The 56,857-nt window shown below is 46.3% G+C and overlaps 2 protein-coding genes across 3 annotated transcripts; one reads left to right on the forward strand and one right to left on the reverse strand.

Annotated features, from left to right (window-relative positions):
• The first annotated feature begins 34,055 nt into the window (after positions 1-34,055).
• On the forward strand, positions 34,056-37,078 carry LOC115175383 (hairy/enhancer-of-split related with YRPW motif protein 1). Its single transcript, XM_029734618.1, has 5 exons — positions 34,056-34,682; positions 35,084-35,159; positions 35,288-35,371; positions 35,607-35,688; positions 36,085-37,078. The coding sequence occupies exons 1-5, from the start codon at positions 34,597-34,599 to the stop codon at positions 36,828-36,830; spliced, it is 1,074 nt and encodes a 357-aa protein (XP_029590478.1). The 5' UTR covers positions 34,056-34,596; the 3' UTR covers positions 36,831-37,078.
• Positions 37,079-43,108: 6,030 nt separating this feature from the next.
• Positions 43,109-54,904, reverse strand: LOC115175386 (stathmin-2). 2 transcript variants are annotated; one of them, XM_029734621.1, is made up of 5 exons: positions 54,528-54,904; positions 47,787-47,882; positions 47,434-47,609; positions 45,553-45,744; positions 43,109-45,315 (listed from the first exon to the last, which is right to left on the reverse strand). In XM_029734621.1, the coding sequence occupies exons 1-5, from the start codon at positions 54,544-54,546 to the stop codon at positions 45,256-45,258; spliced, it is 543 nt and encodes a 180-aa protein (XP_029590481.1). In that variant the 5' UTR covers positions 54,547-54,904; the 3' UTR covers positions 43,109-45,255. The 2 variants fall into 2 exon arrangements, with proteins under 2 accessions (XP_029590481.1, XP_029590480.1); XM_029734620.1 differs by having other exon boundaries at positions 47,434-47,612; positions 54,528-54,900.
• Positions 54,905-56,857: the final 1,953 nt, after the last annotated feature.

Consider the following 56,857-nt stretch of genomic DNA (forward strand, 5'->3'; position numbering starts at 1 on the left):
CTTGGTATCGTTGCGGATGTATTTTAGCACAGACTGGCTGTCTGTCCAGAAAGTTGACTCCTCAAGTTCAATTTGGAGCTCCAACCTTAACATCCTGTCCACTCTCACTGCCAATGTTGCTGCAGCAAGTTCCAGTCTGGGGATCGTCATCTGCTTGAGTGGAGTGACCCTTGATTTCCCCAGTATGAATGCAATGTGGACCTTTCCCATACCGTTTGTGAACCTAAGGTAGCTTGACGTGCCAAAACCTTGCTCACTTGCGTCACCGAAGTGATGCAGCTGTGCGGTCTTGACTTGACCAAAGTTCTCAGGCATCATACACCTGTCTATCTGGAATCTGGACAGCCGGTCTAGCTCTGAGAGCCATCTCTTCCATGAAATAGAGTGTTCTTCGGGGATGACTTCGTCCCATCCACACTTTAGCTTGCAGAGCACTTGAAGAATTTGCTTTGCCTTTAATACGAATGGGGCGAGGAAACCTAATGGATCATAAACAGAGCTGACAGTAGAGAGAATACCTCTTCTTGTAAGGGGTCTGTTCTTGACAATGACTCGGAAGGTAAACACATCTCTTTCAATGTTCCATCGGATTCCAAGTGCTCTTTCAACAGGCAGCTTTTCTCTGTCCAGGTCCAGTTCTTTTATTTGCTTGGCTTTGTGTTCATCAGGGATAGAAGCCAGCACAGCACGGCTGTTGCCGACCCACTTGGTCAATTTGAACCCACCCTGAGAGCACACATCCATGAGGTTTTTTGTGAGAGCTATGGCTTGTTCTTCTGTGGCCACTGACTTGAGGCAGTCATCAACGTAGAAGTTGGACTTGACTGTTTGAATCACTTCTTCATCGTACCTCTCACAGTTGTCTTCTGCAGTCTTTCGTAGTGCAAAATTTGCACAACTTGGAGAGGATATAGCACCGAAAAGATGTACTGTCATTCTGTACTCATCCAATCTTTTGTTAGTGTCACCATCCGGCCACCATAGGAATCGCAGGAAGTCTAAGTCATCTTCATGGACACGTACTTGATGGAACATTCCTTCGATATCTGCCATCATGGCAATGTGCTCTTGCCGAAATCTTAGCAAGACTCCTATAAGCGTGTTTGCCAGGTCAGGGCCTTGAAGGAGTTCACTGTTAAGAGATGTACCTTTATAGGATGATGAACAGTCAAACACCACTCGTATTGTTCCTTTGCGCTTATGGTGAACGCCATGGTGTGGTATGTACCATACCTTGCCTTTCTTTCTGAGAAGCTGTTCTTGTGGTACCTTCTCGGCATAACCTTTTGTTATCATCTCTTCCATGAAGCCTTTGTACTCTGCAGCGTAACCTTCATCCTTCTTAAACTTCCTGATGATATTTAGAGCCCGCTGCTTTGCCATGTCACGATTGTTCGGCAGGACTAACTGTTTGTTGCGAAAGGGCAACGGTAAGTAGTAGTGACGGTCTTTGAGGGTTATGGAGCTTGATACTATCTCCATAAACTTACGATCCTCAGCTGACATCTCACTTTTCTCTTCATACCCTCTCTCAGGGAAGTCATGGTTGTATTGATTTACAAGAAGAACCCCCAGGTCGGCCATTGAGATACGATTGGCCATCACCGTAGGACATCCAGATTCTTCTGCCATGGTACAATTGTTAAGAGGACCGTTCATCACCCATCCAAAGATGGTTTTCACTGCATACGGTCCGTTGCCTTGGCTATTTATGATTTGCCAGGGTTCCATTGCCTTTGGAGCATTTACGCCAATCAGGAGTTCGACGTCGGCATCAATTTCCTTCAACTGAACCTCTTTCAGGTATGGCCACCTTTTGAGATCTTTCTGAGTGGGAATGTTCTCTCTTGTCACTGGGATTTTATTTTGGGTGTAGACCTTTGGTAATGCAAGAAATGTGTTGCCTTCCACGTTGCCAATCTCTAATCCAGATATCTCAAAGCTCTTGGTAGGACTCTCCTGCCCCATTGTGCGTAGCAGAATTTCAGTCTCACTGCATTTAGCATTCAGCTGCCTCATGAGTCTCTCCGTACAAAATGTTGCCGAGCTACCAGAATCAAGAAACGCATAGGTTAACACAGACTTGCTTCCATTTGCCACCTTTACTTGAACTGGCACAATTGCAAGTGCACAATCTGTACCGGCCCCGGTATCTTCACCAGCTTCCAGTGAAACAAGAGCACTGCTGACAGTCTCCTCCCGCTTTACTGCTACACGACTCATATCTGCCTTTTGAGATCTAAATCTCTCTCTTCCTTCAATGTGCAGGATAGTGGGGTGCTTTCTTTGACAGCTTTGACAGGTCATCCTTCTTTTACATTCTTTGCTTAAGTGTCCTCTCATCAAACAGCCAAAACAAAGGCCTTTTGATCTCAGAAACTCAACCTTGGATTCGTGTGGCTGTGCCTTCACCTGTTGGCAGTCGACCAATAAATGCTCTCCAGCACAAAATACGCATGAGATACTGGGAGCGTCAGAAGGGTAGGTGCCTGGTCTCTTTACTTTTAATGTTTGTTCTTTTAGAGGTTTTTCAGAGTCACAATCTGCCACTACAGCTACTGCAGTGGCAAAGCTGCTTCCCCTACTCTTGGACTTGAACTGCTGTTTAAAGTCAGCTTCTGTTCTGGTTTTTAAAAACTTTTTGTTGGACAGGGGATCTTGAATATCTCCATACAACGGATCCTGCAGTATTTTGGCCTGTTTTTCCATGAACGTCACAAGGTCACTGAACTGGGCCCTCAGGTGTCTTCTCTCTAAAATATCACATGCCGTAGACCTCCATTTTTCCCTTAGTTTGTAGGGAAGTTTTGACATGATCAACTTTATGTTGGAGGGAAGATTAAGCTCTTCCATGTTCTGTAGGTCTTGCATAGCGTTACAGCAACCTCTAAGATAGAGTGCATAGCCACCCAGTCCCTTTCCATCATCCGGTTTGATGTTTGTCCAGTTCCAAGCTTTTTCCATGTAAGCAGTGGTGACTTTGATTTCATTGCCAAAGTGTTCCTTTAACAACCTCTTAGCCTCTGCATAGCCTCTTCTGGCTTCCATATGCAGACAACTACGTACCAGATCCTTGGGCTGACCAGTGGTGTACTGTTCCAGGTAATAGAGCCTATCCTGGTGACTGCTCATCTTATCTTCTATACCATGTTCAAATGCACGCATGAATGGCCTAAAGTTCAGAGGATCACCGTCAAACATAGGTATCTCCCTAACAGGGAGTGTGGCCTGTTTGTGCTGTAGTACAAGAAGGTCAGCAATTTCATTCTGCCTTTGCATGACAGTAGAGAGGTTATCATGGCTGGTATTAATCGCTGATACCCGCAGTGTTGATTCTGTGTTGATTGCTAGACCTTGCTGTTGGCTGCTGAAGGGTGTGGTTCATGACTGTCCTCTGAATAGGTTTTGATGGCTTTGTTGTCGGTTGTTGTAAAACCCTTTGTAGTGGGGTCTTTGGAACTGCATCTAATGCAGCAAACTCAACAGGTGATGGTTCAGGTTCCACATAGACCTCGGGTTCCTGGTTCTCAAAATAAGAGTTCATTCCATCTTCTTGGCTTAGTAAATGGGCTGCCACAGCATGGGATTGAGAAGTTGACTCAACACTCTCCAGGACCTTCAGTTTGGCATTATTTGCTGCTATGTCCGTTTCCAGTGCCATTTTCTCCATCCTAACATTCAGTTGAGCTTTCTGTTGTTCCAGTTGAGCTTTCTCCAGTTCCAGTGCATGCTTGTCCTGTTTTACTTGATGTTTTTGACACATTGGAAATGCTGTCGTGTGGTTCAATGAGCGTTTGTGGCTCAACTTCAGCTTTTTTCCATATTTCCACCTCTTTCAGGAAATGTTCATAAGTTCTCATTCAAGTCAAAAAACTCCGTGAAGGATTGCTATCGGAAGGAAATCTCCGGTTTCCTTCCGATAGCAATCCTTCATGGAGTTTTTTGACTTGAATGTAGTGGCTTCCTTTCCTCTTTACCATAGCCACTGCCCAAGCCTGAAGCGGGGTTGTTTGGTACGCATACAGTCCACACTCAAGGTTTCCAAACAACCCCGCTTCAGGCTTGGGCAGTGGCTATGGTAAAGAGGAAAGGAAGCCACTACATTCAAGTGTTCTATGTTTTGTATTTCTATGTTCTATTTTCTAGTTATTCTATTTCTATGTTTAGTTTATTGTTTTACCTTCAAATGGAGGCAGCTGTTCCTCGTTGCCTCTAATTGAAGGTCCTATTTAGTAGGGGTGTTTTTCATGGGGTTTTTGTGGGTAGTTGATTCTTGTTTAGCAGTGTGCCTGACAGGACTGTTTTTGTCGTTCTTTTTGTTCAGTGTTCATTTTATTTAATAAAGAGGAAAATGAGCATTCACGTACCCACTGCATTTTGGTCCACTTTATACGACGGCCGTGACAAAGACAATCATCCAGCCCGTTGTGTATCTCAGACAGACAGATTTACATTGTAATCCTTCTGACAGACAACTTGCTAGCTCAGCCCATAACTTTTGGTCTCCATAGCGTTCCCAGAAAGCATGGATTATTGAGTCATTGTTAGTTTTACACTTAAGACATGACTCTGCCATTGTGCTGCAGAATTTGTGAGTTTTCTGTAATACATTATATACATTAGATTATCCTGGATTAAGCATACATTTTCGTAAACTGTAATTTGGTTAGTTAAGCTCCAACTTTCCCTCCGTCCTGTGCCAACATCCGTTATTTTTAAGTCTTGGTTACACTAGTTCCTGTTGTTGTGTTTACTGCTCCATGGTAGTCTTGCAGAGTTCCCACACACACATATGCTGTGTAGTCATGTCATTCAAGCACCCACACACACACACAGTCTCACAGGGTTCCCAGCGGATCAGATTGCCACCACAGCACACAGTCGCACACCGCCTAGACAAAACTCCATTCAGACCCTTCCTTCACAGGGCTGAGATCTCTCTCTCTTGCTCTCTCTCGCTTGCTCTCTCTCTTTCTCTGTCTTTTCTCTCTGTCTCTCAGCACACACACAGACATCTAGGGCTTGGCGATATGGCCTAAAAATCATATCTCGATTTTTTTTTTCTCAAAATTATGGGAAATTCACTATATATATCAAGAATTTTTTGGCGTACGTTTTCTCTAAATAAGCTTTGTTGCACAATTAAAGGACAAAACACTGCATGTAAAATTGTACATAGGACTAAATATAAGTCTTCCACAACCATAAGACACACTAACAATTGAATTATTTTGTCAGACCCACTAATCATTTAATTATTTCATCAAAATAGTTTAACCTGCTTTTTTTGTTGTTGCAATAATCACTGATCTGGCTTTCAAGTCTGTCTATGAAAATACAATTTTTGTTACAAATTTAACCAGAACACTTCACAATACATATCCACTGATAATGACCAACTTGTTTTAACAGGCATTCTAGAACATGAACACAGGTCTCATAAACAGTCTCTCAACAACAAGCCCATGTGCTAGTGAGAAGCCAGCTAATCTTCATATTTAAAGTCTAGCCAACTTGGATCTACAGTATTTTGTTTGCTAACAAGTTAGAACAGTTGAACTGTTATGAATACACCCTCCTGTCCATCTCCAACTGTTTAAACAACATAGCCTGTTCACTTGAAGATATTGAAATCAAGTTGTCGACCTGGATAAGAAGATGCTCATTGCTCAGAATGAGAACAAGTTTACAATACCTTACATAAATGCGTAATTTTATGGTCATTGCACATTTATAAAACACAGACTAGATAGAATGTGGCTAAAATTCTGCTAGCGGCACGTGGTACCGTTAATGCCTCGCGTGACAGAAACTGTAGCATTAATACATTTTCCACAATCATGTTGTCACTACTTCCACCGAAGTCGTTTCCTCTCCTTGTTCGGGCGGTGTTCGGCGGCCGGTCTTCTAGCCATCGTCGATCCACTTTTAATTTTCCATTTGTTTTGTCTTGTTTTCTGACACACCTGGTTTCCATTTCCATCATTAATTGTTGTGTATTTAACCCTCTGTTCCCCCCATATCCTTGTGTGGAATTGTTTGTTTGTAAGTGCTTGTACGCTATGTTACTGGTGTGCGTTGGGTTTTGTACCCATGTAGGTTATTTTTGTTTTGTAATTAAACTGCTCCTGTTATTACCTATCTCTGCTCTCCTGCGTCTGACTTCAATGCCACCAGTTCCGCAACCCTTACACATGTTCATTGATACTCTCGTTTTAGTAGGGGTCTGCTCTGTTCTACATTTTTGGGAGTTGAGCTCTATAAAGATTATAGTTAGAAAAGTTAAGTTGTCATCTATTACAGTAAAATAATGTCTCTTAACATTTCGGTGTCCAGATGACCGATTCTGTTGGACCAAACCTAAAATGCAAATAGCAAGTTTAAACGGTCGTCACTAGTTACCACAGCCACAAAGTCATAAAGCCCGCCTATTTCTACAATTTCTCTTCTTAAAATGTGATTTTTAACCTAACCCTAACCTTAACCCTGACCTTAACCACTGATGGGTTTGGATTTGTGAACTTTAAATGTTATTAATCATTAGTTAGTAGAGACCTGAGGGGTGCCATAGCCCAGGGTCTAAACCAGGAGTATGTAGAGGAAGGGTTATGGTGGGTGCGATTAAGCTTGGGAGGGGCTGAGTGCAGGGAAAACGGTCACATGTGGCAGTACTGATAAGGGGAGAGAGCCATGGATAAGGAGGTTGAGGTCAGGTCAGGTCACGTTAAGGGAAATGGAACCGTTTATTGCCCGCATCACTTAGTTTCCTGCCTAGCAATAAAGATGCAATGTTTAGCGAGGAGGAGGAGACTCCACCCAAAGTGGGCTACACATACCGCCACTATTGTAAACATGTTTTGTCGATTCAGCTGTTCGATCCTCTGGGAATAATAAACTTGGTTAATCTTTCATAGAGTCCGTCGAGTTCTTACTCTGGTAATTGCAACCTAACACCACACTGCTAACCTTATGCTTAACCCTAACCTTAAAGATGCCTTATGCAGAAATCACTCTGCCATTTCCTGGCTGCTAAAATTCAAATTGTTTGCCTAATTTCAGTTTATGTGACAATACAAGCAAGTTGTCACGAATCCCACCGAAGGTGGCTCCCCTGCCTGCTCGGATGGTGCTCGGGCGGCGCTCGGCGGTCGTCGTCGCCGGCCTACTAGCCGCCGCTGATCCCTTTTTCCTTTTCTGTTTGTAATGTCTTATTGGTTGCACCTGTTCCTTATTGAGTGTCTTGATTTGTGTTTATTTAAACCTGCTTAGCCCGCCCAGGTTTGTGCGGGATTATTTTCTGCCAGTGGGCTTGTTTTGGATGTGCTGGCTATTCGCCGTAATTTATCTTTCCGGACTGTGTGCCCGTTGTTTCTGGGTTGGTAATTTTGTTCACGTGCCTGTTGTGTAGGCGTTGACCATTTTCTGTACCGGGAAAAAAGAAATTAAATTTTTCCTTACCTTTGCTCTCTGCGCTTGACTCCTACCACCACTCCTAGCAATTCGGGACACAAGTATTGTGTAGAGAATCATTGTACCATCTAAACCGCTGTGAAATATATTTTCCATAACCAAAAATATAGTATTTTCAGCAGTTTGAAGCTGTTGTACAAAACTGAAAGTACAAGACTCAAAAACAAAACTTAATACCGGGAAGCATAGAAATAGCGCACATAGAACAGATCTTCCACCTCTTAGACTGGCTTTCAATGAGAATGACAGATCTATAACTCACATTTCTATCTGAATTTGGTTGGCTCACCCAAAAAAGTTAGATATTGCAGCTTTAAATTAAGACAAAAAAGCACATTGTTGTTAACATTTATTTTGACAATATAGCCAATTTGGACTCGGTGTCTGTGGTAACCAGTGGAAATCAGTTTAAACTGCTTGTTGTGCAAGAAGAATAAGTTATCTTTCTTCGTTTTTGTTGTTGTGAGTGGCAGGGGGAGGAGCTTGGTGTCTGTGTGAGAGTGGGAAGGTACACAGCACAGAAGGACGAGGGGCTTGGTGTCTGGGCGAGGGGCTTGGTGTCTGTGTGAGAGTGGGAAGGTACACAGTGCACACAGCACAGCACAGAAGGACGAGGGGCTTGGTGTCTGGGCGAGGGGCTTGGTGTCTGTGTGAGAGTGAGAAGATACACAGTGCACACAGCACAGCACAGAAGGACGAGGGGCTTGGTGTCTGGGCGAGGGGCTTGGTGTCTGTGTGAGAGTGAGAAGGTACACAGTGCACACAGCACAGCACAGAAGGACGAGGGGCTTGGTGTCTGGGCGAGGGGCTTAGTGTCTGTGTGAGAGTGAGAAGGTACACAGTGCACACAGCACAGCACAGAAGGACGAGGGGCTTGGTGTCTGGGCGAGGGGCTTGGTGTCTATGTGAGAGTGGGAAGCTGCACAGTGCACAGAAGGAGCGAAGGAGACGAGACCAAAAACACACACAACACTCATAAAAAAAACTAGATTTTGGAAATACAGGCATTTGGAACATCGCACTATTACATACATTTGAATGAATTGATATAATTTGATATATCACCCAGCCCTAACACACACACCCACCACCCTATTCACAGCTTCTTTGAAAAACAATCTACCATCACGCAACAGTCACAGCGAGAGTAATCCACCGCCCAAAATGGCAAGGGAATTTTTTCTCCAGCGTACAAACAACAAAGCAATTATGTGTGGTGAACACCAGCCATTACAACAGTGGTTTCTGAACACCAGCCATTACAACAGTGGTTTCTAAACACCAGGGATTACAACAGTGGTTTCTAAACACCAGGGATTACAACAGTGGTTTCTGAACACCAGGGATTACAACAGTGGTTTCTAAACACCAGGCAGTGGTTTCTGAACACCAGGGATTATAACAGTGGTTTCTAAACACCAGCCATTATAACAGTGGTTTCTGAACACCAGGGATTATAACAGTGGTTTCTGAACACCAGGGATTATAACAGTGGTTTCTAAACACCAGGGATTATAACAGTGGTTTCTGAACACCAGCCATTATAACAGTGGTTTCTGAACACCAGAGATTATAACAGTGGTTTCTGAACACCAGGCAGTGGTTTCTAAACACCAGGGGTTACAACAGTGGTTTCTGAACACCAGGCAGTGGTTTCTGAACACCAGGCAGTGGTTTCTAAACACCAGGGATTACAACAGTGGTTTCTGAACACCAGCCATTACAACAGTGGTTTTGGTAACGCTATTGCCCAAAAAATTACTTTTCTGTGTCTGTGAACCTCTCTGACACTCTCTGGCCTCTGCCGTCTTTCACAGAGAGTGGAAATAAATACTGAGCAAAGGAGATAAAAAAAAACAGAAAATGGAGGCTCTTCTGTTTCTCATGGCGTTACCAAAAAAAGGTCCCAGCTTTCACAAATAATCAGCAGTGAAAAAAAGCAAAAACATTGTTTTGTCGAATTAAAACATTTGCTAAACTTTCTTTTTCTTTTTCTTTTTTTTTTTTTTACATCAACTCCCACCGGCCCCATCTGAGAGAATAGCGGCCCTCTCTTGTCACATTCAGTCAGTGTAGAGGATCAGACTCAGCTCTAAAAAAAATAACCGTTTCCAAGTTATTTTATGATATTTATTAATTGCATAGAAAACAAGAGCAAAACAAACATACCGAAGACTGAGTTTCACACCACACAGAGGGACCACGACCACAGCCACCACTCTGGCTACCTATTATATCCTGTCGAGACAGGCCTAGCCTGGTTTCAGATCTGCTTGTGCTGTTTTGCCCACTTCGGAGTGACAATGACCATAGGCAAGACAGCACGAACAGGTCTGAAGCTACAAACCTAACAGGTTCCTGGTGACAGAGGTTTTGACAGCGCTCACTCTGAAGTGTTATGGCTGTGAAAAACATTCCGCCTGAATTTAGTCTGGGGATAAAACTCTGACTAAGAAATGTGGAGGCACTGATGTAGCTAGCCAGGTCTAGACACACACCCATTGATTACCGCCCACCTCGCCCCACAAGCACATACACTGTCACACTGTACATTAGGTTTGACCAGGGGACAGTCTCAGCAGCCGGTTGGGGGGGGGGGGGGGGGGGAGTCGTAGGCTGTGTGTGTAGAAGTAAGGAGTGAGGGGGTTAAGTAGGGAGAGGCTGGTGGTGGCGACATATTCTCAGTCGTAATCCTCTCCCCTGTACTGTCTCTCCTCTCGCCCCTCCTCTGTCCTCTCCAGGCCTGGGAAGCAGTGTGTGGGGGGGGGGGGGGGGGGGTCCCAGGCCAGGCCGGGCTAACTAACATAGACAGACAGCTGTGGGTCCAGCAGTGAGCAGCCGTTACTGCAGGGCCCGTCAGGCCCCTGCCCCACACACACACACAGGCCCCTGCCCTGTCAGTCGCCACACTGCCTGCTGGTGAGCCCAACAAGCTGTCTGACAGACAGGAGGCCTCAGGAGGTCAGGGGTTTAGGGGTAGAGTAGAACATGGTGGGGGGTTAGGGGTAGAGAGTAGGACATGGTGGGGGGTTAGGGGTAGAGAGTAGGACATGGTGGGGGGTTAAGAGGAGGGGTAGAGAGTAGGACATGGTGGGGGGTTAAGAGGAGGGGTAGAGAGTAGGACATGGTGGGGGTTAAGTGGAGGGGTAGAGAGTAGGACATGGTGGGGGGGGTTAAGAGGAGGGGTAGAGAGTAGGACATGGTGGGGGGTTAGGGGTAGAGAGTAGGACATGGTGGGGGGTTAGGGGTAGAGAGTAGGACATGGTGGGGGGTTAAGAGGAGGGGTAGAGAGTAGGACATGGTGGGGGGTTAAGAGGAGGGGTAGAGAGTAGGACATGGTGGGGGGTTAAGAGGAGGGGTAGAGAGTAGGACATGGTGGGGGGTTAAGAGGAGGGGTAGAGAGTAGGACATGGTGGGGGGTTAAGGGTAGAGAGTAGGACATGGTGGGGGGGGTAAGAGGAGGGGTAGAGAGTAGGACATGGTGGGGGGGTTAAGAGGAGGGGTAGAGAGTAGGACATGGTGGGGGGTTAAGAGGAGGGGTAGAGAGTAGGACATGGTGGGGGTTAGGGGTAGAGAGTAGGACATGGTGGGGGGTTAGGGGTAGAGAGTAGGACATGGTGGGGGGTTAAGAGGAGGGGTAGAGAGTAGGACATGGTGGGGGGTTAAGAGGAGGGGTAGAGAGTAGGACATGGTGGGGGTTAAGAGGAGGGGTAGAGAGTAGGACATGGTGGGGGGGGTTAAGAGGAGGGGTAGAGAGTAGGACATGGTGGGGGGGTTAGGGGTAGAGAGTAGGACATGGTGGGGGGTTAGGGGTAGAGAGTAGGACATGGTGGGGGGTTAGGGGTAGAGAGTAGGACATGGTGGGGGGTTAAGAGGAGGGGTAGAGAGTAGTCTACCATCTTGAACAAGTCAGTGTGTTAGTGTGTGTGTGAGTCCGTGCGTGCGTGCGTGCGTGCGTGCGTGCGTGCGTGTGTGCGTGCGTGCGTGTGTGTGTGTGTGTGTGTGAGAGAGAGAGAGCATGACCTGCAAATGGCACAACTCAGAATGTCATAGGAAATTGTGTGTGTGTTCCTGAATACATTTATGTATGGTTATTTGTCTGTGAGGACATGGAAGGTAAGGAAATTGTGAGTGTGCAAGTGTCTGCATTTACACGAGGGTCGTAGGATACAGTACTTTCAGAAAGTATTCATACCCCTTGACTTATTCCACATTTGGTTGTGTTACAGCCTGAATTAAAAGTGGACTAAATTGATATTACTTCTCACCCACCTACACACAACACCCCATCATCACAAAGTGAAAACATGTTTTTAGAGATGTTTCCAGTTGATTTGAAAATGAAATACCGAAATATTTAGTATTCACACCCCCAAGTCAATACTTTGTAGTTGCACCTTGTCACGCCCTGACCTTAGAGAGCCTTTTTATTCTCTATTTTGGTTAGGGCAGGGTGTGACTAGGGTGGGTTCTCTAGTTGTTTGTATTTCTATGTTAGCCTGGTATGGTTCCCAATCAGAGGCAGCTGTCTATCGTTGTCTCTGATTGGGGATCATATTTAGGCAGCCTTTTCCCACCTGTTGTTTGTGGGATCTTGATTTTGTATTGTAGCTTTTAGCCCTAAGCTGTACGTTTCGTTGGTTACTCTTTATTGTTTTGCTGCCGGTTATCATAAATAAAAAATGATTAACCTACCCACGCTGCATCTTGGTCCGACCATCATTACAACAACGATCGTTACACACCTTTGACAGTGATTACAGCTGTGAGTCTTTCTTGGTAAGTCTCGAGATTTCCACACCTGGATTGTACAACATTTGCCCATTATTCTTTTCAAATGTCTTCAAGCTCTGTCAAATTGGTTGTTGATCATTGCTAGAAAACCATTTTCAGGTCTTGCCATAGATATAAGTAGATTTAAGTCAAAACTGTAACTCGGCCACTCAGGAACATTCTCTGTCTTCTTGGTAAGCAACTCCAGTGTATATTTGGCCTTGTGTTTTAGGTTATTGTCCTGCTGAAAGGTGATTTCATCTCCTAGTGTCTGGTGGAAAGCAGACTGAACCAGGTTTTCCTCCAGGATTTTGCCTGTGCTTAGCTCCATTCCGTTTATTTTTTATCCTGAAATACTCCCCAGTCCTTAACGATTACAAGCATACCCATAACATGATGCAGCCACCACTATGCTTGAAAATATAAAGAGTGGTACTCAGTAATGTGCTGTATTGGATGTGCCCCAAACATAACACTTTGTATTCTGGACAAAAAGTGAATTGTTTGCCACATTTTGTACAGTATTACTTTAGTGATTTGTTGCAAACAGGATGCATGTTTTGGAATATTTTATAATGTAAAGGCTGTCTTTTTACTCTGTCAATTAGGTTAGTATTGTGGAGTAACTACAATGTTGTTTATCCATCGTCAGTTTTCTCCTATTATAGCCATTAAACTCTGTAACTGTTTTAAAGTCACCATTGGTCTCATGGTGAAATCCCTGAGCAGTTTCCTTCCTCTCCGGCAACGGAGTTCGGAAGGACGCCTGTATCTTTGTAGTGACTGGGTGTATTGATACACCATCCAAAGTGTAATTAATAACTTCACCATGCTCATACGGATATTCAATATCTGCTTTTTTTAATGTTATTTTATCTACCAATAGGAGTCCTTCTGTACTAGGCTTTAAAAAACCTACCTGATCCTTGTGTCTGAACCTGTGTGTTAAATTCACTGCTCAACAGAGGGACCTTACAATTACCTGTATGTGTGGGGAGATGAGGTACTCATTCAGAAATCAGGTTTGACACTATTATTGCACACAGAGTGAGTCCATGCAACTTATTATATGACTTGTTAAGCACATTTTTACTCCTAAACTTATTTAGGCTTGCCATATGTCACAGGATCCAACGAAAGTGGCGCCCCTCCTCGGTCGGGCGGCGCTCGCCGGTCGTCGTCGCCGGCCTATTAGCTGCCACCGATCGTTGTTTCAGTTTCGTTTAGTTTGTCTGTCTGTTCCGCACCTGTTTTGTGTATGTCATTAGTGGGGACTTATTTAATGTGTGTTTTCAGTTGGGATTTTTGTGCGGGATTGTTTGTTGTCCACTCAGGATGGTGGGCCTGTGAATGTAGTTGCTTCGCTAGTTGTATTTTGGATGTTTTTGTGTTTTGGTGTTTTGTGCTGGCTGACGTCTTATTTTCTCTCTTCGGACCGTTTTGCCCTGTGTTGGGTTGGTCATTATTATTACGCGCCCTTCTGTTTTGGCGTGACCAGTTTGTTGCCGGAGAAAATAAAGACTGTATACTTTACCTCTGCTCTCTGCGCCTGACTCCAACCACCACTCCTAGAATCATCTGACAGAATCCCGCACCAAAACCTATGGAGTCAGCAGGAGCAGAAGCGCCATCCATGGCTGAGCAGGTCTCCCAACATGCCGGCCTCCTCCATCGCCTAGGCTCGGCCATGGATCAGGTGTTGGCCCGGTTGGAGAGCTGGGAGAGAGGTGCCTCCCCAGCCAGACCAGCTCCGGTCCCTCACCCTACGCACATATCCACACCCACAGAAGCGGGTGCCGGCGGGATCCGGATTTCACCGCCCAGGGAGTTCGATGGAACGGCCGCTGGGTGCAAGGGGTTCTTGCTCCAACTGGAACTGTACCTGGCGACCGTCCGCCCCCCTCCCTCCGACGAAGAGAGGGTGAGCGTCCTCGTCTCGTGTCTCACGGGTCGAGCCCTGGAATGGGCCAATGCGGTCTGGGAAGGTCCAGACTCGGCCCGGGGTGACTACCCGGAGTTCACCCGCCGCTTCCGGGCGGTTTTCGATCATCCCCCGGAGGGCAGGGCGGCGGGTGAGCTACTATTCCATTTGAGGCAGGAGACGAGGACCGCTCAGGATTTCGCATTGGAATTCCGGACTCTCGCCGCTGGATCGGGGTGGAACGAGCGGGCCCTGATAGACCACTATAGGTGTAGCCTTCGCGAGGACGTCCGCCGGGAGCTGGCATGTAGGGACAACACCTCCACTCTGGACCAACTGGTGGATTTGTCCATCAGATTGGACAACCTGCTAGCTGCCCGGGGACGTTCCAGTCGGGGCCTGTTCGTTCCGCCTACCAGTCCTCCCGCTCCACAGCCCATGGAGATAGGGGGGGCTGCACCGAGGAGGACCGGAGGGAGGGGTCTCTCTTGCACCCGATGTGGACACAGAGGACACACTGTGGACCGGTGCTGGAGAGGTCCCTCCGGGAGTTCGGAGGGCAGGCAGAGCACCGCTTCGGCCCCCCAGGTGAGTCCGCACCAGCCACACCCAGAGCCCCCTGTCGATCACTTGTACACCTCCGTTTGTTTCCCTAATTTTTCCCCTCACTTCCAGTATAAGGCGCTAGTCGATTCAGGTGCAGCTGGGAGTTTTATGGACCATGGGTTAGCGAAGAGGTTAGGGATCCCCCTGGTTCAGCTGGACCACCCCTTCCCCGTGCACGCCCTAGATAGTCGACCGCTAGGGTCAGGCCAAGTAGGGGAGGTCACAGTGCCACTGGTTATGCAGACGTGGGGGGGTCATGTGGAGCGTCTCAGCCTGTTCATCATTGACTCCCCAGCGTTTCCGGTGGTACTGGGAATCCCCTGGCTAGCCACTCACAACCCCCAGATTTCGTGGAGACAGAGGGCTCTTACGGGGTGGTCGAGGGAGTGCTCAGGTAGGTGCATAGGAGTTTCCATCGGTGCGACTACGGTGGAGAGTCCAGACCAAGTCTCCACCGTGCACATTCCCTCAGAGTATGCCGATTTGGCTATCGCCTTCAGTAAGACGAAGGCGACTCAATTACCCCCCCATCGACAGGGAGATTGTGCGATAAACCTCCAGGCTGACGCGGTTCTTCCTAGGAGTCACGTGTATCCTCTGTCTCAGGAGGAAACAGTGGCTATGGATACATACGTCACTGAGTCCTTGAGACAGGGATACATTCGGCCCTCTAAATCCCCCGTCTCCTCGAGCTTCTTTTTCGTGAAGAAAAAGGAGGGAGGTCTGCGCCCGTGCATTGACTATAGAGGTCTAAATGCTATCACAGTGGGTTTCAGTTACCCGCTACCTCTCATTGCTACGGCAGTGGAGTCATTTCACGGGGCGCGCTTCTTCACGAAATTGGATCTCAGGAGTGCGTATAACTTGGTGCGTATCCGAGAGGGAGACGAGTGGAAAACCGCATTTAGTACCACATCTGGCCATTATGAGTACCTCGTCATGCCGTATGGGTTAAAGAATGCTCCCGCCGTCTTCCAATCCTTTGTAGACGAAGTCCTTAGGGACATGCTCGGGCAGGGTGTGGTGGTGTACATCGATGACATCCTGATCTGCTCCGCCACACGCGCCGAGCATGTGTCCCTGGTGCGTAAAGTGCTTGGGCGGCTGCTGGAGCATAACCTATACGTCAAGGCTGAGAAATGTGAGTTCTTCAAAAGAGCCGTCTCATTTCTAGGATATCGCATTTCCACCTCGGGGGTGGAGGTGGAGTGTGACCGCGTAACGGCTGTGCGTAATTGGCCAACCCCAGCCACTGTGAAGGAGGTGCAGCGGTTCTTGGGGTTCGCTAATTATTATCGGAGGTTTATCCGGGGTTTTGGCCAGGTAGCAGCTCCCATTACCTCACTGATGAAGGGGGGGCCGGTGCGGCTACGATGGTCAGCAGAGGCGGACAGAGCCTTTCATCGTCTGAAGGTTCTGTTTACCAATGCACCTGTCCTAGCGCATCCGGACCCCTCTTTGCCATTCATGGTGGAGGTGGACGCGTCCGAGGCTGGGGTAGGAGCTGTGCTGTCGCAGCGTTCGGGCGTTCCTCCGAAGCTCCGCCCATGCGCGTTCTTTTCTAAGAAGCTGAGCCCGGCGGAGCGCAATTATGATGTGGGGGACCGGGAGCTGTTAGCCGTGGTCAGGGCTTTGACGGTGTGGAGACATTGGCTTGAGGGGGCACGTCACCCTTTTCTCATCTGGACCGACCACCGTAACCTGGAGTATATTCGGGCAGCGAGGAGGCTTAATCCCCGTCAGGCGAGGTGGGCCATGTTTTTCACGAGGTTTAACTTCACTCTCTCGTACATTCCAGGTTCCCGGAACCGGAAGGCTGACGCACTGTCGCGTCTCTACGACACCGAGGAGCGGACCATCGATCCTACTCCCATACTTCCCGCCTCCTGTCTGGTGGCACCGGTGGTATGGGAGGTGGATGCGGACATCGAGCGGGCGGTTCGGTCAGAACCTACTCCGTCGCAGTGTCCCGTGGGCCTGAAATACGTTCCGCTTGATGTTCGCGATCGCCTGATCCGATGGTCCCATACTCTACCCTCCTCGGGTCATCCTGGGGTGGAACGGACAGTGCGGGGCCTGAAGGGGAGGTACTGGTGGCCCACCTTGGCTGAGGATGTCCGGCGTTATGTCTCGTCCTGTTCAGTATGCGCTCAGTGTAAGGCTCCTAGGCACCTACCTCGAGGGAAATTACAGCCCCTCCCTGTTCCACAGTGGCCATGGACTCACCTCTCGGTGGATTTCCTTACGGATCTCCCGCCGTCTCAGGGGAACACGGCGATCCTGGTCGTTGTGGACAGGTTCTCGAAGTCCTGCCGTCTGCTCCCTTTGCCCGGTCTTCCTACGGCCCTGCAGACCGCGGAGGCCCTGTTCACTCACGTCTTCCGGCACTATGGGGTGCCCGAGGACATCGTATCTGATCGAGGTCCCCAGTTTACGTCCAGGGTATGGAAATCGTTTATGGAGAGGCTGGGGGTCTCGGTCAGCCTGACCTCGGGATTCCACCCCGAGAGTAATGGGCAGGTAGAGCGCATCAACCAGGATGTGGGCAGGTTCCTGCGGTCATATTGCCAGGACCGGCCAGGGGAGTGGGCGCAGTTCGTGCCATGGGCCGAGATGGCCCAGAACTCTCAGCGCCACTCCTCCACTAATCTGTCACCCTTCCAGGTGGTGCTGGGGTATCAGCCGGTCCTGGTGCCATGGCAACAGAGCCAGACGGAGGCTCCTGCGGTGGAAGCATGGGTCAAGCGCTCTCAGGAGACCTGGAACGCGGTCCAGGAATGTTTAAGGAGGGCGAGCGAACGACACAAGGAGAGCGCTGACCGCCACCGCAGTGACGCCCCCGTGTTTAACCCGGGGGATAGAGTCTGGCTCTCGACCCGGAACCTGCCTCTCCGCCTGCCCTGCCGGAAGCTGGGTCCGCGGTTTGTGGGGCCGTTCAAAGTCCTGAGGAGGATAAACGAGGTGTGTTACAGGTTGCAACTTCCTTCGTATTACCGTATTAACCCCTCGTTTCATGTGTCTCTCCTCAGGCCGGTGGTAGCTGGTCCGCTGCAGGACAGTGAGGTGCTGGAGGCCCCCCCGCCCCCCCTGGACATCGGGGGGAGCCCGGCGTACACAGTCCGAGCCATCCTGGACTCCCGACGTCGGGTAGGGGGCCTGCAGTACCTCGTGGACTGGGAGGGGTACGGTCCGGAGGAGAGGTGCTGGGTTCCGGCGGCGGACGTTCTGGACCCCCCTATGCTGTTGGACTTCCACCGTCGCCGACCGGATCGGCCGGCGCCTCGCCCTCCGGGCCGTCCCCGAGGCCGGCGTCGGCGCGCGGCTGGAGCCGCGCGTCAGGGGAGGGGTACTGTCACAGGATCCAACGAAAGTGGCGCCCCTCCTCGGTCGGGCGGCGCTCGCCGGTCGTCGTCGCCGGCCTATTAGCTGCCACCGATCGTTGTTTCAGTTTCGTTTAGTTTGTCTGTCTGTTCCGCACCTGTTTTGTGTATGTCATTAGTGGGGACTTATTTAATGTGTGTTTTCAGTTGGGATTTTTGTGCGGGATTGTTTGTTGTCCACTCAGGATGGTGGGCCTGTGAATGTAGTTGCTTCGCTAGTTGTATTTTGGATGTTTTTGTGTTTTGGTGTTTTGTGCTGGCTGACGTCTTATTTTCTCTCTTCGGACCGTTTTGCCCTGTGTTGGGTTGGTCATTATTATTACGCGCCCTTCTGTTTTGGCGTGACCAGTTTGTTGCCGGAGAAAATAAAGACTGTATACTTTACCTCTGCTCTCTGCGCCTGACTCCAACCACCACTCCTAGAATCATCTGACACCATATGAAAGGGGTTGAATAATTATTGACTTAAGACATTACAGCTTTTAATTTTTTTTAATAAATTTGTAAAAATTCAAAAATTCATAATTCCACTTTGACATTATGGGGTATTGTGTGTAGGCCAGAGACAAAAAACATCTACATTTAATTAATTTTAAATTCAGGCTGCAACAAAAATGTGAAAAAAGTCAATACTTTTAAAGTACTTAATTAAACATACTTTAAAGTACTACTTAAGTCGTTTTTTGGGGTATCTGTACTTTACTATTTATATTTTGGACAATGTTTACTTTACTTCACTACATTCCTGAAGAAAACAATGTACTTTTTACTTCTTATATTTTCCCTGACACCCAAAAGTACTCGTTACATTTTGAACGATTAGATGGACAGAAAAAGGGTCCAATTCACACCCTTATCAAGAGAACTTCCCTTGTCATCCCTACTGCCTCTAATATGGTGGACTCACTAAACACACATTCTTTGTTTATAAATTACGTCTGAGTGTTAGTGTTCCCCCTGGCTTTCCGTAAATTAAAAAACAAGAAAATGGCACCATCTGGTTTGCTTAATATAAGGAATTTGAAATCATTCATACTTTATATTTTAGCAACTACTTTTACTTTTGATACTTAAGTTTATTTAAACCCAAATACTTTTAGACTTTTACTGTCAAGTAGTATTTTACTGACTGACTTTAACTTCTACTCCAGTCATTTTCAATTAAGGTATCTTTACTTTTACTCAAGTATGACAATTGGGTGCTTTTTCCACCATTGTGTGCATAGTCTACCATCTTGAGCAAGTCTGTGTGTGTGTGTGTGTGTGTGTGTGTGTGTGTGTGTGTGTGTGTGTGTGTGTGTGTGTGTGTGTGTGTGTGGTGGGACAGCATGTGATGTTTTCAAGGCTCTGCATGACATGTGCATCTGTGGGAAGAGCTTATTATAAAAAGTCTACATCAAAAACAAATGTTTTAAAAATAGAAACAATTACACCAGTTATTTCTCTGGAAAAGAGCAGGGAAAGTTCCCTCATGTATAGAATGCATCTGGAGCCACGGAAGACACAACAAAGATTTATAAGTGTTCATACTGCATGTGGTTATGCAGTTATTAAGTAGGGCTGGTCGGGCGGGAACATTTGTAGTTTTAGTCTCAGGGTTCCGGTGGGAGGGGGGAGGGTGTGACCCCAGTGTTCTTGTGTTGCCACGGGACCTTCTGAAAACAGCCTGTCAATGCTGTGTGTGTGTGCGTTTGTGTTTGACCACTGAGTACCCTGTCAGACTAACAGCCAAATAAACAGTAATCAGGCTAACAGAAACAGCACAGTGAGGCTATCCATACTCTCTCAGATCACTCACCAGTAACTCCAGGCCCATCTGAGCCCTTGGGCCCTGAAACAAACACTGATGTAATGGATGTTTAGTCACCAGCCCTTCTGACTGACTGACATAATTACTACACAGTCCTGATAGAGCTTGTAAAACTGGTTCTATGTGAAATATCAGCGTTAACCTGCCTGTCGACTGTTACTGGGGTTTCCCACATGGCTCAAGCCTTGTTTACTTTGATCAGTTATTAGATCGTAAACTGTGAAGGCCACAATGTCACAGAAATAAAACAGCCTGAACTAGCAGACAATTCGTGCATGTGGCCTTCAATGTACCTTGGTCCATTTTACAGGCAGATTCTAGAGCTTTCTGTTTCTGGTGGTTTTAGAATCTAGTGCTTTCTGGTTCTGGTGCTTTTAGAATCTAGTGCTTTCTGGTTCTGGTGCTTTTAGAATCTAGTGCTTTCTGGTTCTTTTATAATCTAGTGCTTTCTGGTTCTGGTGCTTTTAGAATCTAGTGCTTTCTGGTTCTTTTAGTGCTTTCTGGTGCTTTCTGGTTCTGGTGCGTTTAGAATCTAGTGCTTTCTGGTTCTTTTAGAATCTAGTGCTTTCTGGTTCTTTTAGAATCTAGTGCTTTCTGGTTCTGGTTCTTTTAGAATCTAGTGCTTTCTGGTTCATTTAGAATCTAGTGCTTTCTGGTTCATTTAGAATCTAGTGCTTTCTGGTTCTGGTGCTTTTAGAATCTAGTGCTTTCTGGTTCTGGTTCTTTTAGAATCTAGTGCTTTCTGGTTCTGGTGCTTTTAGAATCTAGTGCTTTCTGGTTCTGGTTCTTTTAGAATCTAGTGCTTTCTGGTTCTTGTGCTTTTAGAATCTAGTGCTTTCTGGTTCTGGTGCTTTTAGAATCTAGTGCTTTCTGTTTTTTTTAGAATCTAGTGCTTTCTGGTTCTTTTAGAATCTAGTGCTTTCTGGTTCTTTTAGAATCTAGTGCTTTCTGGTTCTTTTAGAATCTAGTGTTTCCTGGTGATTTTAGAATCTAGTGCTTTCTGGTTCTTTTAGAATCTAGTGCTTCCTGGTTCTTTTAGAATCTAGTGTTTCCTGGTTCTTTTAGAATCTAGTGCTTTCTGGTTCTTTTAGAATCTAGTGCTTTCTGGTTCTTTTAGAATCTAGTGCTTTCTGGTTCTTTTAGAATCTAGTGCTTTCTGGTTCTTTTAGAATCTAGTGCTTTCTGGTTCTTTTAGAATCTAGTGTTTCCTGGTGATTTTAGAATCTAGTGCTTTCTGGTTCTTTTAGAATCTAGTGTTTTCTGGTTCTGGTGATTTTAGAATCTAGTGTTTCCTCGTTCTGGTGATTTTAGAATGTAGTATTTTCTGGTTCTTTTAGAATCTAGTGTTTTCTCGTTCTGGTGATTTTAGAATCTACTGTTTTCTCGTTCTGGTGATTTTAGAATCTAGTGTTTCCTGGTTCTTTTAGAATCTAGTGTTTTCTCGTTCTGGTGATTTTAGAATCTAGTGTTTCCTCGTTCTGGTGATTTTAGAATGTAGTATTTTCTGGTTCTTTTAGAATCTAGTGTTTTCTGGTTCTGTCTGGTGTTTTCTGGTTCTTTAGAACTGTTCAGTTTATTGCTTTAGCAGGTCCAGTGCGTTTCAATGCTCCTCAACCAGCGAGCAGACAGCACCCTGTAAATGTGCCTAACGAGAGTCAAGCATGGAAAAGCAATTACAGAGAGCAGATGACCGAGCCACTGGGCCCCAATCCTCATTTTACACATGTTGCATGTGGAGAGGGGGCTGTTTTACCATGGTTAGAGAATGGTGGAGTGGGGGCTGTTTTACCATGGGTAGAGGAGGGTAGAGGAGGGGATGTTTTACCATGGGTAGAGGAGGGTGGAGGGGGGGCTGTTTTACCATGGGTAGAGGAGGGTGGAGGGGGGGCTGTTTTACAATGCAGACTGCACAGGTTGTGATATGGGGTATTTGGTGGATGGGGCCTGGGTTTAGGAGGTCTCTGGTACTTTTGTCTAGTAAACTGTAGACAGCCCTGTGACATGCAGAGCTGAAGGGGGACGTGCAGTTGCTCAGTGTGATCAAACCCCCATTGCTGCATGTTTCTTTACTCTACTGCAGAGCAGCAGGTTAACCAGAGGAACCTAACAGCCAGCAGGCAGGGAGCAACAGTTGTCATTCATAAACTCAGCAAAAAAAGAAATGTCCCTTTTTCAGGACCCTGTCTTTCAAAGATAATTCGTAAAAATCCTTCACTGTAAAGGGTTTAAACACTGTTTCCCATGTTTGTTCAATTAACCATAAACAATTAATGAACATGCACCTGTGGAACGGTTGTTAAGACACTAACAGAGTACAGACGGTAGGCAATTAAGGTCACAGTTCTGAAAACTTAGGACACTAAAGAGGGCTTTCTACTGACTCTGAAAAACACCAAAAGAAAGATGCCCAGGGTCCCGGCTCATCTGCATGAATGCGCCTTAGGCATGCTGCAAGGAGGCATGAGGACTGCAGATGTGGCCAGGGCAATAAATTGCAATGTCCGTACTGTGAGACGCCTAAGACAGCGCTACAGGGAGACAGGACGGACAGCTGATCGTCCTCGCAGTGGCAGACCACATGTAACAACACCTGCACAGGATCGGTACATCCGAACATCCCACCTGCGGGACAGGTACAGGATGGCAAGAACAACTGCCTGAGTTACACCAGGAACGCACAATCCCTCCATCAGTGCTCAGACTGTCCGCAATAGACTGAGAGAGGGTGGACTGAGGGCTTGTAGGCCTGTTGTAAGGCAGGTCCTCACCGGACATCACCGGCAACAACGTCGCCTATGGGCACAAACCCACCATCGCTGGACCAGACAGGACTGGCAAAAAGTGCTCTTCACTGACGAGTTGTGGTTTTGTCTCACCAGGGGTGATGGTCGGACTCGCGTTTATCGTCGAAGGAATGAGCGTTACACCGAGACCTGTACTCTGGAGCGGGATCGATTTGGAGGCGGAGGGTCCGTCATGGTCTGGGGCGGTGTGTCACAGCATCATCGGACTGAGCTTGTTGTCATTGCAGGCAATCTCAACGCTGCGCGTTACAGGGAAGACATCCTCCTCCCTCATGTGGTACCCTTCCTGCAGGCTCATCCTGACATGACCCTCCAGCATGACAATGCCACCAGCCATACTACTCGTTCTGTGTGTGATTTCCTGCAAGACAGGAATGTCAGTGTTCTGCCATGGCCTGCGAAGAGCCCGGATCTCAATCCCATTGCGCACGTCTGGGACCTGTTGGATCGGAGGGTGAGTGCTAGGGCCATTCCCCCCCAGAAATGTCCAGGAACTGGCAGGTGCCTTGGTGGAAGAGTGGGGTAACATCTCACAGCAAGAACTGGCAAATCTGGTGCAGTCCATGAGGAGGAGATGCACTGCAGTACTTAATGCAGCTGGTGGCCACACCAGATACTGACTGCTACTTTTGATTTTGACCCCCCCTTTGTTCAGGGACACATTATTCCATTTCTGTTAGTCACATGTCTGTGGAACTTGTTCAGTTTATGTCTCAGTTGTTGAATCTTGTTATGTTCATACAAATATTTACACATGTTAAGTTTGCTGAAAATAAACGCAGTTGACAGTGAGAGGACATTTCTTTTTTTTGCTGAGTTTAGCTAAGTATATAAGACTTCAGCCTGGTCTCTTAGACTAGACATAACATATTAAAGGTAAATCCGTGACACAGATATCAGTATAATATGTTACGTTTGGTATTGTTACATAAGACAGACAGTTACTTAAGGCAAAAACTAAAGTAGGGTGGATGGTCGGGTGGATGGGTAGGCATATAACGTGAACGTCTAGCAACCCAAAGGTTGCATGTACGATTGTTATCATGGACAACTTTAGCATTTTAGCTAATTAGCAACTTTACAACTACTTACTACTTTTTAGCTACTTTGCAACCACATAGTAGCTAAGCCTTCACCTAACCCTATCCTTAACCCCTAACCCCTAGCCAAGCTAATGTTTGTCACCTAGCTAACGTTAGCCACAACAAATTGGAATTAGTAACATATCATACATTTAGCAAATTGATAACATTTTGTGCAAATTGATAACATTTTGTGAAAATGTATAACATTTTGTGAAAATGTATAACATTTTGTACAAATTGCAATTTGTAACATATTGTATGTATTGCAATTCTTAACATATCATATGAATTGTAATTCGTAACATATCAAACAAAATGTATAATGGACATCCCAAAATGAATACATATCATAGGAAACATGTTCATACTAATTGGAATGTCTCTGTTTTACTTTTACTATGTTACGTCTACCCCTGAGTCCAGGTTGAAGTATTATGCACTTTACATTAGACAAGAAGGACATTTTATTATGCCAAAAGCAGTGCTATAATATACAGTGCAGTTCTCTATGAGGCCAACAGGCACTCGATTAACTACAAAACAAATGTACATGAATGATGATTGTTCCAGAATGTTCCTATAAACAGTCTTAGAGGGGGAGGCAGACAAAGAAGCGTAGAATAGATTCCAGAGTGATTGACTAGACATTCTGGTCTGAAGCTACTGCAATTAGGGTCAGGATAGTATCATTGATGTGGTTGTATCCTAACAAGCCTAGCAGACAGTCATGGTTTATAGACGGGAGCACCAGGAGAGCACCAGACAGACAGAACAACATGAAAGAAGAATGCCTTCCCTTCAGGCTCTCTATGTCTCTCTCTCTTTCTCTCTATGTCTTGCTCTGTCTCTGATTCTCTCTCTCCTCGTCGCTGCTTCCTCCCCTCCGTCAGTGTCTCCTCCAGACAGACAGACAGTCCTCTCACGGCGGCGGCCCACAGCATGCCCCAGTCCTGCCCCAGTCCTGCCCCAGTCCTAACCCAGTCCTGCCCCAGTCCTGCCCCAGTCCTAACCCAGTCCTGCCCCAGTCCTAACCCGACCATGCCCCAGTCCTGCCCCAGTCCTAAGCCGACCATGCCCCAGTCCTGCCCAGTCCTAAGCCGACCATGCCCCAGTCCTGCCCCAGTCCTAAGCCGACCATGCCCCAGTCCTGCCCCAGTCCTGCCCAGTCCTGCCCCAGTCCTGCCCCAGTCCTGCCCCAGTCCTGCCCCAGTCCTGCCCCAGTCCTGCCCAGTCCTGCCCCAGTCCTGCCCCCTGAAGGGATCAATTTCACGGGATCTCACAAGCAGTGTTGGTTCTCAGCTGCGCGCGAGACGTGTAGGATGTGTAGGGGCTTAGAGAATGTGGAGGAGCTTTGAGGATGTTGAGGATGTGGAGAGACTTAGAGGATGTGGAAGGGCTTGGAGGATGTGGAGGATGTGGAGGATGTGGAGAGACTTGGAGGATGGGGAGAATGTGGAAATACTTGGAGGATGTGGAGGGGCTTTGAGGATGTTGAGAATGTGGAGAGACTTAGAGGATGTGGAAGGGCTTGGAGGATGTGGAAGGGCTTGGAGGATGTGGAGGATGTGGAGGATGTGGAGAGACTTGGAGGATGGGGAGAATGTGGAAATACTTGGAGGATGTGGAGGGGCTTTCACACAGCTGGGCTTCTGACCTCCCGTCATTGCCAGGATCAAGGGGCTTCAGGGGGGCAGCTCTCTGACGTGTGTGTGTGGTTGCCTGGAAGTATGTGTGTGTGTGTGCGTGCGTGCGTGTGTGTGTGTTGTCAGAGGGGGTAACAATGAACTCAGACACCCAGACACTAAACCTGAAACACCTGAATACAGAACTGGTAACATCAGCAATGTTTCAGGAAATGTAATTGTAAAAGTGCATTAAAAAATAACACAATGAAGGTAGTCAAACATTTAAGCAACTCATTCAATTCAGAACAAAAATATAAACAATTTCAAAGATTTTACTGAGTTACAGTTCATATAAGGAAATCAGTCACTTGAAATAAATATACACTGCTCAAAAAAATAAAGGGAACACTAAAATAACACATCCTAGATCTGAATGAATGAAATAATCTTACTAAATACTTTTTTCTTTACATAGTTGAATGTGCTGACAACAAAATCACACAAAAATAATCAATGGAAATCCAATTTATCAACCCATGGAGGTCTGGATTTGGAGTCACACTCAAAATTAAAGTGGAAAACCACACTACAGGCTGATCCAACTTTGATGTAATGTCCTTAAAACAAGTCAAAATGAGGCTCAGTAGTGTGTGTGGCCTCCACGTGCCTGAATGACCTCCCTACAATGCCTGGGCATGCTCCTGATGAGGTGGCGGATGGTCTCCTGAGGGATCTCCTCCCAGACCTGGACTAATGCATCCGCCAACTCCTGGACAGTCTGTGGTGCAACGTGGCGTTGGTGGATGGAGCGAGACATGATGTCCCAGATGTGCTCAATTGGATTCAGGTCTGAGGAACGGGCGGGCCAGTCCATAGCATCAATGCCTTCCTCTTGCAGGAACTGCTGGCACACTCCAGCCACATGAGGTCTAGCATTGTCTTGCATTAGGAGGAACCCAGGGCCAACCGCACCAGCATATGGTCTCACAAGGGGTCTGAGGATCTCATCTCGGTACCTAATGGCAGTCAGGCTACCTCTGGCGAGCACATGGAGGGCTGTGCGGCCCCCCAAAGAAATGCCACCCCACACCATGACTGACCCACCGCCAAACCGGTCATGCTGGAGGATGTTGCAGGCAGCAGAACGTTCTCCACGGCGTCTCCAGACTCTGTCACGTCTGTCACACGTGCTCAGTGTGAACCTGCTTTCATCTGTGAAGAGCACAGGGCGCCAGTGGCGAATTTGCCAATCTTGGTGTTCTCTGGCAAATGCCAAACGTCCTGCACGGTGTTGGGCTGTAAGCACAACCCCCACCTGTGGACGTCGGGCCCTCATACCACCCTCATGGAGTCTGTTTCTGACCGTTTGAGCAGACACATGCACATTTGTGGCCTGCTGGAGGTCATTTTGCAGGGCTCTGGCAGTGCTCCTCCTGCTCCTCCTTGCACAAAGGCGGAGGTAGCGGTCCTGCTGCTGGGTTGTTGCCCTCCTACGGCCTCCTCCACGTCTCCTGATGTACTGGCCTGTCTCCTGGTAGCGCCTCCATGCTCTGGACACTACGCTGACAGACACAGCAAACCTTCTTGCCACAGCTCGCATTGATGTGCCATCCTGGATGAGCTGCACTACCTGAGCCACTTGTGTGGGTTGTAGACTCCGTCTCATGCTACCACTAGAGTGAAAGCACCGCCAGCATTCAAAAGTGACCAAAACATCAGCCAGGAAGCATAGGAACTGAGAAGTGGTCTGTGGTCACCACCTGCAAAACCACTCCTTTATTGGGGGTGTCTTGCTAATTGCCTATAATTTCCACCTGTTGTCTATTCCATTTGCACAACAGCATGTGAAATTTATTGTCAATCAGTGTTGCTTCCTAAGTGGACAGTTTGATTTCACAGAAGTGTGATTGACTTGGAGTTACATTGTGTTGTTTAAGTGTTCCCTTTATTTTTTTGAGCAGTATATTAGGCCCTAATCTATGGATTTCACATGACTGGGAATACAGATATGCATCTGTTGGTCACAGAAACCTAGGGGTGTGGATCAGAGGTGTGGAGTAGAGGTGTGGATCAGAAAACCAGTCACTATCTGTCACTATCTGGTGTGACCACCGTTTGTCTCATGCAGCGCGACACATCTCCTTTGCATAGAGTCAATCAGGCTGTTGATTGTGGCCTGAGGAATGTTGTCCCACTCCTCTTTAATGGCTGTGCAAAGTTGCTGGATATTGGCCAGAACAGAACATGCTGTCATACATGTCGATCCAGAGCATCCCACACATGCTCAATGGGTGACATGTCTGGTATGCAGGCCATGGAAGAACTGGGACATTTTCAGCTTCCAGGGATTGTGTACAAGTCCTTGCGACATGGGGCTGTGCATTATCATGCTGAAACATGAGGTGATTCCAGCGGATGAATGGCACGATAATGGGCCTCAGGATCTCGTCATGGTATCTCTGTGCATTCAAATTGCCATTGATAAAATGTAATTGTATTCATTGTTCATAGCCTATGCCTGCCCATACCATAACCCCACCGCCACCAAGGGGCACTCTGTTCACAACGTTGACATCAGCAAACCGTTCGCCCACAAGACATTCATGCTGTCTGCCATCTGCCCAGTACAAACTAGGATTTAATCAGCTTCTTGATATGCAACACCTGTCAGGTGGATGAACTATCTTGATAAATGAGAAATGCTCACTAACAGGGATGTAAACAAATTTGAGAATATGGAAAATTTCGGGTATCTTTTATTTTAGCTCATGAAACATGGTACCAACACTTTACATGTTGGTTTATATTTTTGTTCAGTATACATTTTACACTGTATTCTGAATATGCATTTGCCTCAAATTATTTCACCAGCAATACATCACACTTTGACTGGCATCAACATACCAGTCAAAGTGCTAAAATGAACACGGACAATCCAATCTTTAGCTCATTGCCCTCAAGCACACATCCGGTCCCCCAAACCCGAATTTAGATGAAAGTACACCCCCCTCCCCCTTGCCTCCCCAGAGATGTCTGTGGTCTCTAGGTGTCAATGCTACCCACCGGGAGTAAAAATGGACTCACGCTAAACCTGTCGGCCCATTTCCTTATCTAGAAACTCCCTCCAGCACAACACATATAGCTACTGCAGTTGCATATTTACGAGGGCGCCATTCTACAATCAACAAGCACAGTCCAATATTGCTGGGAAATAATGAAGATGTAAAAAGTACACTAGTGTGTTCTCGTAGGATGAACTTTGGCACCATTTTTGGCCATGTTAAATGTCTTATAATTTCTAACATAGTTCCATCCAACAAGTGGACTCAACATGTGGGCATAATGATTCTGCATTGAATATACATGGCAATGGGAAGTGACCCTCCTGACTACAGTCAGTCAAACCTGGGACTGACATAAAGACGGCTGTGGTAGATTGACCGTGAGAGACAGAGGGGCCCTAAGCACTTCCCTTAGGGGATGGGACAAAGTAACAATAGGCATGGAGGTCAGTGGGTTACCACTTGAACACATCCTCCATATACACGTGCATGCACACACACACGTGCACGCACACGCACACACACTGTGTGTAATCACTTGGGACAGGGGTGAAGAATGGAGTCAAGCACGGTGTGAGAGAGAGAGAGAGACCGCCAGAAACAAACCCAGGAGGATGATGGACGGACAGTGTGTGTGTGTGTGTGTGTGTGTGTGTGTGTGTGTGTGTGTGTGTGTGTGTGTGTGTGTGTGTGTGTGTGTGTGTGTGTGTGTGTGTGTGTGTGTGTACAGACCACCGAACACGGCCAAACAAACAATGGCACCCCCCTCACCCCCCTCACAATGAGCGGGTGTCACACACGTCTCAGGGAGAAATTGCCAGTGCTTCCTCTCCAAGTGAGTGGAGACAAAGCTAGCCTTTCCTCTCCAAGTGAGTGGAGACAAAGCTAGCCTTTCCTCTCCAAGTGAGTGGAGACAAAGCTAGCCTTTCCTCTCCAAGTGAGTGGAGACAAAGCTAGCCTTTCCTCTCCAAGTGAGTGGAGACAAAGCTAGCCTTTCCTCTCCAAGTGAGTGGAGACAAAGCTAGCCTTTCCTTTGTCTACAAGGCATGGACGGGGACAAGGCTCACGCAGTTAGTCGCCAACTTATCCCATGTTAGTTAGAGCAAGGTTTCCCAAACTCTTTCCCTTTCAACTGATCCTTTACTTCATCAATCAATCAGTAGACAGAGTATTCCCCCCTTTGCTTGGCAGGGAAAAGAGGGTTTGGTATAACAACATTTGAGTAATGAACTTCTGCAGTAGACTACACAGGGCCTATGTGTTGCAGACAGTCACAGTCACAGGACCCAAAACCCAAAGCCAACCATGAGATATGACTGTCTGAGCTTCAGTCTGATTGGCTAGTGGGGGGGGGGGGTTATGAACGGACAGCCAGGACCTTGGCTGTCCGTTCTGCTCTGACATCGCTCATCCATATGTACACTACCGTTCAAAAGTTTGGGGTCATTTAGAAATGTCCTTGTTTTTGAAAGAAAAGCACATTTTTTGTCCATTAAAATAACATCAAGTTGATCAGAAATACCGTGTAGACATTGTTAATGTTGTAAATGACTTAGGCTTACAGAGGCCCACTTTCAACAACCATCACTCCTCTGTTCCAATGGCACGTTATGTTAGCTAATCTAAGTTTTCATTTTAAAAGGCTAATTGATCATTAGAAACCCTTTTGTAATTATGTTAGCACAGCTGAAAACTGTCCTGATTAAAGAAGCAATAAAACTGGCCTTCTTTGAACTAGTTGAATATTTGGTGCATCAGCATTTGTGGGTTTGATTACAGGCTCAAAATGGTCAGAAACAAAGAACTTTCTTCTGAAACTCGTCAGTCTATTCTTGTTCTGAGAAATGAAGGCTATTCCATGTGAGAAATTGCCAAGAAACGTAATATCCCGTACAATGCTGTGCACTACTCCCTTCACAGAACAGCGCAAACTGTCTCTAACCAGAATAGAAAGAGTAGTGGGAGGCCCCGGTGCACAACTGAGAAAGAGGACAAGTGAATTAGAGTGTCTAGTTTGAGAAACAGACGCCTCACAAGTCCTCAAATGGCAGCTTCATTAAACACCAGCCTCAACGTCAACAGTGAAGAGGCGACTCCTGGATGCTGGCCATCTAGTCAGAGTTCCTCTGTCCAGTGTCTGTATTATTTTGCCCATGTTAATCTTTTATTTTTATTGGCCAGTGTGAGATATGTTTTTTTTCTTTGCAACTTTGCCTAGAAGGCCAGCATCTGACGAGTTTCAGAAGAAAGTCCTTTGTTTCTGGACATTTTGAGCCTGTAATCGAACCCACAAATGCTGATGCACCAGATACTTAACTAGTCTAAAGAAGGCCAGTTTTATTTCTTCTTTAATCAGAACAACAGTTTTCAGCTGTGCTAACATAATTGCAAAAGGGTTTTCTAATGATCAATTAGCCTTTTAAAATGATAAACTTAGCTAACACAACGTGCCATTGGAACAGAGGAGTGATGGTTGCTGATAATGAACCTCTGTATGCGTATGTAGATATTCCATAAAAAAACAGCCATTTCCAGTTACAATAGTCATTTACAACATTAAAAATGTCTACACTGTATTTCTGATACCTTTGATGTTATTTTAATGGCAAAAACAAGGACATTTCTAAGTGACCCCCTACTTAGATTTGTGTGTATTGGGTATATGTTGTGTAATTTGTTAGATATTACTTGTTAGATATTACTGCACTGCCGGAGCTAGAAACACAAGCATTTCACTACACCCGCAATAACATCTGCTAATCACGTGTATGTGACCAATAACATTTGATTTGATTTGGATGTGTGGGCGTGCGTGTACCAGTGAGTTCGTGTGTGTGTTCCTCGGTCACCTTCAAAGGCAGCACTCTGAAATCACAACATGTGATGAGCCTGGAGTACAGAGACAACAGAGCAGAAAATAACAGCAGCGTGGGAACCCAGCATCCGACTCGCAGCCCGCCAAGCCACTAACAATCGGCAGGCAGCAGAATTTAGGAGTTTGTGGGAGTGCCTGTGTCATGTTTGAACCTGAGACTAGCTGGTAGCAGGCAGCAATAACAACATGAAAACAGCCCTAAGACCTTCCTCTCATTCATGTTTCTAAACAAGGCAGCTCCTCTCCTCTCCCAGCCTGATGACTATTATGCATACAGCTGCCTGGGGTTAGTACAGCTGGCTGGGGGTTAGTACAGCTGGCTGGGGTTAGTACAGCTGCCTGGGGTTAGTACAGCTGGCTGGGGGTTAGTACAGCTGGCTGGGGTTAGTACAGCTGGCTGGGGGTTAGTACAGCTACCTGGAATTAGTACAGCGGGCTGGGGGTTAGTACAGCTGGCTGGGGGTTAGTACAGCTGGCTGGGGGTTAGTACAGCTGCCTGGGGGTTAGTACAGCTGGCTGGGGGTTAGTACAGCTGGCTGGGGGTTAGTACAGCTGCCTGGGGTTAGTACAGCTGCCTGGGGGTTAGTACAGCTGGCTGGGGGTTAGTACAGCTGCCTGGGGGTTAGTACAGCTGCCTGGGGGTTAGTACAGCTGGCTGGGGGTTAGTACAGCTGCCTGGGGTTAGTACAGCTGCCTGGGGGTTAGTACAGCTGCCTGGGGGTTAGTACAGCTGGCTGGGGGTTAGTACAGCTGCCTGGAGGTTAGTACAGCTGGCTGGGGGTTAGTACAGCTGCCTGGGGGTTAGTACAGCTGGCTGGGGGTTAGTACAGCTGCCTGGAGGTTAGTACAGCTGCCTGGGGTTAGTACAGCTGGCTGGGGTTAGTACAGCTGGCTGGGGGTTAGTACAGCTGGCTGGGGGTTAGTACAGCTGCCTGGGGTTAGTACAGCTGCCTGGGGGTTAGTACAGCTGGCTGGGGGTTAGTACAGCTGCCTGGAGGTTAGTACAGCTGGCTGGGGGTTAGTACAGCTGCCTGGGGTTAGTACAGCCGCCTGGGGTTAGTACAGCTGGCTGGGGGTTAGTACAGCTGGCTGGGGGTTAGTACAGCTGGCTGGGGGTTAGTACAGCTGGCTGGGGTTAGTACAGCTGCCTGGGGTTAGTACAGCTGCCTGGGGTTAGTACAGCTGCCTGGGGGTTAGTACAGCTGGCTGGGGTTAGTACAGCTGCCTGGGGGTTAGTACAGCTGGCTGGGGGTTAGTACAGCCACCTGGGGGTTAGTACAGCTGGCTGGGGTTAGTACAGCTGCCTGGGGTTAGTACAGCCACCTGGGGGTTAGTACAGTTGCCTGGGGGTTAGTACAGCCACCTGGGGGTTAGTACAGCTGGCTGGGGGTTAGTACAGCTGGCTGGGGGTTAGTACAGCCACCTGGGGGTTAGTACAGCTGGCTGGGGGTTAGTACAGCCACCTGGGGGTTAGTACAGCTGGCTGGGGGTTAGTACAGCTGGCTGGGGGTTAGTACAGCTGGCTGGGGGTTAGTACAGCCACCTGGGGGTTAGTACAGCTGGCTGGGGTTAGTACAGCTGCCTGGGGGTTAGTACAGCTTGCTGGAGGTTAGTACAGCTGGCTGGGGGTTAGTACAGCCACCTGGGGGTTAGTACAGCTGGCTGGGGTTAGTACAGCTGCCTGGGGGTTAGTACAGCTTGCTGGAGGTTAGTACAGCTCGCTGGGGGTTAGTACAGCTGGCTGGGTGTTAGTACAGCTGCCTGGGGGTTAGTACAGGGACTCACAGCGATAAGGATCAACAATTCATAGAGAGTCTCAGAGTTGGAGTGCTGGTCTAGGATCAGTTTTACCTTTCAGATCATAATGACTAAGATTATATGGACAGGGGTCAGGGGGCACTATGACCCTCTCACATTTACTCCTTTTATCATAATATTTGTGTGGTCAGGTCACAGTGGCAGGAGGTAGAGAAACGTGCCAGGCTGTCACTCTGGGAAACAGCCAAGACCAGCAGAACATATTACCATCACTTCCTGGTTCCTCTTATTGCAGTGTAATAGAAAGCCTTCAAACATGGAAATACATTTTCAGACACATTTTTTGATTCATATTTCAACTGATGTCTAATACCTGAATGAATCAACAAGAAGCTGCATGTAGACATAATCGTTTCCAAATATATTTTTGAAGGATTTTGAATATGTCTGGGAGTGAGAGATTCCAGACCTGCCTGTCTTCTTTTACACCAGGTCAATAAACCGAGCTTCCTTCTCTACAATAAGATCCTCACACAGAACTCTCACCAGCGGCACAGGAACGGCGTATGTGTGTGTGACATGAAAACACTTCAACAGTAAGAGTTATCTCTGATTGTCACATGATGAGAGGGGATATACAAACAATGTCTGTCAATTGATTTGGGAGTGTGGCCATTATTGGGACCCACAGGGGATGTGGTGTGGTGGTGACACACTGGAGAAGCATTCTAACTTTTTTTGTGGCACAGTCCCCATCCTCTCCAGTCCCTAAAGCGCCTTTACTACGCATTACGTCGCTCCCTCCGCTCCGTGGTGGGTAGGATTAGACCTCATAGTTTTCTCTTGTACACTGGCTCTCTTTTTGATGAGTTAGTATTGGATTACAGGTTCACACGCTAGCCTCTAGACCGCCCGTCGCCCCGACCAATTGCCCCATTCATTCCAAACGCCGGAGACGGCGTCGCCCCTGATTGGTTATCAGCCTTGGGCTAAGAAACTTTCCCACGGCCAGCGCGTGCTGACAGCCGGCCAGCCACTCCTCACAACCGGGACAGACAGCCACAGTGCTTGCGGATGGACAGACGGACACTGGGGCGAGTGTGTCACGAACCGAAAGTCTATTGGACCCCTGTCAAACGTATTCATAGGACCGGGGTGTGTCTAGGACATAGAGTTTGCTTGCAACTGTGCTGTCACTCAAACTCATGGCTGTCTCGTAATTGGCAAATGATGGTGCCATGTCCCGCCCCTCCTGGGTGGCAGTTGTGTAGAAATGATACGGTGGGAGGGTTTGGTTCTTCAAACGGATGAACTCGAGGTGTACCTGACAGACGCACAGAGAGTCGGAGAATTGGAAGACTTGGACTTTATATATATATATACACTGTACTGTACTCTGAACGAGGGAAAAACAGCAGCGGATTAAAATGAAAAGGAATCACGATTTTAGCTCATCGGACAGCGAGCTGGACGAGAACATTGAGGTTGAGAAGGAGAGTGCCGATGAAAATGGGTACGTTTGTGTCCAATATTTGGGTAATTTGCATTTTTACTGCGTTACAATTATACGTTCCGAATCCTGTTCCAAGTATCTTACCCCTTTCTTTGGTGCTGTTTAAGAAAAGACGTGTGCAAAGCAGAAACTGAATTGCGCAATTTGGTAATTTCCGTGGCATTTATCTAAGTGGTTCCCAACCTGGGGTACGAGGACCCCTGTGGTACTTGGCCTATCAACAAGGGGTACTTGAAGACTCATGAGACCATAGGGTTACTGTTAAAATGCACATGAGGGGGTACTTCAGGGGTACTCCAGACAAAGCGAAATGTATTTGGTGGTACAGTAATTGAAAAGGGTTGGGGACCTCTGAAAAATAACACACATGAATATAATAATTGTATGTGTTTTTCTTTCAGGAACGTGAGTTCACCCCTTGGGCCGATGTCTCCATCAACAAAAACTCAAGTGAATGCGAGAAAGCGTCGCCGAGGAGTGAGTAACCTCCATTTCCCCAATATCTCATTGGAATTGTTGTGCATAAAAGTGTGTAATTCGCACGTTTTTACACGAGCTAAATATTCTCTTTCTGCAATGACTAGATGTTCCAATCTCTCTTACAGATCATTGAAAAACGGCGCCGCGACAGAATCAACAACAGCCTCACCGAGCTGCGTAGACTGGTCCCCAGCGCGTTTGAGAAGCAGGTAAGATCCGATCCGATCCGCGCGTCTTTCATAAAACCAACGCCCCATCAAAAATGTTTGACAGGATACCATCTAGTGCTTTGAACTCATAGAGAAAAATAAAGTTAATACATTTTCCGCACTTTTTCAGAAACTTACGAATAAAAATGTCCAGTTTATATATTCAACGATTTAAAGATATTCGATGCGTTTTAATTTGTTAAATTAATGTGCATTGTGTTCTGCAATCCTGCAGGGTTCAGCTAAACTGGAGAAAGCAGAGATTCTGCAGATGACGGTGGAACATCTGAAGATGCTTCATGCTGCTGGAGGAAAAGGTACATTAGATTTTTTAAATACTAGAATAAATAACCATAATAAGTTCATTATTACTGTAACATGTTTTTGAAGTGCCATAATATTGATTGACTATAAGGTTAGTGATAACTCACTTCACTGAGTTGTTCTGGAAACTCAAGCTACTGTATGTGCATCTCATTAAATCTAATAAATGATTTAGATGTTGAATAACACACCAATAGGTCTACAATAGTCAAACAGGTCAGGCAGGCTTACTTTAACTCTCTCCCTGGCTTGACACACCCTGGGGACAATTGATTGTTATTAGTAGACTTCTGTACACTTCCTTAGACATCTGTTATTCCGGCTCTACTTGTTTGGTGTTATTTGCTGAAAACACTTCATTAACCGTTCTTGTTCCCTCTCCCTTCTAGGATACTTTGATGCCCGTGCTCTGGCCACGGACTACCGAGGTCTGGGTTTCAGGGAGTGTCTGGCTGAGACAGCCCGCTACTTGAGCATCATCGAGGGGCTGGACAGCGCTGACCCCCTGAGGATCCGCCTGGTCTCCCACCTGAACAGCTACACCTCCCAGAGGGAGGCCCTCTCCATCTCTGGGCTGGGGCACCTGGCCTGGGGCTCGGCCTTCGGGTCACCCCCCTCCGCCCACCTGGCCCACCTCCTCCTCCGGCAGCAGCACCATCAACATCAGCAGGGGGCGACGTTACAGTTACCACAGAGCGCCTCCAACAGCCCTCCGTCATCCTCCTCTTCTACTCCTTCATCCTCCTCCTCTCCGATTGAGAGAGCGCCACGTTCCTCGCCCCATGGCCATGCTCCCAGCAGGCTTAGCGGTGCCACCCCCCTCTCCGAGCACAGCCACGCCCAGGGGGGCCCTCGCCATGTCCCCCCCAGCGCTGCCCCCCTCCCCCCCAGCGCTGCCCCCCTCCCCCCAGGACTGAACCTCACTGTGACCTCCTCAGCTGCCGTGACCGCCAAGCTCTCCCCTCCCCTCTCTCTGTCCTCTCTCTCCACCCTGTCGGCATTCCCCTTCCCCTTCAGTGCCTTCCCCCTGCTGTCCCCCAGCACCCTCAGCTCCCCTGCCTACACCCCCGCCAGCCAGGCCAGCCTGGGGAAGCAGCCCTACCGGCCCTGGGGCATGGAGATAGGGGCTTTCTGAACGATCTTTAACCCCCCCTCCACACAGACTAAACTGACCATATAGATCAATAGAGGTCGCACCATCACTATGAACTCAACTCAGTTCACCAGCTGAGCAGGACCTTTCCATGGCCAAGACAATGTTTTTCTAGACCTTTCCATGGCCAAGACAAGATTATGTTTTTCTAGACCCTTCCATGGCCAAGACAAGATGGAGTTTTTCTATCTCACATCCTATAGAGGATTTCTTAGAAATTGTGTTTCAAATCAAAGTTTGTTGGTCACACACATATTTTGCAGATGTTATCGTGGGTGTAGCAAAATGCTTGCATTTCTAGCTCCAACAGTGCAGTAATACCTAGCTAAATGCTTGTGTTTCTAGCTATAACAGTGCAGTAATACCTAGCTAAATGCTTGTGTTTCTAGCTATAACAGTGCAGTAATACCTAGCTAAATGCTTGTGTTTCTAGCTCCAACAGTACTGTAATACCTAGCTAAATGCTTGTGTTTCGAGCTATAACAGTACTGTAATACCTAGCTAAATGCTTGTTTCTAGCTCCAACAGTACTGTAATACCTAGCTAAATGCTTGTGTTTCGAGCTCCAACAGTACTGTAATACCTAGCTAAATACTTGTGTTTCGAGCTCCAACAGTAATACCTAGCTAAATGCTTGTGTTTCTAGCTCCAACAGTACAGTAATACCTAGCTAAATGCTTGTGTTTCTAGCTATAACAGTACTGTAATACCTAGCTAAATGCTTGTGTTTCTAGCTATAACAGTACTGTAATACCTAGCTAAATGCTTGTGTTTCTAGCTATAACAGTACTGTAATACCTAGCTAAATGCTTGTGTTTCTAGCTCCAACAGTAATACCTAGCTAAATGCTTGTGTTTCGAGCTCCAACAGTAATACCTAGCTAAATGCTTGTGTTTCTAGCTATAACAGTAATGTAATACCTAGCTAAATTCTTGTGTTTCTAGCTCCAACAGTAATACCTAGCTAAATGCTTGTGTTTCTAGCTCCAACAGTAATACCTAGCTAAATGCTTGTGTTTCTTGCTCCAACAGTACTGTAATGCCTAGCTAAATGCTTGTGTTTCTTGCTCCAACAGTACTGTAATACCTAGCTAAATGCTTGTGTTTCTAGCTCCAACAGTAATACCTAGCTAAATGCTTGTGTTTCTAGCTCCAACAGTAATACCTAGCTAAATGCTTGTGTTTCTAGCTCCAACAGTAATACCTAGCTAAATGCTTGTGTTTCTAGCACCAACAGTAATACCTAGCTAAATGCTTGTGTTTCTAGCTCCAACAGTAATACCTAGCTAAATGCTTGTGTTTCTAGCTCCAACAGTAATACCTAGCTAAATGCTTGTGTTTCTAGCTCCAACAGTAATACCTAGCTAAATGCTTGTGTTTCTAGCTCCAACAGTAATACCTAGCTAAATGCTTGTGTTTCTAGCTCCAACAGTAATACCTATCTAAATGCTTGTGTAGCGGGGCTGTTCACTTTTTACATTCTATGATATCACGAGATCCATAAAAAGTGGTGGAGGCACGACACTCTTCTCCATTAAAACATTTTATTATGAATTAATGAATAAAATAATATATAATCTTCAACATATGGGAACAATCCCTCAAACACACTGCAGTGTCCCTGTGTACCTGTATCTTTGCTCAGAGATGCAGTATATAGACTATATATTACGGTCCAATTTTGAGATGATGTTAAAATTACATGGTGCAAGTGATCAATGACGTTCGAGATTCTGCACAGATTATTACAGCAATTGTGAAGATCTCCACAGACCTATTGTGAACATGCAGACTTTATATGATTACATAAGACAATATATAGTTATAATAACCTCAATGTGGCCATGGATGTGTTACTCATTTTAAGGTTGAATGTTACCTCAACTTTAATGTAACTTAACTTCAAGCTATTTACTTTATTACAAAAGTAATATTGAACTATCTTTGGTTGACAACCAAAGATAATTTATCTTCTGCTTGTATAGTTCCATTTGTGCCACTGACTTAGTTTCCCTTTAATTCCATTTAGTCTACAATTTAATAATTGATATGCTGAATTCACACCTCCATCTCAACCAAAAATGTAAGTTAAAGAATAGGAGTAAATCAAATGAAACTTTATTTAAAGTGTATTTAAAGTTTGACTTGATTTAGTCCTATTCTTTTAGTTAGATTTTTGGTTAAGGTGGAGACTTTAGTACAACATATACATGCTTTATTTGTAGACAAACTGGAATTAAAGCCAGACTAAGTCAGTGGTACAGGTGGAACTATCCAAGCAGAAGATACATCTCCTTCAAATGTTTGGTTGCGTTGACAACCAAACACAATTCAATATCACTTTTGAAATACAATAAATATCCTGATAACTTGTCGACAAGTTAACAAATTATATATTGGATTCACGTCTCCAACTCAACCAACCAAAAATCTAAGTTAAAGAATGTGATTAAGCCAGTGGCTCAGATGGAAATATTCAAGCAGTACATACAGCTCCTTTAAATGGTGATATTTGTCTCTCTTATTAGATGAATCACAGTGATAACAGATTAATCAGTTGTATAAATGAAATATCTGACATTTTATTCCCATTTGAACTTTCCTGTGCTTTTTAATGGTTGAAAGCGCAGTCATAGACATTTGGGTAACGACTATACCAAAAATCCTACGTTGTTTTTCCATTGGAATTTGGTTGTGCTTTTAGATGCTTAAAAGCATAGTGATAACAACACATTGTCAATTCAACTAACTTTGGGCTGTGTTTTTGAGTATGTCACTATAGGTTGTAAACTCATTGATCAACATCTCAACCAAATATTACCCAATTTTCCACGTAGAAATGATGTGGTGTGCCCAGTGGTAATAATCCCTGTTCCCTGTCCCTATCTCTGGCTCTGTCCCTGTGGTGTTCTCTGCTGTGCTGTGTGACAGCCTCAGCCTCTGGGTCTCTCTCTGTGGCCTCTCTGAGTGTACAGGAAGCTATTAACAACGAGGGGATATCCTGAACAATGGCAGCCTGGCGGGCCCTACCGGGTGGGAGTGGGAAGAGTGGGAGGAGGGGGAGAGATGAGGACAGAGAGAGAGAGGGGAAACAGAGGGTAGTGTGGGAGAGAGGAGTGTGGGAAGAGAGGGAGGAGGGGGAGAGAGGGAGGAGAGAGGAGGACATGGAGAGCGAGGAGAAACAGAGGGTAGTGTGGGAGGCAGAGAAGGCAGTGTGGGAGAGAGAGCAGAGGGAGAGACGAGAGAGGGGAGAGGTAGGAGAGAGAGAGCGCACAGTGCTGCTTTGTCCCAGAGCCATGATTACAGCCCACTCTCCTCCCGGTGTGCTTGACTCCCACGCTCCCCTAAGTTACTTGTGCTGGGCTGCCCGTCAGAGGAATGATAAAACAACCTCCTCCTCCTTTCATGGACGGTCAGCCAAATTATTCTCTATCTCTCCCACACCCTGTCCCTCCCTCTTTCTCTCTTTCTGTCTCCATCCATCCTCATTATAGTTTTTCCTGTATTTCGTTTGCCAGACTTGAAAGGTGATTCTCACCAGTAACTATGGGGGAAGAGTCTATACTACAGTCTAGTGTTTTCTTATGTAATCCCTCAAACCAATGATGGACTTCAATCAATCAATCAAATGTATTTATGAAGCCCTTCTTACATCAGCAGATGTCACAAAGTGCTTATACAGAAACACAGCCTAAAACCCCAAACAGTAAGCAATGCAGATGTAGAAGCACGGTGGCTAGGAAAAACTCCCTGGAAAGGCAGGAACCTAGGAAGAAACCTAGAGAGGAACCAGGCTCTGAGGGGTGGCCAGTCCTTCTCTGGCTGTGCCGGGTGGAGATTATAACAATACATGGCCAAGATGTTCAAACGTTCATAGATGACCAGCATGGTCAAATAATAATAATCACAGTGGTTGTAGAGGGTTCAACAGGTCAGCACCTCAGGAGTAAATGTCAGTTGGCTTATCATAGCCGAGCATTCAGAGTATCTCTACCGCTCCTGCTGTCTCTAAGAGAGTTGAAAACAGCAGGTCTGGGACAGGTAGCACATCTGGTGAACAGGTCAGGGTTCCATAGCCGCAGGCTTGAAACTGGAGCAGCAGCAAGACCTACTACTCTGAGACAAGGCTGAGTATAGCCCACAAAGATCTCCTCCACCACACGAGCCCGAGGGGGCACCAACCCGGACAGGAAGATCACGTCAGGGACTCAGCCCACTCAAGTGACGCACCCCTCCTAGGGACGGCATGGAACAGCACTAGTAAGCCAGTGACTCAGCCCCTGTAACAGGGTCAGAGGCAGAGAATCCCAGTGGAGAGAGGGGAACCGGCCAGCCAGAGACAGCAAGGGCGGTTCGTCGCTCCAGTGCCTTTCCGTTCACCTTCACACCCCTGGGCCAGACTACACTCAATCATAGGACCTACTGAAGAGATGAGTCTTCAATAAAGACTTAAAGGTTGAGACTGAGTCTGCGTCTCTCACATGGGTAGGCAGACCATTCCATAAAAATGGAGCTCTATAGGAGAAAGCCCTGCCTCCAGCTGTTTGCTTAGAAATTCTAGGGACAATAAGGAGGCCTGCGTCTTGTGACCGTAGCGTACGTGTAGGTATGTACGGCAGGACCAAATCAGGGAGACAGGTAGGAGCAAGCCCATGTAATGCTTTTAGGTTAGCAGTAAAACCTTGAAATCAGCCCTAGCCTTAACAGGAAGCCAGTGTAGGGAGGCTAGCACTGGAGTAATATGATCAAATGTTTGGGTTCTAGTCAGAATTCTAGCAGCCGTGTTTAGCACTAACTGAAGTTTCTTTAGTGCTTTATCTGGGTAGCCAGAAAGTAGAGCATTGCAGTAGTCCAACCTAGAAGTAACAAAAGCATAGATTACCTTTTCTGCATCATTTTTGGACAGAAATTTTAAGATTTTTGCAATGTTACGAAGATATTTCAAGAATATCCTTGAAATATTCTTGATATGTTCGTCAAAAGAGAGATCAGGGTCCAGAGTAACGCCGAGGTCCTTCACAGTTTTATTTGAGACGACTGTAGAACCATCAAAATTAATTGTCAGATCCAACAGAAGATCTCTTTGTTTTTTTGGGACCTAGAACTAGCATCTCTGTTTTGTCCGAGTTTAAAAGTAAAACATTTGCCGCCATCCACTTCCTTATGTCTGAAACACATGCTTCCAGGGAGGGAAATTTTGGGGCTTCACCATGTTTTATCAAAATGTACAGTTGTGTATCATCTGCATAGCAGTGAAAGTTAACATTATGTTTCCGAATGACATCACCAAAAGGTAAAATATATAGTGAAAACTATTGTGGTCCTAAAACAGAACACCGAAACTTACAATTGATTTGTGAGAGAACAAACCATCCACAGAGACAAACTGATATCTTTCCGACAGATAAGATTAAGGTTTCCAATCTCTCCAAAAGAATGTGTTGATCGATGGTGTCAAAAGCAGCACTAAGGTCTAGGAGCACGAGGACAGATGCAGAACCTTGGTCTGACGCCATTAAAAGGTAATTTACCATGTTCAAGAGTGCAGTCTCAGTGCTATGATGGGGTCTAAAACCAGACTGGAGCGTTTCATATACATTATTTGTCTTTAGGAGGGCAGTGGGTTGCTGCTCAACAGCTTTTTAAAAAAATGTTGAGAGGAATGGGAGATTCGATGTAGGTCGACAGTGTTTTACATTTTCTGGGTCAAGGTTTGTCTTTTTAAAGAGAGGCTTTATTACTGCCACTTTTAGTGAGTTTGGTACACATCCGGTGGACAGGGAGCTGCTAATTATGTTCAACATAGGAGGGCCAAGCACAGGAAGCAGCTCTTTCAGTAGTTTAGTTGGAATAGGGTCCAGTATTCAGGTTTAGAGGCCATGACAATTTTCATGAATGTGTCAAGAGACTTAGGATTAAAAAACTTGAGTGTCTCCACTGATTCTAGGTCCTGGCAGAGTTGTGCAGACTCAGGACAACTGAGCTTTGGAGAAATACGTAGATTCAAAGAGGAGTCTATAATTTGCTTTCTTGTACGGGGTCAAGTTGTTACAGCACTGCCAACTGTGATCTTTTGCCACCACCTGCTGGTCATATGTGACTCTACAACTGTGATCTTTTGCCACCACCTGCTGGTCATATGTGACTCTACAACTGTGGGAGATCACCTATTCTCCTGTCTCTTCCATATATTTTATTTTATTTCTCAAAACTAATTCAGAGACAGAAATAAACATTCTAGAATAATACAGATATAACAACTTTTTTTATAGGCCCTTTGAATGATTTTTGTCTTTTTCAAAGGCAATACAACAAACAAGAATAATAACAAACAAAGCCAATATCATTCACAGAACCCCAAACCTTTAATTACCACAGCTTGCTCACAAAGATATATGTGGAGGGGGAAAACACACAAACAGGAAGAGAGAGAGACAGCCAGATTCATCACCACAGACAGGACGCTGTGATGTCACAGACAGGACGGTGTGATGTCACAGACTGGACCCTGTGATGTCGCAGACAGGACGGTGTGATGTAAGAGACAGGACCCTGTGATGTCGCAGACAGGACGCTGTGATGTCGCAGACAGGACGCTGTGATGTCATTAGTATGTGACGGACGGTTGGATTTACAGCTCCAACATCCTGGCTGGTATAATTAAGCTCTAAACCAGAGAAATAGCACACGCGCACGCACATCCACCCCTACTGAAACATACACACTCTCTCATGCACATCCACCCACCCCTACTGAAACACACACACTCCCTCATGCACATCCACCCACCCCTACTGAAACATACACACTCTCTCATGCACATCCACCCACCCCTACTGAAACATACACACTCTCTCATGCACATCCACCCACCGCTACTGAAACATACACACTCTCTCATGCACATCCACCCACCGCTACTGAAACATACACACTCTCTCATGCACATCCACCCACCGCTACTGAAACATACACACTCTCTCACGCACACACACATATCTGCCCTGTATATACTTGCATGCACCCTTTGTCTTCCATTGTCATGTCAAGATCTTCTAGCTGTTATTTTATGTCTGTGTGTTGGTTGTTTTCTTATGTCTTACATGTTACCTACTCGTTCTCCTGTGCCATAGTTTGCCGTACCCAGTTAAGAGCTGTTTAAATACTGAGACGACGGTACAATGACTCATTCTCAATAGTGAGAGAGTCAAACTATGATTCTCCAGAGAGAGTGAATGATTCTCCAGAGAGAGTGAAACCTCCGTAGTAGCATTTGGCTTGGTTCCTCTGTGGCACAACATGAAAGAAATGCGAGGGCCCATTAGCCTATTTAAGGACATGGATGGTACTTAGTGATCTACCGTTGCTTATGCGTTAACTGCTATATGAGCTTGTAGCATTCTAGGCACGATTACATTATCTACACGTCTAAGATGGTACATACAGTACATGCTGAGAGAGTGATTGACAGATGACGCAGTGGGTCTTGGGAACGAGAAAAGACCATAACACCCCTCTGTGACATCACGGTATGAACCCTGGATGTCATGTGACTTCTACAATGTCCAACTGACAGAATTTAGCAAGCTCCTCTTAAACGACATGTCATGTTTGCCAAATTCCTCAGTCTGTGTATGTGTGTGTGTGTGTGTGCGCTTGCGTGTGTGTGAATGTACTACTGAATGTAAGAGAGTGGGAGATCAGACAGACAGACAGGAGAGAATCGTCTCATAAAAGCTATAGTATTCTCCTGAAGTCTAGCTAGTCTCTCTCCCGGGAGTCAATGAGCAGCCTGCATTATCATCATCCCCACACTGACTGACTGACTGATTGACTGACTGACTGATTGACTGACTGACACAGAAACAGACATGGTCAGAAAATAACCAGCACAAACGCACGTCGGCTAGCTGGCGAACTCACAACAACACAGAAGCCTTATAGTACGAGAGAAACTGCAAACGATTGTTGTTTGAGAAAAAAATGAATTAAAGTACATCCATAGATAGAGAAAATGCTAAAATGGCACACTGCAATACTTCTGCTGTTCTATCCTACTGTATATAACAAAAAAATAAGTATTTACAAAAAACAATAACCACTTTAACTTGGTTGGTTTTTCATCTTTTCTTTTTTCAGCATTTCAAATCGAGCAAAAACTTTATTTTATAGGGAGAAGTGGGCGACATTTTGGTAATTTTTTTTGCAATCCCCCATTTGCTAAATGCTGTTGGTGTGCGGTGCCGGTGGGTCCTCCTCCTCACTCTGGGGGGAGGGGTCTTCTGATGCTGGGGGTGCTGTAGAAGTAGGGTTGTCAGGGGGGTCCCTTGGGAGGGGGCAGGGAGGAGTACAGGGTACAGGAGGTTGGCTGTAGGGGGGTACGATGGTTTGTGGCGCCCCTCGCCTGCTCACGCTGTTAGCTCTTCCCTCAGCTCTTTGTTCCTGCGCACCACCTGGGCATGCCTCTCCTGAGGACAACACAGAGAGAGATGCTGCCATGTTGGAAACCTCTCAATACTGACCCTGCCCTGAGACTCTCTGGTTCAAGTCTGTCAATTTACACTCCCCTTTCAGCTGACATATTCAACTACAATGGCCAGTGTTTCATCCATGAATGATGCCCGAAGCCCCTACCGAAAAATATCAAAGCCTTCTACCTTGCACAACCCCTTGTCCACTCCCCTGGTCTTGCTGTCTCCTCTCACCTTCTCCTGCAGGCGCTCCATGATGGAGGCCAGGTAGGCCTGGCGGTTCTCCTTGATCTGCTCCATCTTCATGGTCAACTTCTCCTCTGCCATCTTGCTGAAGTTGCTGTTCTCCTCCATGGCCTTCATCACCACGTCCCTCTCGTGCTCCCGCTTTTCTGCCAGGGCCCTGAGAACCTGGGCCTCCTGGGACTGAAGCGGTGATAGAATAGAATAGAGTAGAATATAATCCAAAAAAAGTAGAATAGAACAGAATAGAACAGAATAGAGTAGAACAGAATAGAATAGAACAGAATAGAGTAGAACAGAATAGAATAGAACAGAATAGAATAGAACAGAATAGAGTAGAACAGAATAGAATAGAACAGAATAGAGTAGAATATAATCCAAAAAAAGTAGAATAGAACAGAATAGAATAGAACAGAATAGAGTAGAACAGAATAGAATAGAACAGAATAGAATAGAACAGAATAGAGTAGAACAGAATAGAATAGAACAGAATAGAGTAGAACAGAATAGAATAGAACAGAATAGAGTAGAACAGAATAGAATAGAACAGAATAGAATAGAACAGAATAGAGTAGAACAGAATAGAATAGAACAGAATAGAATAGAACAGAATAGAGTAGAACAGAATAGAATAGAATAGAACAGAATAGAATAGAACAGAATAGAGTAGAACAGAATAGAGTAGAACAGAATAGAATATAACAGAATAGAATAGAACAGAATAGAGTAGAACAGAATAGAATAGAACAGAATAGAGTAGAACAGAATAGAATAGAACAGAATAGAGTAGAACAGAATAGAATAGAACAGAATAGAGTAGAACAGAATAGAGTAGAACAGAATAGAGTAGAACAGAATAGAGTAGAATATAATCAAAAAAAAGTAGAATAGAACAGAATATAATAGAACAGAATAGAGTAGAACAGAATAGAGTAGAACAGAATATAATAGAACAGAATAGAATAGAACAGAATAGAATAGAACAGAATAGAATAGAACAGAATAGAGTAGAACAGAATAGATTAGAACAGAATAGAGTAGAACAGAATATAACAGAATAGAGTAGAACAGAATAGAATAGAACAGAATAGAATAGAACAGAATAGAATAGAACAGAATAGAATAGAACAGAATAGAATAGAACAGAATAGAGTAGAACAGAATAGAATAGAACAGAATAGAGTAGAACAGAATAGAGTAGAACAGAATAGAATAGAACAGAATAGAGTAGAACAGAATAGAATAGAACAGAATAGAATAGAACAGAATAGAATAGAACAGAATAGAGTAGAACAGAATAGAATAGAACAGAATAGAGTAGAACAGAATAGAGTAGAACAGAATAGAGTAGAACAGAATAGAGTAGAACAGAATAGAGTAGAACAGAATAGAGTAGAACAGAATAGAGTAGAACAGAATAGAATAGAACAGAATAGAGTAGAACAGAATAGAATAGAACAGAATAGAGTAGAACAGAATAGAGTAGAACAGAATAGAATAGAACAGAATAGAGTAGAACAGAATAGAACAGAATAGAATAGAACAGAATAGAACAGAATAGAGTAGAACAGAATAGAATAGAACAGAATAGAGTAGAACAGAATAGAACAGAATAGAACAGAATAGAACAGAACAGAATAGAGTAGAATGCAGGATAATTCAAGATACAAGGTGGGAACGAGAGGATAAGAGTTGGTTTTAGTGTCATTCCTTTGCCTGATGAATATGATCATTGCTTAGTAAGTAAGTATAACAGTCTAAGCCAAGCCAAGGTATAGGCTAAGAAGGATAGGATAAAGTGTCATATGCTAGCATGATTCAGTGTGATACAGTGACTGAATTAAGTTGTCGGCTTATACTAAAGGGACTCACTCTCCTCCGGTCCTCAGCGGCCTCCAGCTTCTTCTGGATGTCCTCCAGAGAGACATCCTTCTTGGGAGGCGAGGTGACGCAGTGGGCTGCGTCCGACACCGGAGAGGGGGGCTTCAGGATCACCTCGAAAGCCTGGCCAGAGGCACGCTTGTTGATGGGCTTCACCTCCATGCCTGCTACTAGAAGAAGGGGACAGGCAGAGGACAACCACAGAGGGAAATACTAAATCCTGCTTTTGTAGTGATAATATTACCGCAAAACAAACTTTCACTTTTTTTTAAATTGCCTGTTGGTTGCCTTTGCTGTAAGTTGAAAGAAACATTTTTAAAAAGTCAGGTGACATTTCTGTTTACCTTGGAACTCTCCCACCAGGTTCTTGCGTGTCTCTGGATACAGGCAGGAGCAGAGGAGAGACAGGACAGACATCTCCTTCATCTTCTCTTTGTACGCTGTGGAGAACACACACACACAGAGACAGACAGACAGACAGACCGTTAACCTACTTTCTCATCCTCATAAATTATCATCTCACATGGCATTGCCATCGTTAGATGTTTAGGAAAATAAATATTCAGCAAATCCTTACAAATAAAAGAACGTATGATCAAAGGCGGTCTAGTCTGGTGAGAAGAATCAGCTTGAGGTTTCTAAGCCCCATTTTATTGGGCTTTGTTTGTGCAGACTGTGAAGGGAAGTGGGATGAATGTGTGTGTGTGTGTGTGTGTGTGTGTGTGTGTGCTGTGTCCTCCTATGCTCTGATCTCCACAGCGGTCAACCATCTCCCCACAGGATTCATTCTCCACAGCGGTCGACCACCTCCCCACAGGATTCATTCTCCACAGCGGTCGACCACCTCTCCACAGGATTCATTCTCCACAGCGGTCGACCACCTCTCCACAGGATTCATTCTCCACAGCGGTCGACCACCTCCCCACAGGATTCATTCTCCACAGCGGTCGACCACCTCCCCACAGGATTCATTGTCCACAGCGGTCGACCACCTCCCCACAGGATTCATTCTCCACAACGGTCGGCCACCTCCCCACAGGATTCATTCCCCACAACGGTCGACCATCTCCCCACAGGATTCATTCTCCACAGCGGTCGACCACCTCCCCACAGGATTCATTGTCCACAGCGGTCGACCACCTCCCCACAGGATTCATTCTCCACAACGGTCGACCACCTCCCCACAGGATTCATTCCCCACAACGGTCGACCATCTCCCCACAGGATTCATTCTCCACAGCGGTCGACCACCTCCCCACAGGATTCATTCTCCACAACGGTCGACCACCTCCCCACAGGATTCATTCTCCACAACGGTCGACCATCTCCCCACAGGATTCATTCTCCACAACGGTCGACCACCTCCCCACAGGATTCATTCTCCACAACGGTCGACCACCTCCCCACAGGATTCATTGTCCACAGCGGTCGACCACCTCCCCACAGGATTCATTCTCCACAACGGTCGACCACCTCCCCACAGGATTCATTCCCCACAACGGTCGACCACCTCCCCACAGGATTCATTCATCATCAGCTATGCATTTCATTTTAGCCTATTATTTATTCACTTAGCTAGCAGAGTCTGTCGCTAGTACTGGTAACATCCAACAGCCATTTAACAGCAGGGAAAGCACCTGCAGGCATACTGATTATGGCTGATGTTGCTGAAAGCTACTAGCCTGTTCCGGAATCCAAACTGAATTGTTCTGCCATCATGACTTTTAAGTGAATCAATAGTGATTCCAGGTTAGAATGCTACAGAGCTGTTCTTGGCACCCAAAGTGTGGCGTGAACCTACTGTAGCATCCCATCAGGGAGCCAGCAGAAAGAAGACATCTACTCCATCATATTGTACTGCAACATACAGTCTGGATATGTCCTCTACCTCTCCTGGCTGCTGTTTATCGTGTACAGTACAGTGTCTGAAGGCACAGTGTACTGTCGGGCACCTCGACGTGCCAAGTAGAACCCAGCTTATATGATCCATCATCCATCACACGCTGTGGGCTGCAGGGCTGAAATGTGCTACATTGACCCCTGACTGATGTCCCTGGCTGGGAGTCAACACTGAGAAAAGTAAAGCTCTAAGATTTACAGTTGGACATGGAAGAGAGAAGTGTAGCTGTTGCCCACCCGGCCAAACCATCTCCCTGTCTTTCTGTCTGTTCGAATGAAGTGTATTCTAGCACCTACAGCAGTGGTGCTGCTGCAGCACCAGACAACCCCTCTCCTCTCCCTGTCTCTATCCGTCTGCCACAACAGGCAGCTCTCAGCCGAGCAGACGCCACGGAGCATGAACTCTTACATGTAGCGTTATCTCTCTGACTCTCCAATGGGCTTGTTAACCCCTCCTAGAAGAGAGGGAAGAGAATGAGAGGAGAGAGCAGAGAGGAGGACTGGGTTAGCTCTCTTTGATAGGCGTATTAACCCCTCCTTTCCAGAAGACGTGGAGGAGGAGGAGAAAAGGGGGACTGGGTTAACCCCTCCTTTCCAGAAGACGTGGGGGAGGAGGAGGAAAGGGGGACTGGCTTAACCCCTCCTTTCCAGAAGACGTGGAGGAGGAGGAGAAAAGGGGGACTGGCTTAACCCCTCCCATTGAGGAGAAAAAGAAAGGGGAAAAGGGGGATGTGAAGAGGAGGAGTTGAGGGCTGATTTGGGCTGGCTGACTCCCACAGGGATCGAGGGTCCTCAGGGAAGGCAAATGGAGGCTGCTGCCTTCAGTGGAGCGGTGGAGGGGATTTTAATTTGTAATTACTGGACCAGACCATCTCTACTGGTGGATGGTGGAAGTGTGTGTAGGCGTGTGTGTGTGTGTGTTTGTGTGCATACAAGTGAATGCATGTGCGTGCTGAGAACCACAGGCAGCAGCCATTTTCCCTTCAGGACGACTCAGCGCGTCAGTGATGTCTGTGATGTGAACAATTGGTGGTTCAGTGGAGCAGATAATGCAGGTTAAGTGCTTATTGAGCAGGTCAGAAGATAACAGTGGCTGGTAGCTGTCAGCCTGCTCTCACGTTGGCCAGCTGTGTGTTTTGGTGTTTAGGGAAAGTTGTCAACAGAGTTATACTGGAAAATATATGTATATTAAATTCATTTGTTCAATGGTTTGACCCAATTCTAAACTAAACATTGTTATTCTATTAGGATGCACTAAAAACACACAATTCTACTGTGTATTAATCATGAAGAGAAATAATTTTGTCATCTTTTCAGCAAGTTTTACACTGAGCATCCTCTTCTATTCCCACGGAGATCTCCCCCTCACCACGGAAACAGAGGCAGTTACCATGCTTCCTGTTGTAATCCTTTAGCATGAGACCCCAACTCAATACTGTCCTGTTGTCCCCCAACCCTCCACCCCAACCCAACACTGTCCTGTTGTCCCCCGTCCCTCCACCCCAACTCAATACTGTCCTGTTGTCCCCCGTTCCTCCACCCCAACCCAATACTGTCCTGTTGTCCCCGTCCCTCCACCCCAACTCAATACTGTCCTGTTGTCCCCCGTCCCTCCACCCCAACCCAACACTGTCCTGTTGTCCCCCGTCCCTCCACCCCAACCCAATACTGTCCTGTTGTCCCCCGTCCCTCCACCCCAACCCAATACTGTCCTGTTGTCCCCCGTCCCTCCACCCCAACTCAATACTGTCCTGTTGTCCCCCGTCCCTCCACCCCAACCCAATACTGTCCTGTTGTCCCCGTCCCTCCACCCCAACTCAATACTGTCCTGTTGTCCCCCGTCCCTCCACCCCAACCCAACACTGTCCTGTTGTCCCCCGTCCCTCCACCCCAACCCAACACTGTCCTGTTGTCCCACGTCCCTCCACCCCAACCCAATCCTGTCCTGTTGTCCCCGTCCCTCCACCCCAACTCAATACTGTCCTGTTGTCCCCCGTCCCTCCACCCCAACCCAACACTGTCCTGTTGTCCCCCGTCCCTCCACCCCAACTCAATTCTGTCCTGTTGTCCCCCGTCCCTCCACCCCAACCCAACACTGTCCTGTTGTCCCCCGTCCCTCCACCCCAACCCAATACTGTCCTGTTGTCCCCCGTTCCTCCACCCCAACTCAATACTGTCCTGTTGTCCCCCGTTCCTCCACCCCAACTCAATACTGTCCTGTTGTCCCCCGTCCCTCCACCCCAACTCAATACTGTCCTGTTGTCCCCCGTCCCTCCACCCCAACTCAATACTGTCCTGTTGTCCCCCGTCCCTCCACCCCAACCCAATACTGTCCTGTTGTTCCGTCCCTCCACCCCAACTCAATACTGTCCTGTTGTTCCCGTCAATACTGGGGCTTTACAGGTTTCCAGAGCCCAATAAGCCCAAACAGCAGCCTGACTGCACTGTGTGTGTGTGTGTGTGTGTGTCTGTGCGTGTGTGTCTGTGTGTGTGTCTGTGCGTGTGTGTGTGTGTGTGTCTGTGCGTGTGTGTCTGTGTGTGTGTGTGTGTCTGTGTGTGTGTGTGTGTCTGTGCGTGTGTGTGTGTGTGTGTCTGTGTGTGTGTGTGTGTGTGTGTGTGTGTGTCTGTGTGTGTGTGTGTGTGTGTGTGTGTGTGTGTGTGTGTGTGTGTGTGTGTGTTTGTGTGTGTGTGAGAGAGAGAGTGTGCGTGTGGTGGATAAAGCTCATCAGTTAGTTTACAACCCAGCCTTTAATTACAGCATTCATGAGGGGTTACAGTGAAAATGGGCTACTGAGTGGGATGGTAGGTGGAGAATATTACCAACCAGGGAGGTTTCAGACATTAGTATGCATTGTTGAACACTGAAATGCAGACAAGAGGCCTAACACGCCTGAGCCTAAACGGTTTCTATGTTTCATACCACACCCAAAGACTAATGTTCCCTATAGACCTGGACATATATTAGGGTATAATGACTAGTTTAATTAAGGTGCATTCATCAGGTTCCTAACGATAGCCTCTCCTCTCTGGCTGGGATATTGGATTTCATCTTTTGCTTCAGTCGTATACATTTTCTCCTCCAACTATCGATCGATCGGTCTTGAGAAGTGATGAATACAGCTCAATGGCAACAACAGGCACAAGAGTGAGTCTGGCAGAACTGGTTTAGGGATGCACTCAGTGACACTGCAGAGGCTGTGCATGACGAACTCTGGGTGGCGCCATTCTCCCAGAAAGCTTTGGCCCCTGAACACAAAGACTGGAGAGGAGAAATCTGGTGGCCACACCTAACTCATGGGCTTGCCTGACAGATCAGACCGTAAGCTGTACCCTACACACACAACCTAATAATCAGGATCTGAGAATATTTATTACATCTCTATAATATATATTAGAAATGAATGAGGATCTGTTATGTTATTGGATGTGTTATGTTAACAGATCTGAGGATCTGTATTTTAATGTAAGCATGTTTGATGTCCCTAGACAAATCAGAAGCCAAGTGGGCCGAGAGCATGAATTTTGGCTGGTGGTCAATAGGCCTGCAGCTATATGCAATTGGGAGAATATCCTGTCTTCCTGTCTGCCTGCATGTCTATCTGTCTGTCTGTCTTCCTGTCTGCCTGCATGTCTATCTGTCTTCCTGTCTGTCTGTCTGTCTGTCTGTCTGTCTGTCTGTCTGTCTTCCTGTCTGTCTGTCTGTCTGTCTGTCTGCCTATCTGTCTGTCTGTCTTCCTGTCTGTCTGTCTTCCTGTCTGTCTGTTTGCCCCCCTGCAAAAGGTGCATTGATCCCAGACTGTACATAATCTCATATTAATGTCCATTTCTATTACAGTCATTGTTATTTATAATATGGTACACAGGTCCTGCCAGCAGACCTGCCTGCCCTTGTGCCCACTGACAACGTCTATGACGATGATGTACCCCGGGGTGTTTGGCCCACCCAACTCGCCCTGTGTAAGTCTACAACTGAATCATTTAAAAAAAAAAACATAACATCGACGCGGCCAGGCCAGGATCATGATGAACCAGTCTGCTGATGCAGACAGACGTCCGGACCTGACACACTTCCACGTATTGCTGTCTGTCTGCAGGCGCATCTATCCATCACCGACATATTCATCCAGAATAAAAGTAACCCCTTGACCGTCACCATAGAGACGGGCCTCACTCAAAAGGGCCCTAAATGCGCATGAATGTGCTCCATTACGCAATACAGAATCTTGGATAGGCTTTCACACTTTAAACTCGAAAATGTCTTTAAACATTTATTGTGACTGGCGCAGCAATATAATAGATGCACATACAGTATAAGCATATCAGGCCCAGCCCATGCAATACAAATGATATCAAGACCAGGCATGAAATTGCTGGAATATGATGCCACATTTCAACTTCCATCCATTCATTTTCATTGCAATTCGTAATTATTCACCTGACAGCTTTAGCTTGGATATAAAATGCACGAACAAATATTCATTTATTCTCAATAATTCCTCTCATCATTCAAATGGATTGAGCATAACATTCTAATAAACGCTAGTCCAGTCTCTATAATAGGATTTGTAACGGGTTAGATTCATTTAGAGCCTTGAAGAGCTGCTCTGCGCTCATGATGAGAGGGAGACCTGGATGTTGGGTGCGGTCGGTCTGTCTGCATTATGCTGCTGTATGAGCATGTGTCGGGGGCTACAGCGGCAGGGGCGGCCGCCAGGATTCCCTATCGCGTTCGAATAACCTATCGCAAATGTGCCATTGGATTTCTTCAATCTAGGCTATTTATTCGCTTTATGCACACTGTAAAATTGGAGATTGAATCTGTCTATAATAAAATATTATTGTGATAGGCTATTTAATCATAAAGTGTAGCCCACTATCATCATCCGACCCTGTTGATATAGGAATAAAACAAAAACGAATGCATGCAGTTCAGGCTCAAGGAAGACAAAAAAGCAAGATGATTGCACCACTCACAAGTAGAAAACAAAAATATTGTTTGACATGCGACAGACTTTGACCGCTCCCTTGATTCAATGCTTGGCAGTCTTTTGTGCCAAGGTTTCGCCGCTGTTATCTCACACAGGCAGCATCCTCACACACAGTCAAGCAAAACCACCACCCACAGCTCTGTGCCTATGAACCCGTCCCCAAAAACACAGACAAATAACGGTAAACCGTTAGCTTACCAATTGCTGTTTTAGCCATGTCTGTCGGTTTGTGCGGCGTTGGTGGTGAAAGAAGTGGGCTAGGCTACTGGAGGGAGCGTGCGTCGCAGTTTCTGGTCCGTGCGTGGAGAGAATAGGGAGCACTGCTGTAAGGCACTGAGTCAGCAAGAACACTGCTATGTGGGGAAAGACAGCACTGCGCGAGACAGCAAGGGGGCTCGTGAATTACCAGCGTCTACGTGCTCAAGCAGATTGGCTACGGTGGTCCCTGACGCGCATCCCCAAATCAAGAGACGGTCGCTTTTTCCTCTAATGTCCCTTTGTATTGGAGTGTTCAGTCGCCCCTATTAAAGGAGACGGGGTGGTTGTTGCCCCTCTGTTGTTTTAGGGTGCCGCCCGCGAAAAAGGCTTGGCAGAGCTGAACCGCTCCTAATAGCTCTTGTCCATGGTGCTGAAAAGGCATCAGGGAGGCAGGCAGGCTAATAATAGGCTCAACTTAATGGAAATAAACGTTGAAAGTAAATTAAACATCATTTCACCACAATATATAAGGCTAATGTTCCGTGCGTGACCTAACCACAAAGTAACAAATAGGACTGCAGTGAAATCTTAAAATTGATTTATCAATGCAGACACATACACTCTCTGGTCTATAGCATATTTCATTGGTATACAATTATTTATTTAAATGGTAAAGCGGTAAATGGCCCTTTACTTAACAGTAACACGTCTTATTCATACGTCTGCATGATAAAAGGCTGGCTGAAAATATAGTCTATCCAAAATTGAAACCTGCAATGGTATCTGCCAAAATCTTACTGTGAATGCTTTCTCTACATTGTTCCCTCTCCAACCAGTAGATGGCAGTACTTAGTTACATTACAAGTTCCCAGATCTTCTTTACGAGATTTTCAGCCATCAACCAGAGTGTGTTATTAGACAAATAAACCGTTATAATGAATGGGTACACTCTATTTCATGTGTGATCACATGGGATCACATTCATTTCACATAAGACATTAGTGTGACTTTTCCAAATATTAAAAAAGTATTTTATGAAAAAGTGTTGGTATTCCCATTAAAGAGGCTATGGCACTACTATCTCAAGTTAATAATCAACAAAATAACAAGGAAGACCCAGCCAGTTAATAATCAACAAAATAACAAGGAAGACCCAGCCACATCACACCCAAGAGTGAACCAGTATCTGGGAAAAAGGCTCGTCATATTCATAGTCTCCTTTGGTTCAACCCAAGAGGTACTGATTAACCATAATGGGCCTCTTTAGGACTGGCTGGATGAGCATCGCACACTCATTTAGGGGAACTGAAATAGATGCACTTCACAGTTCACACACTCTGGTCTCATACCTCATCATCATCCAGTGAGATCGTGAACTAAACTTTTGAAATGGCAATTTTCAGGGGTGTTCACAGGCACACAGGCTTCCCCTTCTCACAGAAAAGGAAGTCAATGAGCTAAGGTTCCCTTGTTAGACGGTTGAATATATTGAACACAAATATAAATGCAACACAACAATTTCAAAGATTTTACTGAGTTACAGTTCATATAAGGAAATCAGTCAATTGAAATGAATTCATTAGGCCCTAATGTATGGATTTCACATGACTGGTAATACAGATATGCATCTGTTGGTCACAGACACCTTAAAAAAAAGGCGTGGATCAGAAAACCAGTCAGTATCTGGTGTGGCCATCATTTGCCTCAAGCAGCACACAACACATCTCATTCGCATGGAGTTGATCAGCATGTTGATTGTGGCCTGTGAAATGTTTTCCCACTTCTCTTCAATGGTTGTGTGAAGTTGCTGGATATTGGTGGGAACTAGAACACGCTGTTGCACATGTCGATCCAGAGCATCCCAAACATGCTCAACGGGTGGCATGTCTGGTGAGTATGCAGGCCATGGAAGAACTGGGATATTTTCAGCTTCCAGGGATTGTGTACAAGTCCTTGCGACATGGGGCTGTGCATTATCATGCTGAAGCATGAGGTGATGGCGGCAGATGAATGGCACGATAATGGGCCTCAGGATCTCGTCATGGTGTCTCTGTGGATTCAAATTGCCATCAATAAAATGCAATTGTGTTTGTTGTTCGTAGCTTATGCCTGCCCATACTATAACCCCACTGCCACCATGGGGCATTCTACTCGCGTTGACATCAGCAAACCGCTCGTCCACACAACGCCATACACGTGTCTGTGGTTGTGAGGCCGGTTGGACGTACTGCCAAATTCTCTAATACGACGTTGGAGGCGGCTTATGGTAGAGAAATTAACAAACAATTCTCTGGCAACAGCTCTGGTGGACATTGCTGCAGTCAGCATAA

This window comes from Salmo trutta, chromosome 36 (assembly GCF_901001165.1).
Source record: "Salmo trutta chromosome 36, fSalTru1.1, whole genome shotgun sequence".
Taxonomy (NCBI): Eukaryota; Metazoa; Chordata; class Actinopteri; order Salmoniformes; family Salmonidae; genus Salmo; species Salmo trutta.

Bases quoted from the DNA above. Each gene is read 5' to 3' on its own strand.
- LOC115175383 (XM_029734618.1), top strand. From the start codon at position 34,597: ATGAAAAGGAATCACGATTTTAGCTCATCGGACAGCGAGCTGGACGAG. The intron at 35,160-35,287 runs GTGAGTAACCTC...TCTCTCTTACAG, and splicing joins CGAGAAAGCGTCGCCGAGGA to ATCATTGAAAAACGGCGCCG. The intron at 35,689-36,084 runs GTACATTAGATT...TCTCCCTTCTAG, and splicing joins TCATGCTGCTGGAGGAAAAG to GATACTTTGATGCCCGTGCT.
- LOC115175386 (XM_029734620.1), bottom strand. The intron at 45,745-47,433 runs GTGAGTCCCTTT...TCACCGCTTCAG, and splicing joins CCGCTGAGGACCGGAGGAGA to TCCCAGGAGGCCCAGGTTCT. The intron at 45,316-45,552 runs GTGAGAGGAGAC...TGTTGTCCTCAG, and splicing joins TGGAGCGCCTGCAGGAGAAG to GAGAGGCATGCCCAGGTGGT.